The 72,089-nt window shown below is 30.8% G+C and overlaps 6 protein-coding genes and 1 long non-coding RNA gene across 21 annotated transcripts in view; 4 read left to right on the top strand and 3 right to left on the bottom strand.

Annotated features, from left to right (window-relative positions):
- Nucleotides 1-3,170, top strand: part of LOC112276162 (protein MICRORCHIDIA 7) — a 9,635-nt gene extending 6,465 nt beyond the window's left edge. For 8 of the 11 annotated variants that reach the window (XM_090246589.1, XM_024507244.2, XM_090246588.1 and 5 more), the window contains exons 13-22: nt 52-147; nt 407-458; nt 641-752; nt 865-944; nt 1,160-1,389; nt 1,538-1,603; nt 1,826-1,971; nt 2,145-2,220; nt 2,380-2,523; nt 2,693-3,170. In XM_090246589.1, coding sequence (XP_090102715.1) covers nt 52-147; nt 407-458; nt 641-752; nt 865-944; nt 1,160-1,389; nt 1,538-1,603; nt 1,826-1,971; nt 2,145-2,220; nt 2,380-2,523; nt 2,693-2,758 — 1,068 coding nt within the window. In that variant the 3' untranslated portion in view covers nt 2,759-3,170. Of the gene's footprint in view, nt 1-51; nt 148-406; nt 459-640; nt 753-864; nt 945-1,159; nt 1,390-1,537; nt 1,604-1,748; nt 1,972-2,144; nt 2,221-2,379; nt 2,524-2,692 lie in introns of all 11 variants that reach the window. The other 3 variants (XR_016500273.1, XR_016500271.1, XR_016500272.1) reach the window with 2 other exon arrangements.
- A 441-nt stretch (nt 3,171-3,611) lies between these two features.
- Nucleotides 3,612-5,211, bottom strand: LOC112276164 (large ribosomal subunit protein uL1). The gene is made up of 3 exons (XM_024507249.3): nt 5,142-5,211; nt 4,419-4,638; nt 3,612-4,225 (listed from the first exon to the last, which is right to left on the bottom strand). The coding sequence occupies exons 1-3, from the start codon at nt 5,144-5,146 to the stop codon at nt 3,800-3,802; spliced, it is 651 nt and encodes a 216-aa protein (XP_024363017.1). The 5' UTR covers nt 5,147-5,211; the 3' UTR covers nt 3,612-3,799.
- A 24,370-nt stretch (nt 5,212-29,581) lies between these two features.
- Nucleotides 29,582-33,137, top strand: LOC112275536 (GABA transporter 1). 2 transcript variants are annotated; one of them, XM_024505978.3, is made up of 7 exons: nt 29,582-30,128; nt 30,300-30,530; nt 30,755-30,849; nt 31,158-31,344; nt 31,570-31,700; nt 32,180-32,416; nt 32,628-33,137. In XM_024505978.3, the coding sequence occupies exons 1-7, from the start codon at nt 30,005-30,007 to the stop codon at nt 33,006-33,008; spliced, it is 1,386 nt and encodes a 461-aa protein (XP_024361746.1). In that variant the 5' UTR covers nt 29,582-30,004; the 3' UTR covers nt 33,009-33,137. The 2 variants fall into 2 exon arrangements, with proteins under 2 accessions (XP_024361746.1, XP_024361745.1); XM_024505977.3 differs by having other exon boundaries at nt 29,612-30,128; nt 32,577-33,137.
- Nucleotides 33,138-39,014: 5,877 nt separating this feature from the next.
- Nucleotides 39,015-42,039, bottom strand: LOC112275548 (uncharacterized). The gene is made up of 5 exons (XM_024506002.3): nt 40,943-42,039; nt 40,203-40,683; nt 40,000-40,074; nt 39,742-39,848; nt 39,015-39,607 (listed from the first exon to the last, which is right to left on the bottom strand). Exons 1-5 carry the CDS (start codon nt 41,152-41,154, stop codon nt 39,352-39,354), a joined length of 1,131 nt encoding a protein of 376 aa, XP_024361770.1. The 5' UTR covers nt 41,155-42,039; the 3' UTR covers nt 39,015-39,351.
- Nucleotides 42,040-42,777: 738 nt separating this feature from the next.
- Nucleotides 42,778-44,576, bottom strand: LOC149986515 (uncharacterized). 3 transcript variants are annotated; one of them, XR_016500306.1, is made up of 3 exons: nt 43,750-44,576; nt 43,314-43,500; nt 42,778-43,141 (listed from the first exon to the last, which is right to left on the bottom strand). It is a non-coding gene; the product is annotated as an uncharacterized LOC149986515 (long non-coding RNA). The 3 variants fall into 3 exon arrangements; XR_016500305.1 differs by having other exon boundaries at nt 42,778-43,184; nt 43,314-43,510; nt 43,910-44,576; XR_016500304.1 differs by having other exon boundaries at nt 43,910-44,576.
- A 12,384-nt stretch (nt 44,577-56,960) lies between these two features.
- LOC141044830 (uncharacterized) lies at nt 56,961-59,383 on the top strand. 2 transcript variants are annotated; one of them, XM_073530589.2, is made up of 5 exons: nt 56,961-57,917; nt 58,070-58,125; nt 58,234-58,329; nt 58,514-58,571; nt 58,788-59,383. In XM_073530589.2, the coding sequence occupies exons 1-5, from the start codon at nt 57,819-57,821 to the stop codon at nt 58,908-58,910; spliced, it is 432 nt and encodes a 143-aa protein (XP_073386690.1). In that variant the 5' UTR covers nt 56,961-57,818; the 3' UTR covers nt 58,911-59,383. The 2 variants fall into 2 exon arrangements, with proteins under 2 accessions (XP_073386690.1, XP_073386691.1); XM_073530590.2 differs by having other exon boundaries at nt 56,964-57,899.
- A 3,098-nt stretch (nt 59,384-62,481) lies between these two features.
- LOC112276022 (uncharacterized) lies at nt 62,482-67,429 on the top strand. Its single transcript, XM_024506957.3, has 8 exons — nt 62,482-63,463; nt 63,942-64,143; nt 64,514-64,620; nt 64,916-65,098; nt 65,236-65,371; nt 65,566-65,663; nt 65,966-66,222; nt 66,466-67,429. Exons 1-8 carry the CDS (start codon nt 62,933-62,935, stop codon nt 66,965-66,967), a joined length of 2,016 nt encoding a protein of 671 aa, XP_024362725.1. The 5' UTR covers nt 62,482-62,932; the 3' UTR covers nt 66,968-67,429.
- Nucleotides 67,430-72,089: the final 4,660 nt, after the last annotated feature.

The following is a 72,089-nucleotide window of genomic DNA, read 5'->3' as shown; positions in this document are numbered from 1 at the left end:
TAATTACGAAGAGTGACACTTGGCATAGCGTTTGTAAATTGTGATTCACAGATGCTGGCAGTGGTGACCATCGGGTTTGTGAAGGATGCTAAGGACCATGTAAACATTCAAGGCTTCAACGTTTACCACAAGAATCGCCTAATCAAGGTCATTAATTTTCTGCAATCTACTGTTATCTGTGCAACTGCATTTTTCAACTTGGAGCATACAAAATCGCTTTATTTTTTATTTTTTTTACATCATTATAGATCCTGTTTGATTTCAAGCAGTCGTTTAAGCGAAAATTTTAAAGCGTAGCTTGAGTCATTTCAGAGTGTATTCCTCACCTGAATGCATTTAATCGTATGATCTGTTGTAGGATGGATGGTAATGAAATTATCTTCTTTCTTTTTCTCTTCTTTTGTAGCCATTTTGGAAAATTTGGAACTGTACTGGCAGCGATGGGCGGGGTATTATAGGTAAGTAATGTCTCGCTTGGAACTGAGAATGTGAATTGAGTCCCTTTCCCAAGACTAACTGTACCGATGTTGATGGTTTCCAAATGCTGTTTTGTCTAGTTAACTTGGACAATCAGGTGTCACTGAAAATGCCTCCTGCGAGCTAGGGTAGTCTTCCTCATGTGACCTTTGTCGCTTTGCAGGAGTTCTAGAGGCTAATTTTGTAGAACCTGCTCATGACAAGCAAGGATTTGAGCGCACTACCGTGCTTTCACGATTAGAATCTCGCTTGTTGCAGATGCAGAAGAATTACTGGTGCTTTGCTTTACTCTTCAGCTCATCACAAGTGATCCTCTAATTAAAAAATCTTTTCTTGCAAATGATTGCCGCCTGTCTCGGTTCTAATACTTCATGATCACTTCTACAGGGCAAACAACTGCCATAAAGTAGGCTATGTGAACAAAAAGAGTAAGAGAAAGAGTATTCCACCTGCCCCTGTGCCTGGAGGTACGTTTGATGATGTCAGTCTTGAGAGCTAATCTTTGTCTTCTCGTTGTCTCTCTGAAGATGCATGGATTCCTTATAACGCGGATTGTATTTTGCATCTAATTTCCTCATGTACATGTACATACAACATGTTCTATATACAAGAAAGCAGAATCTGATGTGAATGTTTTTAAGTTTCTGGTTCGGGTAACATTTCTGAGGATGTTGGTTTGCAGAGACCGCGACGATTAGGGGTCAAGGTTCTACCATGTCGTCTCCAATTTCGGACCCTCATGCAGAGCTGCGCCTCTCTTTGCCTTCCAACTCAATGAGTGAAGGTCGGAAGATTGGAGGGGTATTGCGAACTTATGGAGATGGTACATCAATAAGGCTACGTCCTGAATACGAACCTGCTCCTGCAATATCTAGAAGTGGTTCTCTTACCAATGGCACCTGTGTGGTTAAGGTACTCCTCAGAACTTATGTCCTACCTTTTTTCTGCCAAGTGTGATTTTGAATCGGTAGAACTTGCTTGTTAACTTGAAGTTTGCAACACCTGCCATGTTCTTTTGTATGCCTAGTGATGCTGACATGTAATCCTTGTGATGCTGCAGAATAATGAGCCTGGTCCTAAGGAGGGTGTTCCTAGCCGGAAGTCGTTAGAAGATCTTGGAAGAATGGTACTTTCGTTCTACATGTTGACCTTTTGCTGCATCAATGTTTACTTTTCAATTAAACTATGACTTCTTGTATTTAGAAGTCAAGACTTTGTTTACCGGAATTGACCGGTCGTATGGAAATCTGAAGTTTCTTTTTATAATTTAGTGCAGGATAATAGAGTGCACATCCAAATCTACCACTATTTTCTAAATATGTAATCTTGCTCGTGATCGGTGGTTCAGTTTGTAAGGAGGGCTGCTGCTGCAGATGTTGCTTCTCCTGCTCCACAGGTGCAGCAGCACCCAGCAACCTCCAATGGCCATAAGCCATTAGTAGAACTTGAGATATTGAAACAACTGAAAAATGAAAACGAGCAAATCCGAGAAAGGTTCGAATTCTTCAACATTCTACAAACATGTTTTGCTGCTGCTGCGGAGAACGTATCTACTCACATGTAGAAATACAAGTTGGTTTTCATGATATGCACCTTATCATGGATCTTTTTATGGAGCTTACATGTCGGTAAGTCTTGATTTCGAATTTTTCTTTGGGTGTATTCAGGTGCCGGAGGTTAGAGGAGGCAAGTGAACAGAGTCTGATGTTTGAAATTGAACGTAATCGCAAATTAGAGGCTCAGGTAAATTGGCTTGTATTCCACATTGTCCTCTTTGTATGGAGTTCAGATGATGTGCTTCGGATTTTTAGTTTTTCAACCTATTATTGATACTAGTACAATTCCCTTTTCTAATGGGGCGTGTCAATTCCATAGTTAATGTTATTCTTGTGGCTAGAGCAGCTTCTAGATTTGGAGCAACAACAGGCGGTTTACAGGCGCAATCTAGAGAAAATCATTCGAGAACGGGATAGTTTGCACATTGCGTTGGAAGAGGAACGGCAGCTTCGAGAAAGTGACGATGAAGAGATGAGAAGGAAACTGAAGGTTAGTCATGTTATGTCTCTTAAAATTCAATTTTTGAAAAGTCGGTTTTACAACTTTTCTCGCCTATTTTATTGTTTTTCGTTTTAATGTACCTTCGGCAGCGAACATTGTCTCTTAGAGTCGTCATAAAAACTTCAGCATGATGACAAGAAGATTGTTTCTGTAACAGGTGGCACTGCTCCATGTCCGAGAGCTAGAATCCGAGAACCACCGCTTGCGTTTCTCAAGGTGTTGAGCCTAGTATCTGCGGAGGCTGGAGGTTGTTTCCCAAATATGAGCGTTTGTGCATTCCGACACGTTTGTGTGCACTGCCCATTGTATAGTATATCATGATCTAGTGCCTCGTATCTGCTGCTGGGCAGGGCCGTATGCACAACTCTTACCTCTCGTCTAGACACCCTTGCAGATACAGGTGTCTGGTACAGGTTGGAGCAGGAATTTTGTTGTGTTCAAACCCAGTTTGAACATTCTTACGTGAGGTTGCAGCGCTGACGCAAGACACACTTAAATAGAAAAATCGGTTACTGATTTGTCCCATATCATAGAGTAGTTATGATGGCATTTCCTCTTTGGAAAGAGTTAATACATTGTACAATGTAAGAATGTATTGTTTTTTACATTTTCAAAGAACGAATGTTGTTTTTCTTCGATTGCGGTAACTGATGATTGATGGTCTAAGGTAAATGTGGAGGTGGACGAAGCATGTTGAATGTGCGCTGCAAGGATTAACTGTGCTATAAGTTATCTCACAGTGTAATCGCTTACTACTTCCAAGCTGAAATTCAAAAATTGGAAATAGTATAATGCAGTACTACTGCACCTTTAGCACCCTTCATAGACAAGGTGTTTGACAAGGAGCATGCAAACGACATCGTCGCCGCACTAGAAATGACAACGCTCATTGTCACAATGACATTGACGATGATTGGCTGCAATTTTTAAACTACTACCTGGTCTACACCGATCTTCCATGCAGTTGGAAGCTGTGACGTTGCAATAGCACATGTAATTCCAAGTTGTATTTCAAATACGCAGACATTTGTATAGCGTTGTGACGAACGGTGGAGAGCTGAACCGTTTCAGAGATATACGGTATACCAATACGTTATATATTATCGACAGTATTGAAAAAGTACCGTCGCTAGACGAACTCATATACCTACAAACTGACAAATATGTGAAGGAAAGAACATTCAGTGTTTTGAAAAGGAGGCCAGACTGAACTTTCTTAAGAAAATACGAACCAGGTATACGCTTTACTAGCCAAGTTCCGTAATTAATAAATGCGTACGGGGGCACCCATGGTGGTTTTCAAGTACAACACCCTCACGTTCTGCCAGTTCTTCTTGAGCAAAGACACAAGGAAGTTAACACCCATCTGGGTGTTCTGGAAGATCTGCTTCTCCTCCATTCCGCAGTTACCAATAGCAACTCCCATGCACAGCACCTTTTTCAACTGGAATTTGACCATAGCCTTGGACTCTAGCACCTTGGACTCAAGCGATTCTTGGTGAGATACAAGCGCAGGGAATTTTCCGGCCTTGTTCAAACCAGGTCCCAACAAACGAGGGATCTGCTTAATGACCGACTCGGAAGCCAAGAAAGCGTGGTACTTCTTAGCCAGCTTCTTCACAAGTTTCTTGTTCTTGTTCATCTTCTTCAAGCTCTCGACATCCATGCACTCGATACCATTCTTGGTCGCCTGTGACGAGTTACGACCAAAAGAAACTCACGACATCAGCAATTATCCATTATCAAGTAAAGGGTGATAATTTCTAGTTTTAATATACAAAGGCCAGTGAGATGAGACCCAGAGCAGAAAATTCTACAATGTTTTATTCAATTTCTGGCACCATCAACAAATAGAAAGAATCAAAATTTGAGAATAAGCATACCTCTTCAATATGTTGGGCATCTCCAAGCATACAAATCCTCATCTTAGGACGAGGAATGTGGGGAAGCTTCACGGAGCCACTGAAACGCTTGTCTTTCTGGGGGTCATAGTTCTTGAGGCCGATCTGAAGTTCAACAGTCTCTGTGAACTTCCTATTCTTCTCCTTGGCTGCAGCCACGATCTGAGTGATCGCCTCCCTCAGAACATCACTCTGAAGCTTACTGTTGAGAATACATTAAACTCTATTTCAGTTCCATATCATCAAAACAGTACCAGAGTCGTAAACCTAATTTCCAAGATTTCATATTCGTGTTACCTGACTGTCACGACCTGAATGACAGGTATGCATGAGAGCACCAGCCAGGCAATCACATAGTATTAAAATTAGGTTCACATTTTATGTAAAGACCAAACATTATCGACTTAGAAATCAACGAGGAAAAGAAAAACAGAAATCTCCACGTTGGAAGTTAGTAACAAAGGCAACTCCTATGCAGCCATAGCTAGAAATCGTCCCACACATCTACCCGAAGCTCTGATGAACGCAAAACACAAACCGGATAAACCACCAACAACCCTAGAAGGTTACATTTCACTGAAATCGTGCAAATCATACACCTGACCAAAATCACACAATAAAATCCACTCTACCAATAACTGAGCTGATATTTGTCACAATGCAATCTAGTTTATGAAAACAATCGTGAAGAAACAGCAACCCCACCTCATGATTGATAACTACCGGTGACGGCCCAAGCCCACACGGAGGAAGAACAAAGCTGGAGAAGACAAACCGAGAGAAGAATGACAAATTCCTCACACTCCGATTTACAAACCCTATCACAGGTTCCGATAAAGGTTCGGTTTCCATACCAGAGAAGCTACGCTCGGCATCGAGCGCCGTGCGGGGTTCGGTTCCGAACCTCCGCTGCTCAGTTCCATTGTTAGGGTTCGGCGGTCTGCTCTTAGTGCGCAATTTGCGTTCATGATTTGTTCAAAGGGTTTTGATGAAATCAAAGTTACAGCCGGTTCTCAGCCTGGAACAAATCTATTTTTTTTTCACATCCATTTCGTCAATACTCACCTTCTACTTTTTTCTATTTTAAAATTCTTTTTAACAAAATTATTCAGTGGTTTCAAATTCCAATCAATGCTTGTATATATACATATTTATCAAAATTTTCTTCAACCTCTTAACATAAAATGTACAGTAAGTAACTCACAAGAAATTTGATTAGTTGTTATATATAACAACTAATCAAATTATAGATTGATAAAATTGATAGACCAAACTATAAAATTAATATAAATTGTTGTCAATCTAATATTTTTCTACTTTATAAATACATATATTTGTAGATCAAAAGTGGTGTCTATGTCAAGGTTTGTAAGCACATATAAAGAAAAACTTATTTAAATATGAAATTACAAAAAAAATCTTATTATATAACATTGCAAAGTAATAAAAATGTACTAGAACATAGCCAATCTTAATATTCAAGTGCTTTCTTCCAACAAGAAAACCATTGATGAATAAATAGATTCTATTTTTTTATTAAACTTTTAATATTATATCTCATTTGTAATTTAGATAAATAAAAGATATATACAAAACAAAAAGAAAATAGAATGTCTACTATTAATTATAAAGAACTTACAAAAACTTGAAATAAGATTAAAATACAAAAAAGACATTCATAAGATTAAAAATGACATCACTCTTCCTTCCATATATATTAGCTATTAAGAAGGTCTTATAGAAGGTTCTTAATAACTACTAGACTTGTAGTCTAAAGATCAAGTTATAGATTGTTATCCAAGCAATATTTTAAAATTAGAAAACTTCTAAAATAAATTTTAATAGTCATGTGGCAAATCTATAAGTATTAAGGATATTAATTATAAAAAATAAAAACCTCAATATATTCTTGTATCACCAAAAAAGAATAGATATTCACTCAAAGATAATATAATATTAAAACTATAATGGCTATTGCCTGAGACAAAAAGATTAGAGATTCTTGAAACAAGATTAAGAATAAGAAAGGCATTGGCGAGAATGCAGAAGGCTTCATTCTTGCCTCTATATATACTATCCAACTAAGCAATTATATATCTTGAGTACCAAAAATAAATAAAAACTACAAACAATCACAATAGATAAAATGTAATCTCCATTAAATCTTGTTTCTTTTATAGCAAGGAATTTCTTGACTCTTCATTTTGGTTTTAATGGATGTAGTTGATAAAAAGGATCAACATTCTTTATTATATTTGCAAGATTATTAGTTGACTTTCATATACATTTACTAATATCATATCCATGCTAATGTATAAGATATTCTAACCTATTTTGGCACGACATTGAATTTAGAACTTCTTCTACTTTGAATTTTTAATTATTTTTTATTTCTATAGAAAGATGCAATATTTGTCTTATTTTTTATGTATCCACTATCTTATATAATTCAAAAAGAGAAACATGGAATATGTGATGGATCTTTATAGATTTTGATAAGTATAATCGATATATAATTATCTAAATATGAAGAGTTAGATAGAAGACAAAAATACATAGATTTGATAATATCTTATAGAGAAGCTTCTTAAAAGCTTTATAAACATGAATTTGACTTTATATGTCTTTGTAGGTTGAAAACTTAGCCAACAAGTTGGCTATATATCACACATATTCGAAATTAGTAGTAAAAATTGACCTAATGGCATAAATGTAAAAAAACTTATCTTGCAAGTTAGACACATGTTGGAAGTCCTAAAAAAAAAACGTTACTTAGTTTTTAATTATATAGTATATATGGAAGTAGAAGTAAAGCCTCCATTATCCATATTAAGGTTTTTTTTTGTCCTTAGTCTTTTTTTAAGAAGCTCTAATCTTCTTTTCTTAGATACTAGCCATTGTAATTTAATATTATACCATCTTTGAGTAATTATCTATTTTTTTCCTAAAAATATAAGAATATATTGATCCTTTGATTATTTATAATTCATGTCTTTGATAGCAATTAAATTGATTTATTTACATATAGAAAATGGTCCAAATCTAAAATAATCTAACTTGTTATAAAAACAACTAAGCTTTAATATTATAACAAAGTAACAATATCTTGTTGTCAACATAGAATTAGGAATATTTTTTATTATAAAAATCTATATTAATATTTTATTATTTTTGAGCTTCTTTTAATTGTAATTTTATTTTTTCACATAATTCTAATAGATAATTTATTAAATCTTTTGGTTTAGCATTATCAACTTTTGAAAAGTCAAAAATATCAAGTTGTAGATGATAACCATAACTAGCATAGAAAGATATTTATTGGATAAAAGAATATAACATATTATTATAGGCAAACTTCGTCAATAGCAAAAAAATTGTCCAATCATCTTAATAATAATTCATAATATATTTCAAATACTACTTTAAAACTTAATTTATCAATTTTATTTTTTCATCAATTTGATATCACGGATATACATATTTATTCTAATATTTATTTATATGATTAAGTAGAAATAGGTAAAAGTAAATTTATTTCATGATATTTTTTAGTGATGCTTCCTAGAAGCTTTATAAATGTTGTTTTGATTTAACATGTATTTGTAGTTGATTGATAGCTTAAAAAATTGGTTAATAAGTTAACCATGTGTTGGTAGCTTGCAAAAAAAGTTAACTATATGGTGCACATATAAAAAACTTGCACTTACAAGTTAAGATACATTTCTTACAAAGTCAACATATTTTGGAGGTTCTATAAGACATTGCCATATACCTTATAATTAAGAATATATATGGAGGCAAGAGTGAAGCCTTCTTCATTCTTGTCAATTCCTTTTTAGTCCTTAATCTTATTTCAAGTCTTTTTAAACTTCTTGTCTTTGACAATAGTCATTCTAGTTTAATACTATATCATCTTTGAGTGATTTTTTAGTCTTTTTAAGTAGCACAAGAATATATTGACATTTTGATTCTTTGAAATTCATGTCCTTGACATTTAAAGATGGAAAGTCAAAGATATTTTTATATCTGCCTTCAATATTTTGAAAAGAATTTTTCAATATCTTGATACAAATTACATTTTTCTATTTAATATAATATTTTTTGGCAATCTATAATATAAATATTTATTTTTAAGATTTTTTTTTTTTTTTTTTATATATAATAGTTTTTTTTATATTGTACAAAATATATCATCTTGATAAAATAACCTACTATCACAAATATATAATTATTTGAACTTGAGATTAAAATATCTATAATAAATCCATATAAATAGACAATTATAGTTCTATTGGAATAGTATCAAGGACATGAATAAAAACAATGAGAATCTTAAAATATTTTTGTGTAGCTGAAAGAAAATAAATATTAATTCCAAAAATAATATAATATGAAGACTAGAATGACTATTGCCAAAGATAAAAAGAGGATAGACTCTTGAAATTGGATTAAAAACAAAAAAGGCATTGACAAGAATAAAGAAGACTTCACTATTGTTTTTATATATACTATCTAATTAAAAACTACATAGCAATATTTTATGAGACATCCAATATATATTGAATTTACTAAATACATGTCTTAATTTATAAGATTTTTTTTTTTATGTATTTGCAATATAATTAGCTTGTTCCATAAGCTATCAACATGTGTGACATGTAGTTAATTTGTTGAAAAAGTTTTTAATCTATTAATTAAATAAAAACATGTATAAAATCAAAGCAACATCTATAAAGCTTCTACAAAGTTTTTAAAAGATATTATGAAATTGATTTATTTTTACATACTTCTATTTAATCTTATAGATAATTATTGGAATAAATATGTATGTCTATGATATTACTCCTTCTTCTAAGAACAAATTCTATGAGGAGCAGTCATTATATGTTGAGGAAATCTAAGATATGGCAAATTGTGTTTGTCACATACTCTAATATTTGTTCTCTTCAAAGATGGTTGATAGGTCTTCTCAATAATATCTCATACTAGGATAGAAAGACCACCATATTATTTGATCATTATTGAGGCCTCATAACCTTGTCGAAATAAGATATTTGAAACACTATCAAGAGTTGTTCCTACGTCTAATAAAATCACCAAACATTGGGAGTCTCTTCTAAAGTCATAATATCTAACACGTTGTATCTTGCCATCTATTCAAAGAAAGATATGTCATTCTTGAAGATCTTCATTTTGATTACATTATCTTAAAGTTTGTAACAATTGCAATGTCTCATCTAGTAAGTCAACAAACAATAGATCTTAGGTTAAATCTATTAATTGTTGATTTTTTATTTCCTTAGTATCACATATGTATAGAAGCATCAAACAAAGATAGAAGGGAGAATATTAGAAGTTGGAAATTTTTCTTGAAGATAAAAAAAAAAAAAAAAAAAAAAAAAAAAAAATTGATTGACAACAGATTAGAAAGAAGTGGAAGAGGCAATAAGGCTGCTTGCAAAGAAAGAAAAGAGAAAAGATAGAATGGATATTCAAAGACCATTTCAAACATCTAAGGTAAAAATTCTTATTAACCATCCTATGTTTATGATTCAACCTTCAATGGTTGCATCAAAGAAAGAAGAAATGGGCATTGATAATAATATATAAGAGATGAAAGACTTATAAATTTTTTTTGTAAAATTTGAGGAAAAGAGCCAATCATTAAAAATATCAAGAAGTCAAAAATTGGGACCAATGTAAGGTATAGTTCATAAGTACATGTGGTGTAATAGGGTTGATCATTCAAAAAGAAAATATGAAGATTTTATAGAGGCATTATATAAAGGAGTTAGTTTTTTTAAAGATAATATGATACATTTAAAAAAAAGTGAAAAAAAATTAAAGAAAAACTTTGATAAAAGAGAGATGAAGGTATTTACAAAAGAAGCATTTAAAATCTCAAGCAATGAAGCATCAACATATTAAGTGGAAGAAAATCCTAGCAAATATTTAAACATAAATCTTGATTTTCTAAGAGAATCTAATTCTTTGTGGTCAAGTGTAATGTGTTATGTTACAAAAATAAATATTAGACATGATTTAAAACATCTTGGCAAAAACATTTGGAAAATTATTAGGTAGAATGATTTAGTAGATGGATTATGATTTCATGGTCATATTGCAAGAAGCCAAAATGAGGCATTAATAGAAGAAAAAAAAAATGAAAGATGAAAATAATGAACGGCCATAAAAATAAACTACAAGAAGAGAGAAATCATGATAAGAAATGAATTCTATGCATGAAGAAGAAATGAAGAATATTTCTACAAAAGAAATAAAAAAATTATATAATTTTTTAAATAATTTTTAAAATAATTTTTCTTATAAATTATAATTTGATATTAAGGCTACTATAGTTTTGAAGAAGATATTAGAAGAATAGATTTTAGATAGAAAAGTTGAATTTATAATTAATAAAATTCTAAGAATTATAAAACATGAATTTTATGAAGTTATTATTGATACAATAAAGAAAAAAAGATAATTTAAAAGAGATACTATGACATCAAATGCAAAAGAAGCAAAAAAAATGAGAAGCAATGTAGATGAAGAAGATAAGATGTAAAATTTTGGAGATGTTTTATAAGTTAGATTTACAAAAGAAGAAGATATGATTCAAGTTTCTAGTCATTATTTTTAAAATCATTGGATAAGGACTATGATAAAAACTTTAATACAATTAGGAGAGTTAGAAGAATCAATTATAATATCATAGTTCCAAAATCAATTTGATATCAAAAGAATAATATAAAAAGAAAAATTGGCCTATTGATACTAAATATGGATGGATGGTAAGATCAACAAACAATTCAAATAGAGATTTATATAGAGCTTGTCCAAATACTAAAATGATGATACGAGATATTAGTTATGAATAAAATTTCCTTCTACAAGATATGTTTATATATCCTATTATATTAGAGAAATCATATATTATTGCCACACAAATACAAACAAAGATTATGGATGATAGTTTGGCCTATACAAGGATAAGAAGTCAAGATGGAAAGAAAGTGGTGTTATTTTTAATAATTTTTGTAGATCATTAAAGAAATTAGAATAGTTTGAGGGATCATCCTTTATGAAAGATATATAAAGAATTTGAAGATTTTGACGACTCAAAGGATTTATACTAAAGGCCATTGTAAAGCAGGATTACAATGATAGAAAGAATGATGCCATTATAGAATTATCATAGAATGGATATATTTTATTCAAAAATATAAATAATTTTAGAAGGATATAGAAGAAAAAATTTTAAAAATATAAAACAAGAATTTTAGAGATGTGGAATAATTGATGAAGATAAATACATATCAAAGATATTTGAAGAATCTTCCTTTGATGATATTATAGATAATTTCAAATATTATTAGATTTAAATTTTGAAGGTAGTAATAAAGTAATATATATGCATTCTATGCAATTTTATGATGGAATGAAAGAATATATAGATAAATATGAAATGAAGGTGAACAAAAAATATTAGACTATTGCAAAGCAGGCTAAACCAATGGTATTGTTACTACCATCAGATTTAAAGAAAATGATTGAAAAAGCTTCTATACAACCTAATTTAAGAGATCAAAGGAAAATAGATCATGAATTTAAGAATGAATTGATATTAGGTAGTTTGAAAGTTGGATGTGAGAATTCTTTGACAAGAGATGAAAAAAAATATTTCAAAAAAATATTTTTACAATATAATAAGGTATTTGCATTTGAATCACATGATATAGGATGCATTAATCTAAGTAATGTATTACCTATGGTTATTTTCATAATTCCACATGAATCTTTAAATTTAAAGTCAATTTGAATTTCAAAGATTCATTTGCCAAATCTAATTGAACAATTCAATGAAAGAATTAGGATGGGAATTTTAGAACCATCTATTGTATCATATTTCAATTAGTAGTTCACAATACCTAAGAAAAATGAAACATTGAGGTTTATTTAAGATATACAACTAATAAATAAGTAATTATTAGAAATATGGATTTAAATTCAATTATGGATGAATTTGCAAATGCATTTGTAGGTAAAATAATTTATTCTATGAAATATCTTTATTTAGAATGTGATCGATTTTAATTGACAATACAAAGTAAAGATTTGATAACTATAAAGATATCATTAGGATTAGTTAAAATATGTATATTACTATAATTGGCTATAAATTTTGAAGTCCATATGATAAATAGAATACATGAGATATTAAGAGATTTTATTCAAAAAATAATAATAATTTTTTAAAATGTTATGCCAATTAAGAAATGTGAAGCAAAAAGAAAAGATGAGATATTGGATTTAAAGATATGTAAGAAGTTTGTGGCAGATCATGTTGATGATTGTAAGAAGATTTTGACAAGATTAGAAAAATTTCGTTTAACTTTATTGAAGATAAAATCAATATTTGGAATAAAAAAAGTTTTGGTAGTAAGATACATGTATGGATCATATGGACACAAACTAAGTATAAAAAAGATTGATATTATCAAAAAGATGAAGGAATATTCAAATATAATGGAAGTCAAAAGATTTTAAGAGCATATATTTTCTATTATATATAGATATTTCATTTTGAATATATAGCAAATCCATTATATAAGTTGTTAAGAAAGAATAAATAATTTTAATTGAAAGAAGAATAAAGAAAAGCTATGAAAAAATTAAAAAAACTTCTTTATTCACCTTCAACTTTGAAGAAAATAAATTATGAATGTGGAAGGTTAGTAATATTAACAATTGATGCAATTCCAATTGAAATTAGTAGAACAATTAGGCAAAATAATAAATAAAGGAATAAATCTGTAGTAAGGTTGAAAAAAAGGTTTTAAATGTTAAACAAAGGGCATATGCACAAATCAAAAGAAAATTATGGAATGTAGTAATAGCTATGAAAAATAAAAAAGAATACTTGATTGATGCATTAGTAGTTATACAAAGAAATTATTTATATTTATTAAAAATGATTACAAGTTGTTCAATTCTTAATATTTCTATTTTAAAATAGATAGCATATATCAAATCTATAAATCCAAAATTTAAATACATTGCAAAGAAAAAAAATTAATTGCAGATTTGTTATTAAGAGTAAGATATTAGAATGAAAAAAATATTATTGATTTAGAAGATGATGTGTATATAAAATTTTATACTAATGAATTATTAAAGAAAGAAGGTATATATTTAAATATATCACTAAAAATATTTTTAAGAGATTTATATTAAGGTGAACAAAAAGATGTTGAAAAATATTTGAGTACATTTAAGCAACAAGAAGATTAGACATATCAAGTGTTTAAGAAAAATTATAAAAAAACCTATGGATATTTTTTATGCATCTAAAGAGGAGAAGAAAAGTACTACAATGAATGATATATGGTTTAAAAGCTCAACAAAAGATTATTAAAGAATTTCATGAAAGTTTATGGATATGATATAATGGAATTTGGACAACTTTTACTAAATTGATGGAGAAATATTTGTGGAAAGACAAAAATAAAGATGTCGCAGATTTTATAAGATCATATGAAATTTGTCAACTTTATTCTAATATTTGACATCAAAATATATTACATCAAATTTATCTTCTAGCATTACATTATAAATGGGTAGTAGGTTTAGAAGCAATGCCCATGACACTTGGATAATTGAAGTATTTGCTATTGGTACTTGAAGATTTATCAAATATAGTTGAAGGATAAGCAATAAAAACAAAAAATACTAAAAGTATATGTTAATTTCTATTAGAAGACATTATTTGTTACTATAGTTGTATTAAAAAATCATTACAAATAGAGGTGAATTGGATGAAAAAGAAGCAAGAAAATTCTTTAATATGATGGAAATTAAACTTTCTTTGACAATAATATATAATCCTAAAGATAATGGAAAGAGTGAGCAAGGACATTCATCTATTGTTAAGGCATTAGTAAAGGCATGCAACAAAAAAGTATATTAGTAGCCTAGGCTTCCATCATTTGTATTATAGACAAGCTGCACTACTCCTATTACGGTGATTGGTTATATACCTTTTAAATTAATGTATGAACAAAATTAAATTATACTAATAGAAAAAAAAATACATACATAGATAGTGTTGCCTTGGAGAGATAATCTTAATAGAGAGGAGCTTCTTGCATTATGAATTCAAAAATTAAAAAGAAGACTTGAAGATAATGAATTAGCAATAGAAAGATTGAAAGAAGCAAAAAAAAGTAATAAAAAAATATTTGATAAAATGCATTCATTACGGCCTAAACCAATTGAAGAAGGTGATTGAATCTTAGTATATGATAATAATTTGGATAACCAATGTAGTACATTATGAAAGTTTTCTAAGCATTGGTTTGGACCATATGTTGTAATAGAAGTCTATGACAATAGTACATACATTTTACAAGAACTTGATGGAACAAAATTAAAGAAACCTATAATAGGGAAGCAAATCAAATTACTTAGATAGGTATATGGACATATTTTGATAAAGAACAAAATCTACTAAGTAATATTGAAATGGGAGTAGAAGAGCAGATTAAAGACCAAGAATTTGACTAAGATCAAGATCATTCTACATCAACATATTGTAGAATCATTGGTATATGTCGAAGGATGCATAGGTTCAGGGGGGGTAGATGTTTTGTAGTGACATAGCTATTAGATGAAAAAAAATAAAAGTATTTTATTATAGAAGAACATAATTAAAAATGTATAATAAAAAATAGAAATAAATGATAGGCAAGTAATTAAATCTATTAATATTATATTTTTTTATATAAATAGTTTCTATTTATTTTGTAGAGCCATAAATAAGGAAAAATAAGATAGATTAAAAAAATAAAAATAAAGGCATATAAAAGAAGAAGTTAAGAGTTTATTATAGAAAAATTATCTCAAGAAGACAAGAATTGATATCAATTGCCAACTAGGGTCGAAATCAGACCTTGAAGTATAAAACCGAGGACCTACAATAATTTCAAGATTCTTTTATAAATCAAAAAATAGAAATTAAGAGAAAACTAGAAGATTTTTTTTAAAATATTTGTTTCATATAAATTGAATTAATATTGAGATTTTGAGGGATTTTCAAAGTTAATAATGAACTAGGTGGATTTAGATTTTGAGAAATAAAAATAGGTTTACAAATTTCAAAATTTTGAGAGTTTTATAGTATATTCACAAATAAAAATTGGTTAATTTGTTTTTGTACTTATTATAAATGTATGTAAAAAACTTGATGTTAATCAAATAATTAGATTGAAGCATATGAAGGTTTTTGCAGGTTATGGTCTTAAAATTTTGAAATTAGGATTAATGAGTGATTTTTAGATCTAACAATATTTACTAATTAGATTGAAGCAAAATTTGGTGAGAGCAATTAAAATTTTATTATTTATACATAATCAAATATTTGGAGCAATTAAACAATTCAACAAAGAAAAATTGGTATTAAAAGTTCAACATTCAAGTTCAAGAAGAATGAGGGTCAATAATCAAGAGGTTTTGGGAGCTTTTCTTACAATTAGTAAGTTTGATTCTTGTCAAATTTTGTATACTTGTTAATTTCTTGTTGATTGAAGTTTAAATGAAATTATAGTCAAGATCTATGATTTAATTAATATTTATTAAATTTTTAAATAGCTATAGTAATTGATTGAAATTTATTTGGAATTTTTTTGGAGTTATTTAGAGTTTATGATTCTCTTAGGATTTGATCCAAGATTTGAATAGGATTTAAGATTTCATTGGAATTTGATCTAGGATTAGGATTTAGAATTTAGGATTTAATTAGGATTTGACTTACAATTAGGATTTAGGATTTAATTAGGATTTGACTTACAATTAAGATTTAGGATTTAATTAGAATTTGACTTACAATTAGGATTTAGAATTTAATTAGGATTTGACTTACAATTAGGATTTAGGATTTAATTAGGATTTGACTTATAATTAGGATTTAAGATTTAATTAGAATTTGACTTACAGTTAGCATTTAGAATTTGCTTAGGATTTCATTAAGATTTGATAAAATTTTTTTTAGGATTTTATTATGATTTATTTAGAATTTTATTAAGATTCAATTAATATTTTTATTATATATATATATATATATATTTCTCACATATATTTAATTAAGATTAATTTATAGTTTTTTTATGTTTCTTTTGAAAGTTCTTGAGACTTCTTTTGGATTTTATTAAATATTGATTAATATTATTATAATTTAATTAAAAAAAATTAAGATTCTATTAAATTTTTTATGCTCATCTTATTGCAAGTTCCATTTTTCCTGCTGCAACTAAGTGTCTAATATATTCTTAAGTAGACTTTATATAATATATCATTAGACTAAGTTGTATGTTCCTTGTAGATCTATTTTTGTATAGATCTTTGCGTAATTGAGTTGTTTAAGAAGTCTTGAAATCAAAGGTAGGAAATATCTATTTTTAATGGTGATCTTATTAAGTCTTCAATAATCTGCGTACATCTGCAAAGATCCATCTTTTTTCTTTATAATTAAAATAAAAACTCCTATTGAAAATTTTGAATGGCATATAAACTTCTTAGCCAAGTTCTTCTTAATTTACTCTATTAGTGCAACCAATTCATTCTATAATAAGCTCTAGATTAATCCAAATGGTGGTTAAGTTCCTTCTTGCAAATCAATTGAACAATCATAGGATCAATATTTTGGAAGAATATTTATATTTTTCTTTTCAAAAACATCTTGAAAATCTTGATATTAGCTAGGAATACCACTTGATATGTTTTTACCATCAAAAATAGATGTGGCATATATAGCAAAAGATTACCTTTCTTTTGTTGCATGCATGAAAGCTCTTACATCTACAAGTAAAGGTTTAGATATATTAGACTTATGTATTTTTACTTAATTAATAAAATTTTAGATTAAACTAAAAAAAATTAAGGTTATGAGAAATCCAATCTATCTATAAATTATACCTTTTTAAGTATAATAATCTTAAAATAACTTGATTAAAGAGATATCTTATTATATTAAATATTATCATGCTATTATAATCTTTAATTTCTATATTTAAAAGAATAGTTTTATAGCTAATATATTCAAAAGACAACAAATGACTATTTATGACTTCTATATGTACAGATTTAATTTTCTTGACTAATAATATTTCTTATTTTTTAAGAAAGTCTTTGTCTATAGAAGAAGATGAGGCTCTTAATCAAATAAGGCAAAGACTTTATAATTTTTTGGTTCTAAACATACATCTATTGTAAAACAAGATGAAGAATCTAAGAAGAAAATAGGACCTTTATTAGGTATTGCACATGGTTCCACCTACATGCTTCCTATTATAGTTAAAGAAATATATTTTTTGAAACATTATCTTCTTTAGCAATCATGCTTCTCATTTTGTAATTGTGTTGCTTCTTTGTACAATATTGAGTAGTATGCTTAATTTTTCTATAATATAAGTATAAATCCTCTTAGTAATATTAAATTTTTTCTTGCTTAATAAAAGATTTAAAACATATTGTATCAATTTGCATCAATTTTGGCCTTGATGAATAAATTTTTGAAAGGTTAAGAGTTTTCATTATCAGTTGACTTGTTTTTTTTAGCCAAAACTTTATTTGTAATACCTTTCAAATAGTTGATTGTTGGATGCAATGGCTTAAGCAATAAATTATTTCAAAAAATCTACTTTTGATATTGTTAATAATAAATCTTTGATGTTATTCTTCAATCCATATCAAAATTTATTGATAAGGACTTTTTCATTCTAATCCACATCATAAGCAAGGTATTGGAATTCAATAGCATATATAATTGCTAACTATAATCCTTGTTGTAAAGATAAAAGCTTCATCTTTGTTACTTTTTTATCATATTTTTCAATATGATTGTAAAGATTTCTAAAAATGAATTCAAATCATAAAAGAGTTGTGATTTTTTTTTTTTTTTTAAATGCAAACAAAAATAAATCACTTCCAAAAAAAAATGCACCTATGAATTTAACTTGAGTAAATCCATTGAAGTATTGAAAAGGATGCAATCTTAAATAAAACTTAATTAAATGTAAAAATCTTCAAAATTTTAATTTTGTTCTATTAAGCATACTAATCCTTGCTTCTCTTATGCTTGTAGAAGCAAGATTTTTTGAATCTGGTTGTGAGATTGATCTACTTGCTTTTCTCAACAATACAACTTCTTGGTATAGATTCTAGACTTTTTTTATAGATATAGGAATAGTGCTTCTATAGTTGGCATTGGTGATGCATGAAATTTCTACCCTAAGAGTATTAACAAGCTAGTAAAAATTTGTAATAATTATAAATCTAATTTTATTTTTATCAAATGTAGTATCTATGATTTTTTTATTTTAAATAATTTAATAAATCCACAAATAAAATTAAAAGAAAATAATTGCAACCTCTAATGTCAAATAAAAATTTCTATAAAGAAAGATGATCTATATTTTTTAAAAAAACAAAATTATTTATTTAAAAATAAATAATGTGTAATCTTTAAAATATAATAATAAAAATAAAATAATTTATTTACTTCTAAAATAAGAAAAAATAATAAATTACTATTCTTTTCAAATTTTCAAGGATATGAATTAAAATAAGAAGAATCTTAAAATACTTTTGTATAATTGAAGAAGAATAAATATTTAATCTAAAGGTAACATAGTACTATGACTAAAATGACTATTGTTAAAGACTAGAAGAATATAAACTATTGAAATTAGATTAAAAATAAGAAAAGCATTGACAAAAATAAAGAAGGTTTTACTCTTGCCTCTATATATATTATCTAACTAAGAGCTGTGTTGCAATGTTCTATGGAATTTCTAACACGTGTTGATTTCGTTGAATACATGTCTTTACTTGCAAGACAATTTTTTTTATATATGTGCCACATAGTTAATTTGTTCTATAAGCTATTAACATGCGTAACATGTGGCTAATTTATTGACCAAGTTTCTAATCTAACAATTAATTATAAATATGTATAAAGTCAAAGTAGTATCTATGAAGCTTTTAGGAAGCTTTTTTACAAGATATTATAAAATTAATCTACTTTTACTTATTTTTACTTAATAATATAGATAATCATTAAAATAAATATGTATATTTGTGAAAAATAGCTAGTAGTTGAAGAAGTCTGTAAAGTTGATGATAAGAAGTTTTTAAACTTGAATAAACATTACATGATTGTATAAAGTTTTTAATTTTTTTTTTATATTTGAAGTCAATAATAATATTTAAATAAAAATTCCAAAGTCATATTATATTCAAAATATTATGCAATTAAAAAATTGTGACAAGCTTTAAAAGCATATAGTCTTGCTTTATCTTTTAAAATATAAAATTATTCTTTAAAATAGAAAAAATTATTTTAAAATTCAAATCTAGAATTATTGTACGATTTAAATATTTTATTTTTAATATTATAAATAAAAAAGCTAATAACATATTTGATTAAATTTAATTTTAAAATATTGAATTAAGAACTATTATTGATTTTATTACTTAAAAATAAAATTACTATGGCTTCAAAATAATCTTTTGATCAACAATAAAATAAAAAGTTATATCTTTTTTTTTTGGTGTAAAATAAGGATGTTGTTGGACTTAAAGTTCTTTTTAGTTAATGGTGCCATTTTAAAAATAAATCCACAATTACAAGAAGCTCTTTGTTGTAGATCTTATAGTTGATCTATACTATTGAGAATTTTCTTAAATAAAAAGCTATTAGATGAAGTTTGTCATCTACTACTATTTTTTATTACACCACATTCAAAGCAAAGTTTGATTTATTTATTTTTATTAAAAATACTTTAAAAAATTTAATGCAATATAAGATTTTTATAAAAATAAAACCTATCTTTAAAGATTCAAATAATATTTTAATTTCTTTATTGCACTCATATTTGTCTCAACAAGTAAATTGTATAATTGGAGCTATAATTTAATAAAATTTTTAGAAAAGATCCAATATTAATTAAAAAATCTCAAATAAAATTATAAATATTTTATTTTTAAAATATTTTAATTTTTGATAGTTTAAATTTTCTTAGGTTTCATTGCAAGATTATTATTTAAAATGATATATCCAAAGAAGTCAACTTGAGCCACGTAAAATTTAAACTTCTCCAACTTAACATAGAATACTAAATCTCTAAGTTTTTATAACACACAAAAAAGATAAAATTTATGCTCTTCTATATTTTAAGAATAGATTAAAATGTTACCTTGATAATAGATAATAATATCACCTAAATGATATCATTTATTAAATGTTAAAAAAAATTTGGTATATTTATAAGTTGAAAAAAGAATATATTATATTTGAAATATTTGTACCTGATTTAAAATGTAGTCTTTTATTTATCTCATTCTCAAATGTATATTAAATTATATATTCATTGTAGTTATATTTTTATATAGATATTTATTTGATTTAATTAATTAAGAAGTTATAATATCAAAAATAAAAGATAATTATTTTTTATGGTAATCTTATTGATTTCTTGATAATCCATACACATCTAAAGTGATATTTTTTTTTCTTCATAAATAAGATAAGAGCTTTTATTAGAGATTTTAAATGACATATGAAGTTTTTAACTAGGTTCTGATTAATGTACTCATTAAGTATAATCAACTTATTTTTTGATAAGCTATAAATTATTGTGAATGATGATTGAGTTTTTTCTTGAAAATTAATAGGGCAATTATAAAGATAATATTGTATAAGAATATTTTTATTTTTTTCCTATAAAATATCTTAATAATTTTGATATTGACTTAGAATGTGACTTAAAGTATTTTTTACTATTAACAGTGGATGTGGCATAAACATCAAAAAATGACCATTTTTTTATAGCATGCATAAAAACTCTTGGACCTACCAATAAGAGTTTGGATTCATTACTTTCAATTTAAATAACAAAAATTTGGATTACGATATGAAAAAAATCAAAGTTATAAAAAATCCAATGTATTCAAAGATTATACTTCTTTAGCCATAGTAAACTTATAACAATTGAATTAAAAAGAGATCTAATAAAATTTAATATAATAAAGCTATTATGTCTATTAATTGCTATATTTAAAAGAATAGTTTTATAGATAACATCTTTAAAGGACAACTAATGACCATCTATGACTTCTATATGCACAAATCTAGTTTTTTTTACTAAAGACATTTCTTATTTTTAATAAAGTCTTTATCTACAAAACAAGCTAAAGCTTTTAAATTTAATAAGATAGAGATTTTGTAATGTTTTGGTTTTAAACAAACATCTATTGTAAAGAAATATGAGGAATCTAAAAAAAAAAATAGGACCTTTATTAGGTATTGCATAAGATTCTAATTACATGGTTTCTATTGTAGTTGGATAGTTTTATATTTTTTAATATATTATCTTTTTTAGCAATCATGCTCTTTTAATTAAAAAGTTAATTATCACATGCAATAACTTAAGGAATAGATTATTTTAATGAATTTAATTTTAATATTATCAATAATAAATCTTTGATATTATTTTTTAATTCTTATCAAAATTAATTGATAAGAACTTTGTCATTCCTACTCATATTACAGGCAAGATTTTGAAATTCAATAGCATATATAGTAGTTGAACTTAATTCCTATTGTAAAGATAGGAATTTGGTCTTTATTATCTTTTCTTGATTACTTTCTTCAAATTTGGCCTTAATTTTTTTAAGAATAAATTTGAATTATAGAAGAGTTATAAATCTTTTTCCACCTAAGGTAAAATTAAAAAAAAAAAAAAAAAAAAAAAAAAACTTCTAAATAAAAAAAAATACATATGAATCTAACTTGAATAAATTCATTAAGATATTGAAAAATCTTAAGATAAAGGATTCAATCTTAAATAAAACTTGACTTATTCTATAAATCCTTGAAATTTTAATCTTGTTCCATCAAACTTTTTTGGCATACTTATCTTTGTCTCTTTCATATTTGTAGTATTAAGACTTCTAAGATTCAATTGTAAGGTGGATGTACTTGCTTCTTTTAACTGCATAACTTTTTGGCATAGATATTAAACTTCATTGTTGATTTTTTCCATAGGCATGGAAATAATACTTCTATGGTTGAAGTTAGTATTGCATGAAATTTTATTCTAAAAATAGTAAAAAACTCATAAAAGATTAGTAATAGTTATAAATCCATTCTCACTTTGATCAAATATAGTATAAAAATAATTTTACTTTCTATCTCTACAAAGTATAATTTTAACAAATTTGTAAGTCAAATTAGAAGAAAATAATTTATAACCTCTAACATTAAATAAAAATTTATATTAAGAAAAATAATCTATTGCTTTCAAAAAAAAGATTCAATATAAAAAATAAAAATATTAGTTTTAAGATGTATAATTTGTAATTTTTAAAATAACAAAAGAAATAAGATAATTTATTCACTTCTAAAATAAAATAGGAATTATGAATTAATAATCTTGCCAAATTTTTAAAGACATGAATAAAAAAAATCAAAATATCAATACATCCTTGTGTCATTAAAAAAAAATTAGATATTTATTCAAAGATAGTATGGAATTAGAATTAAAATATCTATTTCTAAAGACAAAAAGACTACAGACTTTTAATTTTAAAAGTACACAATGACCTATGTCTTAAAACCCAATAACCATCATTCACTACTCAAGATCCATGCATACACAACCACAAGTTCACAATGAGATTAAAAGTCAAAAAAAAATTAAAATTAGGATTTAGGGCCAAAATTTGACATCATTTTTTCCTTCACCAAAAGAGGAGAGAGAGAGGGCTTGGAGAACCAAGCCACTCTTATAAAATTGAGTGGTGGGTTGTGGAAGGGCGGCCACATCTCCACCTTTGATCTCTAAGATTCCTAATGTAGATCTATGGCCTTCATTCATCCAAGAGCCAATTTCGTTACCAAGGCTGATGGCTCTTGTAGGTGGTTAAGAAAGCACCTTTTGGTAAATCTAACTTCACCATTGTATTCAAAATACCTTTTTATGCCAAAATCAACTACTCTTATGCTTCAATCCATGCTCAATTGTAATTTTTATAAAAAAATTTACCGACAAGGATTTTAGCAATTCTTGTTAAATCCTGCAAAATGAGAATTTCATCACTCCACTTGTACTTTGAAGGAGAGGATATTGATCTTATTTTCTTCACTCCATGAGGTGAATCCAATGCCACCATTGCATTAAAAAGGCTTCCATTAATTAAAAGAACCACATTATCACTTGAATTTATTGAATTGAAGGAAATCTCAAAACTATCATTGCTAAATTTCACTAAATCTTTTAAAAAATTATAATTCTAACTCATTCTTAATCATGTGAAATAATTATAGGTTAACTCATAGGCTTTTATTCAATTCTCATAATAGTGACTAAAAACTTCTAAATTATTAAAACTAACTAAGTTGCTATTTTAATTTTCTAATTCTTATTACTTTGGTCTTAATTAACCTAACTCAAGGAATTAGGCTATAATTTATACCATCAAAGGTTATAATCCTAAAATATCTATAAAACTAAATTCTACTTATATAAATCCTAATCTAACATGCTCAATTATCATAAAATAAGTAAATAACAAAAATTTAAATTTTGGAGCATAATTGAGAGTTCACATGGAGCAGTAATGGACTTGGAGCTTTACTATTGTTTAAGAAAGGAGTTTGTAAGAAATTTTACTAACAAGGCCATTATAATGAGCCAAACCAAGTATATTGAAGAGGTGTTAAAACAATTCAATATGGAAGAGTATATGCCTTTAGGTATACCTTCGGAGGCCAATTTGAAGTTGATGAAGCTTACAGATGAAGAATTTATTGAAGTTGAAGGTCAAATGTAAGGTGTTCATACAAAACAATAGTAGACTCACTTTTGTATATATAGTTGATATAAAGATGGATCTTATATATGTAGTGAGTGTTGTAAGCCAACATATATTAAAGGTTGAACCAATCTATTGTACAACTATCAAAAAGATCATGAGGTACTTAAAAAGCACTTTACATTTTAAATTATACCTTGGAGGTGATAACATTACTTTGTATGATTGTTTTGATAAAGATTGGGCTAGAGATATAAATAATAGAAGGTCAATAGTGAGATATGTTTTTTGTTGTTGGAGTGGGAGTTATTTCATAGAATTGCAAGAAACAACCAACAATTATAAGATCAATAATAGAAGCAAAGTATATGGCAACAAGCAATAGAAGTAATATGGCTAAGACAACTTTTGGAGGACATTGGAGTAATACAAATGGAAGCAACTTCAATAGAATGTGACAATCAAAGATGTCTTGCATTTACAAAGAATTCAAAGTATCATTCAATGACCAAAGATATTGACATTCAACATTACTTCATAAGTGAAAAGATTGAAATGGGAGTGATTGATATGAAGTATTTTGCAACAAAAGACATACTTGCTAATTTATTGATAAAAGCATTAATAAAAAAATAGACATCATATGTTGAAAAAGGCATTGGAATTGAAAGCCTTTGACTGATAGCAAAGTAAGAGTGTTAAAATAAGTAAGTAAAGGTGAAATTAAAATAAGTTATATTATAGAAGATTTTACTTTAGATAAATTACTGTTAGTTAAAGGATTGGCTTTTGATATGTAAGAAGGCCAAGAGATAAAGCAGATGAATAGATAATGGATCTTAAAGATATAAAGAATATATTAAAAATATATTCTTATAATAGATAAGATATCTATAGAGATTCTAGATAGATTGTTGAATGGATGTAGTCATCAAAGGATGGAAGTTGTCTATTAGAGCAACAACCATCACCTATAAGTAATGGATGTTGGAAGTAAGAAATATCTTATTTCATACTCTCTTCGTAAGCACTCTTATTGATGCTATGTGTTGGTGACTTCAAAATTCTTTTTCTTCAATATTCTCAAGCAAGACTTCACATAATACAACAACGGATTTAATTGGCTTATTTTTTGTGATAACAAAGGACAATTCTAATGCTATATCAATATAATACATCAAATATTTTTTCTATTTTTTTTTTTATTTAGAAGATTGACAAACTAAAATTTATAAGTAGATTGTGAAGAATGTGAAATACTTCTTATACAAGTTCTACATCAAGCTCTTCTAATATATATATATATATATATATATATATATATATATAATTTTTATATTTTTAAGAATCAAGTGAAATAAGTTTGTTTTAAAATCTTAAATCTTTAATCTTTATTATATTATTCTATTCTTAAATCATTTAGAAATCTATAACTATTGGTTTATACATTCTAATAATATTATTTTTATAATTTATAAAATAAATAAAGTGTTTTATAACCTTTCTTCTATTTATTTTTATCTAGTCTTATTAATCTTTTATTATAACTTTTAGATATCAATGTTATAAATATATGATTAACTACAATCTTAGATATTTTATGATAAATTCTTAAATTTTTTAGATATTTATATTATTTTTAGACTTTAAAAAATCTATAAATATTTTTTTAATCAGAAATTTAATAATATTTTTATAAATAATTTTTAAAAAATTTCATAAACTTGCATAATTATATAGGATCTCCAATAATCTTTCAAATATTTTTATATAAGATATTATAAAAATTTATGATATTTTATAATTCTTAGAATTTCTCCTAAAAGCTGTTGTAGGATTTAGTTTTTAGAACATGAATAAAAAAGTAAGAGTGTGAATACTTTAGTCTTCCAAACATAAATTTTGGAAAAATTTAAGTTTTCTTTTTTTTTGTTATTACTCTTGTATCTAAATTAATTTCTATTTTAATGTTTTATGTATTTTTTATAAAATTTATTTATTTCCTATTTTAAAATAGTTATATAATTTTAAAATATTACTTGATTTATTAAAGCTTTTATTATTTCATAAATAATATAGAGTAATTTTTTTAATAAAAATCATTCTGTATTATAAAAAAGATGGCATAAATGAAATATCATTTTACGAAATAAATATGTATATAAAATAATATTGAATTTTCAAGCCAATAAAAAAATTAAACTAAAGAAATAATACTCTTGATGTGCTTTAATAAATATTTTAAGGAATATACTCACAAGATTAAGATATTTTTTATCAACACAAAATTAACTCATCTTTCTTTGATGTTAAGCAATTTTTTATTCATTTTTTATATTCAAAAATATTTTATTTTATTTTTGATATATATTTTATACTAAAAATAGTTTATATTACAAACTTTAATATATTCTATCATAACACATCTATTATTACATATTATAAGTTCAATGATATTCTAACTCAAAAATTAATGAATTTAATTATATAATTAATCAAGATTAAATCTGAAATTTATTTTTTAACATGTTTTTATTATTTTATGAATATATTTAGTAAAATTTTATTTTAATTTATGGAAAAATAAATTTTATATATAAATTATTTTAAAAAATATTTAAAAAATAAAATGGGTGCTTTGATAAATAGTTATAATACCAATTGATCATATTTATTTACAGTACATAATTAAAAAAATATCAAAATTTATTTCTTATCTATCTTTGAATTTGATTTTAATATATTATATAAGTTTTACACACATGCTATTAAATTTGTACCTTATAATTATATTTATGTATACAGTGAATTTTTTTTAATTCTTCAAACTTAACCAATATAAGCATTAGCTTTTATATTTTAAATATTAAATAAGAAAATAATAAAATTAATGTGTACAAATTATACATATATAGGTATAAATTACTACGCATATATTTTTTTCAAATTTATTTATTATACCACTATATGCTCTTCAAAAAGATGTTTAGTTTAGTAAAGGACATAAATATAGATAATAAATGTATTAACAAATAATATATTAACATAAATTTAGACAAATTAATTAAAAAATAATATATTTATGTTCAACTAAAAAGAATAAAGAAAATTAATAAAATATGAATTTTATAGTTAAGAAGGTATCAAAATATATGTCTTAGAACTTTCTAAGACATATAAAGTAGATAATTTTACACTTAAATTAGTATAAAAGAAAAATAATTGTAAAATTTGATTTTATAAAGTAATATATATATATATATATATATATATATATATATATATATATATATATATCTATATATATATCTATATAGTCATATTCATATATCTTAAAATACTTTATTTGACTTACATATGATTTGTCAAAATATCTCAAAAATTTAAAACATTACTTTTTGACAAATATATGTTAATTTTTTATAAAGACTATTACTAATGATTATAGCTATTATTTTATTAAGACATTAAGAGGTTTTAAAGAAAAAAAAATTCTAATCAAAACAAGACTTAATTAGAAATAATACAATGCTTTGTTTGCTCTAAATTTTGTACTAAATAGAATATTTATAATTTTATGATGTGTTTTAATAAGTTTTGAGTTTTTTAAAGATCTAAAATCGATGGTTTGGAATTCTATAAGATCCTATAATATTCTAAAAAAATCTTAGAAGATACTTAGTATATATTCATTATAAGAGGTGCCAAGAATTTGTTGAAAGAAAATTTAAACACGCCAATTTGTTTTTAATAATTAAATAGAAACTTTTATTAATGTTGAACTACCAATTTACATTCAAAATTTATTTGAAACTATTTTAGCATAAATAACCAAGAAAAAATAATAATTTCTATGTAGATAATATTATATGAATTTTAGTATAAATTCTTCAAAGTTATCTTTTCAGTGATAATTAATTTAGGATATATTTTTAGGAAACTCATATACCTTATTGATATCACTAAAAAAGAGTAAATGATCACTTAATACTTTTTTTCAATACTTTTTAAATATTTTTTTAATATATTGAGTGAACAAAATAAGCTATTAAATTTAGTATTTATTTTTTTTTTTACATGGATGCAGAAGCAATGCCCTTTTAGATTGGTATAGGTAGTTTGAAGTCCATTCATAGCATGTAGTAGAATTAGTAAGTGAATTTTTTGTCTGGACTTAAAATAGATATTGTTGTGCCATACAAAGTATGTTTTTTGTAGCGAAATTGGATTTTTTGTGTGTTTTTCTAAATTGTATTGATGTAAGTTTAATCTATGTGCATTTGTAATAGGTTCCAACAATGTAAGAAATTTATCTTACAAGTTAGATATGTATCTTGCAAATTAAAGATATATTAGAAGTCCTATAGAACGTCACTACATAGTTCTTAATTAGATAGTATATATGGAGGCAAGAATGAGGTCTTCCTTACTCTTATCAATACCTTTCATGTTCTTGGTCTAGTTTCAATAGTCTCTAGTCTTGTCTTTGGCAATAGCCATTCTAGTTTTAATATTATACTATCTTTGAATGAATATCTATTCTTTTTGAGTGACATAAGAGTCTATTAATGTTTTGATTGTTTGTGGTTTATGTCTTTGACATAAACACTCAAATAATTGCTTTTATTTTGTTATTTTTAATATAAAAAGTTTGAGTGATACTATATATTAAAAAATAAATAAATAATAAAAAATCATAAATAAAACTCTAGGAATATAATTGTGTAATACAAAAGATTATATGCATAAAAATAAACAAGTAACCACATAAGAACAAGATTTTTTTTTCAAATGAAACAAAATATGGATGACTAAAAATATGATTGAAAAAAAAGAGCTTTGAGAAAAAATAAAAATTTCTACATGTTGGCCTAAAATTCCACTTTACAAAGACAATTTTATAGTATCAATTATAATAATATAAAAAAGAATGGGATTGTGTAGGTCAATGTTCTTAAATCTACTTTATTTGACAAGATATAAGAACCATAGAAACCATATAACTAATTCAATCAACACATTGCAAATACTCCACTTGTGTCAAAAAATAACAATGATCATAATAATAATCTCCATCCAATCAGACACACTTGTGGGCATAAGACAAGGCCATAGTCTCAAGACCCTTCAACAAGAAGAAGCCAGGATCTAGTGTTGTATCGACGGCAATGAAGGCAACGGTTCCCACGTCGGCGACGACGTCATGAGGTTTTGGGGTCACGAGCTGCCACAAACGGGCACCCCACGCTGAACGGAACAGAGCCAATCCTGGAAAACAGCAGAAAGTTTTAGCACTCTCTGCGCAGGTGATTCATGCCATGCCTGCCCGATCAGTGGAGCAAGGAATCTCTGTCGCAATGCTTGCGTAGACGCCATCTCCACCTCGAGGGTTGCCATCAGGCGGAGTTGGAGGACAGCGCTCGGTTTCTCGGGCTTGTCTCAGCCGATTGTTGATCCTGGATCGAAGCTTAGTTGGTTGATCGAGACTCGGAGACGCTGTGGCTCATGTAGCGTTTCAAGGTGCCCTGGAGCGGGAAAGCTCCAGCGATTCGACCGAGCTGCGGATCCCCCTTCGTCTGGTGAATTCGGGATCGGACCGCTACCGCTGTGAACCTCTCGTTGTGTTTGTGAAGCTTGCGCAGGTTGTGCACGAGGATATTTTAACCCGGCGGCTTTTTGCTTCTCACCGTTTCACAATGAATGGGCATCAAGGTTATACGAGATTGGAGGGCTCTTCCGAGGTGGAAGCTTTCAGTTCACGTCCTCAAATGCCATCTAAAGACGTTGATGGGGGCGCGCTCTTTGTTCTTGAATCCAAAGGTTAGAGCTGCTGAAGCCAAAAATAAATGAATTAATATAAAATAAAATCTTCGAAAATTTGTTTAGATCTTTTCCCACATGAAACGCATGGAAAGATCCTGCTGCTTTTACGAGAATACTCCTGGAAATGTCTGCGTTATGGGATTTAATGTTGCGAACTGGATGGAGCAGGAAACTGGAAGCACGCTGGCTTCCATTTGACCGTGTCCATAGCCACCCCTGCGTTGCTTACCTTACCCTTTGCGCTACGAGAACTCGGGTGGGTGGCTGGAGTTTTAGCACTCGGTCTCTGCGCAGGTGTTTCATTCTATGCCTACAATATTCTCTCGCAAGTTCTCGAGAATTCTGAACGCCGGGGCCATCGGTTTCTCCGATTCCGTGATCTGGGAGCACATGTTCTAGGTATATATCCTTCCTGCTCAAAGTACTGTTGAATCAGTTTGTGCAAATTGTAGATTATGACGAATGTGGTTGTTGTTGTTATAGGAAATGATAAATTATTTGTTCACAGCTGTGTGGTTCACCTGAAATAATGTTTAAGAGTAACAGTAGATTTCGTCTCGCTCAGGAAGGTCATCTTTGAGTCACCGCGATGAAGTGATCGTGGTCTGCTTTGCAATTTGCAGGGCCATGGGGCTACTACGGTATTGGCGGGATTCAGTTTCTTGTATGCTTCGGAACGGTCATCGGTAGCTGCATCGTTGGGGGCCAAAGTATGAAGGTGAGTAGTTTCCAACACAGAAATTACACGTTATCGTTGCAGCTTGCGCTTCTCAATTTAAGCAAATGAATTCTCAAGAATGCAAGCCATCCTCAATCAGCACTCGCTGAAAAGTAGCTGTGAAGAATCTTCTAGTCTCTGTACCATGTCCATTGGGGATATCTTTCTTTTACTAATGGAATCGACTTCAGGACATTCAAGCTGGAATCCCTAAAGCGCAGTAAATAACCAGAAAATGAACGAAAACCAAGCTCCTGTAGGTGACTCGTACTTGCCAACTAGAACTCATTAGTGAACATTTTTTGCAGTTGATTTATAGCATCCTTGAACCGGAAAGCACAAGACAACTCTCCGAATTCGTTGCTATCTTCGGGATTTTCATGTTGGTGCTCGCTCAATTGCCTTCCTTTCACTCGCTACGTTATATCAACCTGGCATCTTTGATGTGTTGCTTGGGCTTCTCTCTGTGTGTTGTGGGAGGTTGCATCTATGCAGGTGCGAGCACATTCTATCTGTGCTTCAAGAAGCGAACTTTTGAAATATGTGATTGAGTTAATAGTTTCAGTCACAGCTGCATCGGAACTTGTTTTTACAGAAGATGGTGTCTTAGAAGAGGTTTGGGAAGTTGCGTTCTCCATCTGTGGCCAGTTATACTACATGAATCTCTGTAGAGATTTTACGCCTCTGGCTTAATGAATCGGTCCGTTCCATCTTTGGCAGGCAATTCTGTTGATGCCCCACCAAAAGACTACTCTATATCCGGCACCCCTGCTTCCAAGCTTTTTGGCGTCTTTGAAGCACTTGCCATCATCGCTACTACATTTGGAAATGGAATTATTCCGGAGATTCAGGTATGAGTGACCCATCCATTATTCAGACAATCGATCTCTAAAATTTGAATGGAACGTAGCTTTGATAGATTACAGTCGATCTTGTAAACTCCCACTGCTTCCGTCATCAAATTAATGAACTCCATGGTTTAATCCTGTTACTAGGAGGATTGGGGTACTCATAATCTCACGTCAACAAATTCCTCGAGGCTGTGTCAAATGAGTTCGTAAGTTTTGATAGAGCTCCCAGAGAAATATTTGATAATAATGCTCACAACATTATCCAGGTTTAGATGATGTTCAAGTAGTTTTTGAGCAAGCCGGTTTAGGATTTCCATCGGCTTCCTCATAATCTACGGAAGACATCAACCGCCTTGCCCATAAGCTACTTAAGCGTATCTGAGTGTCATAGTAGACATGACGCAGGTGACGCCAATTATTGGAGAATATGGCTTTCTATTGATAAGCTAATGCCTCTCTCTTATCTTCTACGTATTCAGGCAACATTGGCTCCACCGGTCGAGAATAAAATGTTCAAGGGCTTGTTGGTTTGCTACACAGTGGTGGTCACAACTTTCTTCTCTGTCGCCATATCTGGATACTGGGCCTTCGGAAATCAAGTTGCAGGCTACGTCCTGACCAACCTTGCTCCAACTGATGGACCCGCTCTAGTCCCAAGCTGGCTTATCCTCTTGGCCAATGGATTTGCGCTTGCGCAACTCACTGCTGTGGCTTTGGTAAGCTCCTCAATCTCAGCATCTGGAAGTAGACCTTGCAAAGTTGTGGCCGTGCCAAAATAGCATCCTAATTGCTTGAACAGGCACTGCAGTAGGCTCTACTTGCTTGGCCTAACAAGGATCAAGCACTCTCATTTTTTCATTTGTATACTGTCTGTAGTTTCCATGGCTTGGCGTTGACAATGTTATGTGGATGAAATGGTGGGTGGAGGTGTACTCGCAACCCACATTCGAGATCTTTGAAGGCCAGACTTCCGACGTGAAGGAAGGCAAGTATTCGATGCGCAACTTGGTGCCACGTTTCCTGCTGCGATCCTCGTATGTTGCCTTCGCCACCTTCGTCTCCGCTGCTCTGCCCTTCTTTGGCGACATTAACGGCGTCTTGGGAGCATTCTGCTTCACCCCACTAGATTTCATCCTTCCCTTCATCTTCTACTCCTTCACCTTCGGCCCCTCGCGGCAGACGCCCAGGTTCTGGATCCACTGGGGCATTGTCATCTTGTTCAGCGTGGTTGGGTTTCTAGGATGCATCTCCTCGGTTCACCAAGTTATCTTGGATGCCAAATACTACAAGTGGTTTGCTGATTTGTAGCTATGTTTAGCAGAACACCCAAGTGCGGTGATTCTCACACCACACCAGAATTATTGTAAACAATTTCAGGAACTACAAATTCATGGTCTTGATCAGGCTAACGCATCGCCATGAGCGTCAAATTTTCTACATATGTTCAATCTGTACGAGTCTGCACTCATTCATGTTGCGCATCCTGTACATGCTGGGCTGCATTAGCAACACAGACTGGCTAGTTATAGCACGCAGATTGTGGCGCTTATCCTACCGACACAAGTCAACGTCAGGTTTTTTGTAGCTACAAATTTTGTATTTACTTTTGTATCAAGTCAACGTTGATTTGTGGTGAAATATTCTGAGTAAACTTTCGTGTCAAGTCAACATGTGATACAATAGAGTACTGGGACAATGTTGAAAAGATGTTGGAAGTTTTACTAATATTGTCATTCTGGGTGTTGCTCTTGATAATGCAAGAAACAGTAATGTGTTTAGAAATTGTTTCAAGTCTGAAAGGAGTTGGGAACATCCACCCTTTGTGGTTAAGTTCTATTCCATCCCATGGTGTTGAGATTGATGCATCTAGTTGTTTTCTTTGATCTAAGATTCTACAAACTTCTCAAAAAGAAGTGTTTGTGAAGGTGTTAGCAAAATATTTCTTTTATCTTGAGTTTATTAGTTTTTTTTTTAATATTCTATCAAAAAAAATTACTATTGTTTCTATTTTTATGTCATGCCATATTTTTTCTTTAAAGATTTTTATATTTTATTACTTCTAAAATATTCAATAGTAAGTCATTACAATCATATGCCAAAAGATCTTTATGACTTCAATTTACATGTTTCTTTGTAGAAGATTACTTAGTAGAAAGTTAGTGTTTGTCATAGCCCTTGTATAAACCAATTATAACAAAATTAATAGTGAAGATTACTCCTAAATCTATTGTATTGTTTTCCACTTCCAAAATTGGTAAAAGATTATTTTTATTACTTTCAAAAAGCAAAGCATATAATTGTTACTTTTTCTTAATTACATTTTTCTTTTCTTTTCTTTGCTTATTTGTATCTACTTCTCTATGCCAAATCAGCCACTTCAAATTGAATTCTTCTTTTGCCCTAGTTATATTCTAAAATCCTTGCCAAAAATCAAAAAATTAGAAGTAAAGAATTTATGTTTATTTGGTAAGTTGTATGGCTTTTAGAAGGGTCTTGTGGAGTAATTTTCTTCTATTTAATAAATATAATTTCTCAAATCATATAGATCTTGCTAAAAAAAGTCAATTAGATTTTAAGATAAATTGCTCAAAGATCCAAAATATATATAGATGGAAGCTCTTTTATAGTTTGTGACTCTAATCATTGAATGATTCTACACTTGTAAAGGGTATAGAAAGTATTGAAGTTGTAATTAAATAAATGATAGAAGAAATTTAAGTTTTCAATTTTTTTTTTTTCTTTTGCATTGTTATAAGAGTGTTTATATACATGTATAATTCTTATTAGACATTATGTGATTATTTATGTAGACAATTGAAACTACAGTTACATACTAACAATGGCACAATACTACATGCATCCAAATTATTTTTTTTATTTTTTAAGATGTTTTTAGAATTTCTATAAAAAGGCTATAAGTGGATGTTAATCTTCACTTAGATCCCAATTCTATTCATCTTTTATGATCTTTTCTTATTTTTCATATCTTTTTTATTTTTGGTATATACATTATAATGTCTCAATTGAGTACCACAATAGAAAAATTTAATAGAGACAATTGGCATCTTTGGAAGGAGAAAATCAAATTTATTCCTATCAATAAGGATTTATAGAAGGTTGTTCGTGGAAAGTACAAGAAACCTCCTAGGTCATCCATAGATCTAGTGGAATTAGAGAAATAGGATGATATAGACAAGAAAGCATTGTCTAAAATACGTCTACATCTTAAAGATATGGAATTTCTAATCATAAATAAGGTAAAGAGTATTGAGGTGACATGGAAGGGTCTAAAAAAAATATACAAAGTTAAAAAATACTTTGAGCCTATTATACTTGATTTGTGGATTTTGGACCTCATAAATGAGTGATGGTGACAATATTGTTATTTATGTAGGCAAACTACAATTAACAATTGATCAATTTTCTTCTATTACCAAAAAACTTTTGATAGAAATCTTATTATGGCATTATTGAAGAGTTTTTGGAAATCATACCATTATTGTATATTATAAAGTGAGCTTGGTTATAGAAAGAAAAATAGAATTTGCAAGAAGAATGTTCTAACAACTTTAATAGAATCTTAAACAAACTTTAATTAAATTTTAATAATTCTAATTCATCTTTAATTACATCCAAAAGAAATTTCAAGGAAATTACAAGAGAAATATAAAATAATTACAAATTAACCTTAAAAAAGTGTACATAATAAAAAATATCCTAAAAAAATATCAAATATTTTTTTAAAAAATATTAAAAATAGAAATCTTAAATAAATCCTAATTAAATTTTAATAAAATCTTCAATAAATCCTAACCAAATCTTAATATAATCCTAAACCAATCCTAATCAAATCCTAATCAATCCTAATCAAATTCTAAACCAATCCTAATCAAATCTTAATGTAATTCTAAATCAATCCTAAACAAATCCTAATCAAATCTTCAATTAATTCTATCCAAATTATAATCAAATCCTAATTAAATCCTTAATAAAACTTGAATAAATTCAAAAACTCTCAAAGTAAATCCTAATCAATTCCTATAGTTATTTTAAAGTCTTAATAAATACTAATCAAAGCATTAATTTCAATTTAAATTTCACCCACATTTCAATCTACAATAAAGTAATAAGTATACAAAATTTGACAAAAATCAAATCCAATAAATAAATAAATAAATAAATGAAACTCCTAATCTTCTCAAATGTTAGCTCCCTTCTTTTTCCAACTTGGATGTTGATATTTCAGCAACAATTTCTCCTTGTTGAATTGTTAAATTTCTTAATAAATTGGTTTTTGTGTAGATTTCTAATTCTAGATTGCTTCAATAAAACCAATAAGAATTTTAGGATCATAAAAACCCTCAGCGATTTTAATTTCAAAAATCCAAGGTCCTAATTCAATAAAACTCATATCCTTTAATCTAACTATTTGATTGATATCACATTTTTTAAACACATTAAAGATAAGCAAAATGAAAAATGCACAAACTTTCACTTCGAAATGTACTAAAATACTCATACAATATTCAAAATTGTAGATATTTTTTTTATTTCTTAAAATCCAAAACCATTAAGAAAATCTTTTATTTTGAAAAGCTCTCAAAAACTCAATATGTCTCCAAATTATATGAAACAAACTCTCAAAAAATCCTTCATTAGTTTATTCTTAAATCTTACTCTCTAATCAACCAAAAAATCGTAGAATTGCCATTAATGCATGGTTTTGTGTCTTAAGATCTGATTCTAATCTTGGTTAACAACCAGTCTTCTTTGGGTATCAATTCTTAGTATTTTGAGGTAATTTTTTCTAAATCCTATTTTTAATTTTCTTCTAAATACGAATATATTAATTAATTATCTCATCTACTTTGATTTGGCTTATTTATATTCTTACAAAATAAGTAGAAGTTTCTTCTAAAAAAAAAAGGTAGTATTAAGACTAAAATGTTTTGCTACCTTCTTATGATTTATCCTTGTTTTGCTACTGTATCTTTTTACTAGGCTCTTCTATAACAAACTCTCAATTATATAAACACACTATGTTTGTGCTAGTGCATGACACCATACATTAATAGTGACATTGGAAACAAGACCTTCAATTGAATTGATATTATAAATAGTCACTATTCAATTATTGCAATAAGAGTATTATGACAGATGCAAAATCAATCTCAAAGGCGACATTGGTGGCCAATAACAAATCTAAGCATCATTTTCATAATCATAAGGACAATAGATATTTGCATGATTACAAGAAGAATGCTAAATATAAGTATTATAGCAAGAAAGATTACTATAAAAGAAGTGTTGGATCAAAGAAAAACATAAAAAGTTAGGGAAGTTGAAGAAGACTTTCCAAAAGCAACAAGCTAATACATTAGACAAAAGAATTCTAGTGTAAAGGATGAATTAGTGTTTGTAGTTGCATTGTATGTTACTATGAATAATAAAGTATGGTATACTGACTCAAGTGCTTGTAAGCACATGATAGGTAATCAAAGATGGTTTTTAAATTATAAAAATCTTCCATTTAGCCCTAAAGTTTATTTAAGAAATGATACAAGAGTTGCCATCAAAGAAAAGAATAAGATTTCTTTCGAGTTTCCAATCAACATTTGAAAAGATATAAATGACATTTTGCATGTACAAGGACTTGCCAAGAACTTATTATTAATTAGCAAAATTATAGATTAAGGTTAAGAAGTTATTTCAAAGCAAATACTTGTTATATGAAGTGCAACTATACTATCATCAAAGATATTAAAACAAGCAACTTATATAAGTTATTAGACTCTTCTAAAAAAAAAAGAAGACCACTTATTTTTGAGGTAAAACAAAGTTTGAATAAGATAGATCTACATCATTAATGTTTTGGTCACCTTGGCATTTCCAGCTTAAAAAAAATTTAAACAAATGATATGGTTATGCATTTGGATCTATTTAAGTACACAAAGTTAGAGTTTTGCAAAAGATGTATTTATTGCAAACAACATTGTGATGTTTTTTCAACACAAGATAGTACTCATATAACAAAACTTTTAAAATTAGTACATTTTGATATAAATGGTCTTATAAAAACTATCTTTTCTTATTTTTTATATCTTTAATATTTAAAAAGTACATTAAATCATGTACTACAATATGATAGAAGCACTTTAAGTTTGCAAGTGGTTGATTATTGCAATATAGAATATGCAAGAGATATTGATACTTGATGTTTTACTACTTGCTATGCATATTTTTGGCTAGTGGTGTTGTTAGTTGAAACAATAGTAAGCAATCTATAATTGCCTTGTCTACCATCAAAGTAGAATATGTGGCAACAACTTATGTGACAAAAGAAGTAGTTTGGCTTCACAAGTTATTTAAAGGTGTCAGATTATCACAAGACTATCTTATGATTATTTTTAGTAATAATCAAAGTTATATTTTTCTTTCAATAAAATCTACATTCCAAACTTATACTAAGCTTATTGAAATTTAACATCAGTTTGTTTGTGAGAAGATTGAAAATGGCAAGATCAACTTAGTTTTTTTAAGACTAAAGACATGGTTGTAGATGTTTTGACCAAATTCTTATGAGAAGTATTTTAAATTCAAGGAGATGATAGAAATCATCAAATTGAATTAGTCTAACATGTCATTTAGTCTAAATGCATTTGATTTGTTATATTTTAGCTTTTTAGAAACAATAGCTTTTTAGAAACAAAATTGTATTGGCATGCAATGGCATTATCAACATACTAAATTCAAGTATTCAATTTCTTTAGATGTAAAATGTCACCAAAAGTTTTAAGATATCCATTTGGAGATTTAAATTAATATATGCATTATTAAAGAGAATAATTTTCTAACAATACTATCAAATGATAAAAGTATACGTCTAAACATCAAACATGATGGAGATGTAAAATTTAAGATTATATCTTTGATTTGAAGATTTCAAGCTAATTTCAAGAGGATAGTTTCAATGAAATGCTACTTTACCTTGAATCCCTCAGTTGGAAATTTATTTGGTAAGTAGATCATCCACTTTTCTACTCTTCGGATGGTGAACAACAATCTCCACCTCGGATAGAGTCAACGTAGCAATCGAGAGATAAAGTCAACGTAGCAAACTAGAGATAACTAAGTGGACCTTACCGCCTAAATGCTCTAATCTCTTCCGAAAGTTTCTACGATATACAAGCAACGCAACATGCACAGTAAAGTGCCTTAGTTATTCTGAGTATCGATAGTGGTACGAGAAGATCACACATTTCACAAATCAACCAAATTGATAACAAAAAAGTTAAAAGGAAAAACAAAAGAAAATGCCGAGGACTGGAGCGTTTCGTCCACTAAATGGAAATGTTTTGTAAGAAATATGTTACATCACGGAAGCCGCTAAGCATTCAGCTTCACCTATTTTCTCCACATTTAAAATTGTTATAAGTTACCGGAATGTTGCCATATCTCAGCCTCACCGTACCCAATTCATCTATGGTCTTTTCCAGGACAGAGAAGTGACGGGCGTTGGTTTGAAGACTCATGTTAATCAACATATGATCTACAAGGTACCGATGAGGCACATGCATGGCATGACATCATCGTCCATCATGTGATAAGATACTCGAAAATCGTACAAGCTTAAACTGTGTTAATTCAAATCTCAAGCCGCAAGAGTTCCACCTTGAAGAAACTCTTCTTCGTTGAAGAGAACTCGATGTGATGCAACCGCCTTAAATGCTAGGCGAGGAAGACCAGCAGGCCTGTGAGGAGTATCACTAGGTCCTTGAAACAATGGAGCAACGACTGCATTCATTTCAGCCAAAGGAATCCGTGCATAAGCTGGCTTCGGTGCATGTCTTGGGGCCTGGGGTGTTGGAGGTCGCACATCCAACACACCTCCAGGTGCTTCACTAACACTGCACACATAGAAAACCGTAAGTATCCACAAAACACGCAATCTCCACTACAACTCATAAACGAGATGTGCGAGATACAGTCCATTCCTTGTCACTGGCAACGACAACCAGGTTTCAAAGTATGTGTAGCTTACTTCCGATATATATCTCGGTGGCGTTTAGGAGTGTATAAGCCTATAGTTTTCTGCCTCTCATAATCGGGAGTGGTGAAATTAAAATGCATTTCTCTAGCAATGTTAACCTGCACGTTGAACAAGAAACTACAAATCAGCAAGACAGATGAAGGAAGACTGCGTACTAGAGCAATCTACCCTCAGCAATAGACTCTCTGAAAAAACCTTAGATTAGGAAGCTGCCAGTGAACACGCATTTTCGAGAGTGCCTGAACTCACCGCTTCTTGCAATGACCGACAAACGTGGAAGACGGGTTTAAGCTGATCGTGGTGCAGTCTACAAACAATGTGTACCTGCTCAATGTTACAGTTAATGTTGTCAGAATCATCAAAGAACGCTCTACGGCGCTTGTAGTCTTTAAAAGCAGTGAGACAAACTAATGACGCCACCAGGGCAAGTCGAGTGAAGGCACGGTCTGTACCAGCAGCTCGACCGGCAAGCTTTCCAAAGATGATTCAGGTTGAGATGAGAAGTCCACTTCACGCATGGAATCTCGCACCACGGTCAGCTGGGATGCGGGAGTTAGGGGAGTCCTAGGCGCTACTAACTTCTTCCTCTGAGGAAATGTGGGTCCAAAAACTTGTACCGTCGAAACAGGAGACCTTGATAATGATGAAGCCAAGTTCGGTGCGGATATATCTCCAACTTCTGCGGAAAGAGGCCGGCTTCTTGTGAAGTTGTTCTCAAATATTCTCTTCTTTCCTAATGCTCCATTGGAGATACGAGATTTCTTATGTTCATCCACTAATTGTGCAAGCTGTCCTGGCCTCAGATACTTTCGCCGCCGATGCACATGTGTGTGATTATCCATACTTAGTTCTAAACCATGGATCACCGGTTCATTCACAGGGTTTAGCCTAATTTCAGTCATTACCACGTCGTCGGCCCTCAGTGCACGTCCACTGCGAAACAAACAAATCCCATGAGTCAGAAGCGAGTTTTGAACACTCATAGATGTAGGTAACCCGAGCTAAGCGGGGAATGTAGAGATCAAAGGAGGTAGAAGACTCTCTGTAACTCTATAACAGCAGTACAGAATGAAGTTCATAAGATTTTAAATTTATCCAAACAGCACAAAACAAGAATCATGACGAAAATCGTTTCAAGCCTGCCAACTGAGTCTCATCCATGTTAAACGGGCTATTCAAATGAGTATCCCACCTCGAAGACATCTGCGAGGAGCCGCGGGTCGGTTCCGGAACTCTTCGATAAGGTGAAGATACACAAGAAGAATCAACTCGGTCCTCCACAGCAATGGTAATTGCTACAGAACTCCTAGGAGAGTCGCAACTTTGACGCTCAACATAGGTTACAGCATCAGGTTGTTCGCAAACAACTCTACATGTTTCACCTCTCCTCCTCGGTCGAGGCATCGTATATGGCTATTATTTAGCTTCAGCAGCTTCGCACGCACAATGACGACGCTTGTGACAATGTATTAGCCCACATTCTACTGCATACTTTATTCCATCGGTTTATCTCCTTCACTAACAAAGTGACACCGTCGTCACCTATTCCTCAACAGTGATCGCAATTCGTGATGAGATAGTGTAGCCGCGAACTCGGAAGAAACGAGGCTGTGGGCAAAGGATGCTATGCAAACTGGAGGGAAGAATTGAATCACTAACCAACGCAGGGTCACAGCCTTCAATTGAGCGGAAACTCTTGCTGCTATCACAAAACTTTGAACCCTTTCAAGTGGTCAAGGCACATCGGCCAAATGACTGCTGCGCTGCACTGTGCGTAAGCTAAGCTCACAGGATACCACAACCTCCGACCGAACAGAGTTAACCCTGGCCAACCGGAAAACAAAAATAGCCCACGCAAAGAACTGCGCCACAGTCACACTTCTCAACCCCAGAAGTACGCTTCCAAAAATCCTACCAGAAACCCCAATGTCCCGCGACGCTTCCTCTCCTCAAACATGCAACCACACAATAGCTTGTGAGAATCACTAGTAAGAGCACCAAAAAATTCCCTACACTCCGGCTGTGGCACGTTTCCTCCGAGCTATAATTCACTGCACTAATGGGCAAGTTTCCCTGATGCAGCGCTGCTCCAGCGGCCTCGGGTTACCACTAGCGACTTCATTCCCGAAAGCTGGCACTCTGCCAAACCTAAACAAGACACCGAAGACTACCTGAGGTGCCAGAGAAGCTCCAGATCAGGACGCAGGGGACGAGAGGTGGGATTGAACTCCAACACTAACACACATACACGCGCACTAACAATAGCGCTCCTTCCAGGGCCAGGCTGTATCGATGCAGCATCACGGAAGGAGGTCATTAAAACTTGAAACAATGTAGACGACGACGATTCTGAGGTGAGAACATGCGCATCGTCGAGATGGCGGGGGCGGGAGACTATTTGAATTTAGCGGGAGGGCAGTTCCCGCCTCTTTTTACAGCCAAAGTTTGACTATCAATCGGTGAACGACCGCACGAGTGGTCGCTGCTGCCAGCGCGCATGGAACCATCACCGCGGTCGGCGACTGGTATACTAATCTTCCTCTTCGCGTTGGGTAACGATTTCCCTCGTATTCGAAGAAGAGATAAAAGACAGAGCCTCCGAGCATTGGATTCCCTGGTTGCCTTCTGATCTTTCTTCTGCATTGCCAGGAAAAACCCACTTGATTACTTCGATGACTCATGCTCTGCAATAAATAGGCAAAATGCAAGATATTCATATCCAAATTGGCAATCACAAATATATTTTCATGATGGGTCGAGAGTGAATAGGCTCCAGCCAAGGAACAACACTATTACCACAGCCATCTGAGTTACCGTCGTTTTCATTAGCATTGGTTACAGTGAAAAGGGTTTAAATGTGGAGATTCCGTAGAACAATGAAGTTTTTGGCCGTCTTCATCTCCTCGTCTATCTTTCACCTTCTCCGTCCACTTGTTGTGTGACAATATATTATATGACAATTTCTCCAAATTTGGTCTATACTGAATTAGCACTCGTGAGATTCCTAACCTCGTGGGCAATCGAACAAGCTTGAAAGATTGATTGATTGATTGATTGCCTGGTAGGAAATACAAGGTTCTGAAGGGAAATTGTTGAGGTCCCTGATTGAACTATTTCCATTATGTCTAAGACTAAACCTAATGGAGCCTCAACAAATGTGGCAATCTATTTCCATACATTTTGAAGTTAACCATCTTGCTGCAGGGTGGGTTAGCTTGCAGGAACCCAGTTTCCTCTGGAACCACAAGATCCACATCTCATTACCAGCTGGTTCCTCGACCACGCCACCTAAGAATGAACCAAATTGTTGTTGAGGATATACACTAATTGATTCCCTTGGTTTCTGTTGGTCCAAACATCTCTACAAAATTCCACGATGCTCCAATTCTTTCTGTTGTCTCCCCATACACAAGACTCCAAGGTGAACAACCTTACTGATTAAACCAGTGGTTCAAATCAATCACTCGGTATTAAGATTTCAACCAGCATTCAAGGAAAAATAAATAAATCATACTAATATTTTAAATCATATATGACTTCGGTGTATGTGTGCGCATACATACACAGCTACTTAAATCTATAAAAGTCGCAAGCATCCATCCATCACTCCATCCAACGACAACGCCTCCCTCGGCCACCCTCAGCCAGCCGCCGGCGGGATTCGAAGCCTCGCGGGAAATCGACGACGGCGGCGCTTCCATATCCCGCCACTCCACTCCGGTAACTGAAAAAGGCGGTCGACAATCGTCCCTGCACGACACTTCCTCGATATCGGCGCTCCCTCAGATTCAACCACTAAGAATAAAGTTTTTCTATGCTGTATTTAGCAGTAAATCACTCACGATAAGTTGATTCCTCTGTGCAATTTCCGGAGGTTTATTACTTCGTACCACATCCTTATAATAATAATAATACAATTCACGAGTTTTCTACATTATTGGGTGAGTACGTGATATTTAAGCACCATTGTGTTTATTGTGTGTTCCAGTGACAACCTACATGCAAATTAGGGTGTAACAAAATCGATCCTTTTTTCAGTCTGTCTTGATTTTCAATACATGTCCATTTTGTAATTGTGTAAGTTGACGCAAAATAATAATGAACAAGTGGCTTTACATATATATATATATATATATATCCCAATTTTTTTTTCTCAGACCTTGTAAATGTTTCGTGTAGCGAAATGATAGTTGCATGCATTACAAATATTAAACTAATCTGAGAAACTGCTTTTTTACTATGATAATTTTTGTGTTGGACCCTGGCTTGGATGATGAGCCTTTTCTTCTTTAAAAAAGTGACTGTGTACAAATGAAACCCTCTCCTTCTTCTTCTTATTTTTGTTCTTCTTTCTCGTCTTTTTCCATATGTATCACTGATTTGCAATGGCAATTGTTTTTAGCTTCCCATCCACAGCCCAAACCAGTTGTTTTGTCCATGAACTCTCATTCATCCATTTCGACACCCAACAAATACCACTACAGAAGCCCCTTATATTTAAGGCGACAACTGGATATGGCTGGTTTGCATAGTATTGATGGAATTTAGCCACTTCTGTACTAGTCTTGCATCCATGCTTCCAGGCACAAAATCATGGGGGAAAGCGTTAAAACAGTTAGGGTTTGAAGGGGGGGGACCCATGCCAAAAGAGAATGCCATGAAACTTGGCTTTCCATTAGTGGATATTCAAGAGTTAATGCAATAACCACAGGGTCTTTTCTGGATGGTTTTAGTGGCAATGGCTGGGTAAGGACACCAAACTCATTGCCATTTTGGTACCTAATCTATATATAAAAAACATGACTGTGAATGACTGTGAATACAGGTGAATGGATGGAATGCATCTTATTACTTTTTTTGCAATGCAACACAAGATAAGCAATTTGATAAGTTACTAATACCAAATCATGAATCTTATTATTCTTTCAATAAAGTTTTGGGAGATTTTTTACTTCTGTTCCATGTTTTAAGACAAGTATCCAACAAACTTGAACTATGCAATATTTTTTAGATAAATCATTAGGGTTCCATTTTGATGGATCATGTCAAACAACATGGTTTCACAATCTGCTGCCATGCATTTAGCACAGTAAGCTTATCATTTTGCAACTAGTCATGAAAAGAACAATAAGGAAGTAAATACTAATGATTGATTGAAATTAACTTATTTGAAGCGGTTGGTTGGTTTTATGCATATTTTATTCACCTCACAGATTTGACAAGAGATTAGTGTTTTTTTTGAGACGAAAATGAACAAATTACACCGCAAAACACCATAGCACACAAGGACCCAGAACTGAGATTCCAGATGGAAAGAGCTCCATGACAACCTGGCACCCACAAAACAAATTCATTAAAAAGGGACAAAAAGGACACTTCCTCTACAACTATTGGGTGAACCCAATTGATGCCACATTACATTTCTTTATTTGGCAATATAAACACATGCTCTAATTCATTACAAAAAGGTACCCTAAGCATGCTTTTGAATCTCATCACTGGAATAGGAGATCCAATGAGATGTATTTTAATAAATTTATCTTGGTTTGTAAAGAGTGGACTTTGCAAAGGCAACTTTGAGAAGCAATTCCATGTGCAATTGCTTTGGACTTGTTACAAAGCACACACACAAGCTAATCATTGAATTATGGGGAATGAACTTATTAGTGTAGGTACCAATCATTTAGGGATATAATGGCAAATTGGTGAATGCTGGTGCAATATTGTACAGGTGAAGAGTGACATCTTACATACAATACTTTTTATGACAAAAAACAATGCTTGTAGAATTCAGATGTGTGTTATTAACCTTACATCTACAATTATGATTTATTTAATTAAAACATAGTAAAAAAGAAGAAGAGGTTTGGCACTCATATTTTTAGAATCTTATAACAACTGATAGATATAATGTTTTTATTGATACACCTTAATGTATAATTATGAATAAGTAAAAACACAATTGTGCAGAAAATAAAAAATAAAAAACATCAAAGTTTCTATATATATTTATATACAATTGTAATACATTAAATCATGTTCAAATATATATAAATATATATACTATCTCAAAACTCAAGCAATTCTAGCAAGTTAACTAATAATATTATATGTGGAATACATGTGCATAGTCAGATTATAATAATTTTCTAGTCTTAAAAGAGATTTCAAAATAAATTCTATTAAATCTTATTTTCTAGTATCTTTAAAGAATCTTTACCTACAAAGTATACACTTTTGTAGTAAATCTGTGTATTAAAACTTTATATTAATAGTTATATATTAAACTATAATTCATACTCTAAGGATTAATTTTACTAAGCAAATTCCATAGAGATGCATGTATTAATATTTTATTCATCACTCAATACTCATGGTTGTAGAATTTTTACTATTTTGTGGCAAAAATAAATAATAAATTTTATTAAAAATAATTTAAAATAACATAAAAATTTAAAAATATACACAATTTTATCTATTTGAAGTTAAGCCATGCCATTATAAATATTAATGATATTATGTTGAAATAAATTTGAAAACAATTATAAACACTCTTAGTATAATAAATAGATTTTGATTATAGCACATTTGATATTGTATAAATATTAATTGGATTTGATTCATAAAAAATATTTAAAATTATAATCAAAGTATTATTTTTTAAATATTTTAAATATAATTTAAAATATTTATCATTATTTAATAAAAATATATTAAATCTAGCTACAAGATATCTTTATTGATAATTAAGTATATATATATATATATATATATATATATGTATATATATATTCAATTGTTGTTATATTAATTATTTGAAAAGAAATAATTATACTATTTTATTAAGTATTTATAAAAAACTAAGAATCATCTTGTACTTAGATAATTAAAAATTTTGAATTTGAATTATTAATAAGCTAAAGATAAATTAGTTACTATCTAATTTTATAAAAATAACTTAATTTAAATAAACACATAAAAAACTTAGATTTTTTAAAAAATAAGTAAGAATATTTTTTATGAATTAATTAATTCTTAAGCCTTTTCATGTTATTGTATATTAATTTATTTTTTCTTGAAGAATTTTAATTAAAAATATAAAAATAATATTTTTTATTTTATTTAAAATAAAATATAATAAAGATTAAATATTAATATTTTAGTGATGTTAAAGTTAATTTATATCAAAGACATGAATCTTAGAGAATTGAAAGATCAATACACTCTTGTATCACTTGAAAAGATTGAAGAAACATTCAAAGATGATATAATATTAAACTAGAATGGCTATTACTAAAGACAAAAAGATTAAAAAGACTTAAAAAAGACTAAGGACTAAAAAGACATTGATAAGAATGAAAGAGGCTTCATTCTTACCTCCATATATATTATTGAATTAAGAGCTAAGTAGCAACATTTTATAGGACCTCTAATATCTATCCAAATTATAAGACACATGTCTTTACTCGCAAGACAAGTTTTCTATATGTACACCACATAGTTAGCTTATTTTATAAGCTATCAACATGTGCAACACATGGTTAACTTATTGACCAAATTTCTAACCTATAAATCAACTATAAATATGTATATAGTGAAAGATGTGTCTATAAAACTCCATAAGATATTATTTTATTAATCTACTTTTATCTACTTCTATCTAATCATATAAGTAATTATTGGAATAAATATGTATATTTGTGACAATTTAAGTTCATTTGATGATAAATTATATAATTTAAAATTTTAATAATAATATGTTTGATTTTTAATATTAAATATATTATATAAATATTATTATAATATATTTTAGAAAATATAATTTTAACTTCAAAAATATAATGTATAAACATATAAAGAATAAAATTTTATTTTTATTTTTATTTATTTTTATATATACATAATTGATAGTATATTCAACTTCATGTTAATATAATAGTATTTTTTAAAAGAAATATCAACTTTTTAATAACATTGAGTAGTTCTATTTCTTAATATTTATATTTTATTGATATTCAAATTTTAATTATATTATATTTAATTTTTTTTTACATTTATTTTATGCTTAAGAAATAACTTATTTTATTCAAAATCATCTAGTCTTATATAGAAAATTAACCATAAAAAAGAAAAATAAAAATATACAATTGAATCATTTTTTACATTTTTATAAATAATCTTCTTGATAAGTTTACAAATATTTTCTAATTTAGTATAATTGCAAGCAATATAAATGATTATTTCTTATGTTAAAATTATTGCATAGATGCATTTTATATATTTATATATATTTATATTTAAAGAGTTGTGATAGCCATAATCTAATTTTATTAAAATCACACTCTACATCCCATTTCATAATTCATTTTATACATGTCATTTGTTTCAAATTCTATCTCCAATCTTATTTCCAATCTTCTTTTCTTGTTTCAATTTCTATCCTATACGATTCAATGTTACGGACATATATTTATTGTAATTGTTACCTAGGCAATATGAATAGGAAGAAGTAACTAAAATTAGATTAATTTTATAATATCTTTTAAAAAAACATCTTAAAAGCTTCATAGATGCTATTTTGACTTTACATGTATTTGTAGTTGATTGATAGGTTAGAAATTTGGTGATTAAGTTAACCACGTGCCATATGTTGATAGCTTATATAATAAGCTAATTATATGGCATCTATATAGAAAACTTGCCTTGCAAGTTAAGATATATATTGTGCAAAGTCAACACATTCTGGACATCTTATAGAACATTGCCATATAATTCCTAGGTAGATAGTATATGTAGAAGAAAAAATAAAGCCTTCTTTACTTTTCTCAATTCTTTTCTTGCTTTTAGTCTAATTTCAAGAAGTTTCTAGTTTTAAGAAGTTTCTAGTTTTTTTTTGTCTTTTGGCAATAGTCATTTTATTTTTAAAAAAATATATATGCTTATTTATTTATTTATTATTATAATTCTTTGAAAAAATATCAAAATTTTATTAATTTTTTATAAGTTCTTTTCATTGAAAAATTTACAAGAATCTATTTATAATATCAGAGCTTTGTCTTTGTTTATTTTTTTGTTTTTTGTTTTTTGTTTTGTTTTGTTTTGTTTTGTTTTTGTTTTTGTTTTTTTTTTTTAAAATTAAGAATGGATTATTTCTTTCTTTTGATAAGACATAAATATATTAGAAGTTGTGGATTATCTTCTTCTAAATTCATATTTCATTTTTTATTCTCAAGTCATTCCTTTTATTTGTCTTAAGTAATATTAGATATTTTTTTTCTTTTAAGTATTATTATAGAAGACTTGTTGAAATTAAGAGTGCAATAGCAAAAATGCAATAACAATTGATGGAGTTAATACCAGTAATGCATTAACTCAATTTACCATGACAATGAAGAATAAGAAAGACAAAAAGTAAAGATATAGAGATGATTGGAATTGCTTTAATATCTGTATCAAATTATGTCCCTTCTCCTATGGTAGAATATCATTCAAGTGCTAGAAAACCAAGAATTGCCTGACTTAAGAAGTTTGATTGTACAAGATTAAAGTTTTGAGATTTTATTAATTAAGTACAATTGGCAATTGAACTTCAATTCTAGAGCTATGCAACTTCACAATCACAAATCATGTTTATTATAATACTATTATTAAGTTCTATGTTATCATGGTTTTCATCTTTTTTTGAATAATATGATCTAATATTAAAAAATTTGAAAGCTTTCTTAATAAAGTTTTGATTTATATATAAAATATATGATATAATTTGTATTGCAACAAATAAGATCCATATTTTACAACAAGAAAATAAATCTATAATATTATATGCTTTAAAATTTAGACAACTTGCAATTGATATTAAGTAGGATGATATTGCATTCATTAGAAAATTTCTTTATAGATTAAAATATGAGATAAAGAAATTGATGCTCAATTTATTTGATCTTCAAATATTAAGTTCAGCTATTAATTTTGTAATATTATGTGAAAATTATTTTTTAAAATTTTACTCTAAAAATTGCATAAGTACGCCTCAAAATTATTACAATTCAATAGCAACATCAACGTCTTTTTAAGATATATCTTCAAAAGTAAAAGATATGAAAATTAATAAAAATATTTCAAATATCTTATTAAGCAAGAAAAGACTCATTGTTATCAAAAAAGATTTTATTTATATTATGGAGAATCAAAGCACAATACTCAATATTTTTCAAAGAAGTAATGCAATTATAAAATAAGAAGTACAACTATCAAAGAAGATAGTATGTCAAAAAAAAAAAAAATTATCCAACTATAATAGAGATTGTGCACTTAGACAATACCTAATGAAGGTCCTATTCTTTCTTCAAAACTTTTTTTTTTTTTTTTTTTGTAATAGATATTGGTTTAGGACTTAAACATCACAAAACCTCTACTTTGTTAGATTCAAGAGCCTTGTCTCATTTTTTAAATGATGAATTTATTAAAAGACATAACATATCTTTAATAAAGCAAACAAAATCTATTCATATAAAAGTCATAAATGATCATCTATTGTCCCCTAGAGACATTATTTACAAAATATTTCTTCTAGAAGTAATAATTAATAATTATAGTAACTTGTGGTATTTAATATTATTTAGTTTTTTTTTTTCTAATTTGGTCATTTTAGATTTAATGTAATTAAAAAAATATAATCTTTAAATATATTGGATTTCTTCTAGTCTTGATTTTTCTAAAAATATAATTAAGAATATAATTAATCAAGTAAAAATTCATAAGTCTAGTACAACCAAACCTATATTTGTAGGTGCAAGAACTTTCTTGTATGCTCAAGATTTTTAAGATGCATTTGAAAAGAATAATGTACATACTCTTCCAAAACATCATTCCTATGACTTTTCAAATAACTTTCAAGAAAGAACTCAACTACCATTTGGAAAAACCTATAATTTATCATAAAATGAATTGACTCAATTCAAAGAGTATATTGAAGAAAATATGGCCAAAAACTTCATATGCCATTCCAAATCTCCAACAAGAGCTCCAATTTTATTTGTGAAGAAAAAAAAATTGATCATTATAAATGTGTATCAATTATTGAAGATTCAATAAGATCAAGATTAATAAAAGCTACTCACTACTTTTGATATCTAGACTTCTTGATCAATTGAATCAAATTAAAATTCATATAAAAATAGACCTACTAAAGATGTTTAATTTGATATGCATAAAAAAAAGATATGAATGAAAAAATGCATTTTGAACCAAGTACAGATATTTTGAATATATTGTCATTATTTTTGTACCAATAGTTTTTCAATATCTAATAAATAATGACTTTCAAAAGTTTTTAGATAATTTTATTGTCTATTATCTAAATAACATCTAAAATTATTCTAAAAATATAAAAGGATATGAACTTCAAGTTCATCAAATGTTACAAAAACTAAAAGATGTGAGATTCTATGCCAAGATAGAAAAGCATATGTTTCACATTACTTAAGTTGACTTCTTATAATACATCATTTCAAATGATGGACTTATAATGGATCTTAAAAAAATTCAAATTATTATGAATTGAAAGATCTCATAAATGATATAAGATTTTTAATATTTTTTGGAATTTGTGAATTACTATTGGATCTTTATCAAGAACTTTTGTCAAGTTACAGCTCTTATTACATATTTGACTTGTAAATACAAAATTTAATAGAATTAAGAAGCAACAGTAATACTTGAAGTTTTGAAGAGACTCTTTATTTTACACCAATCTTATATTGCATTAATTTTTTTAAGCAATTTTTTATACAAATAGATGCATCAAATTTTCCTTTGAATGTTATATGGTTATAAATGAGAATAGATGATAAACTTCACCTATAGCTTTTTATTTAAAAAAATTTTCAGTAGCTAAAATCAATTATGAGATCTACAACAAAGAACAACTTGTAATTATAGATTCACTTCAAGAATGGTGCCATTATCTAAAAAACACTCCTAGTCCAATCACCGTATATATAAAATATTAGAATCATGAGTAATTTATATCAATACATGTTTTGAATCGTTGCCAAACTTATTGGAGCATGTCGTTGTCAAGATTCAAATTCAAGATCACTCAATGATGAAGAAAATAATAAGGTTCATTATACATTCTTTAGATGATCTTACTTTGGATCAAAAGAAGAAAATACTACTTTTGATTAATAATGGAAAATTTTCTTGAAGTTAAAACATCTTCATCTTCAAGTAATACAATCAAGATTAATTATTGATTCAACTTTTATTAAGCAAGCTTAATTAAGTATGTCTTTTGATCCTCTTATTTGTGATATGAAAGAAAATCCTTCAAAGTTTTATGATACTTTATATTTGAATTCAAAAATAATCTACTATATTTGAAGGGGTACTTATATGTTCAAGAAGATGAAACTCAATTATGTATTGTTCAAGCTTATCACGACTTTCCACTAGCATGACATTTTGGATACAATAAGACTTTGCTACTAATATCTAAGGATTTTTGGTGGCTCCAAATGTAGTAGGCGGTTAAAGATTTCGTACAATCTTATGATATTTTCTAAAGATCAAAAATTCTTTATTATTAATTTTACAGATTTTTCGACTTTTATTCATTTTAGAAAAACTATGGTCTTTTGTTTCTATAGATTTTATCATGGATCTTCTAGTTATAAGTTCTTATGTTTTTATATTTATAATAGTAGATTGTTTCACTTAGATGGCACATTTTGTATCATATACAAAATTTATCAAACGTAAAGAAGTAATTAAGTTTGTTTTGAAATCATCTATTACTATCGTGGATTATTTTAGGATATTATATTGAATGGAAGAACTTAATTTATATCAAAATTTTGAAGAATACTTTTCAAGATTCTAAGGGTAGACATAAAACTATCTTCAACTTTCCATCTTCAAATTGACGGACAAACAAAGCATGTAAATCAAATTTTAGAGCAATATTTGATATATACCATTAATTACTAAAAAAATGATTAGAAAAAACTTTTGCCACTGGCAATTTTTTTTTATAATAATACAATACATTCTTCTATGCAACAAATGTCTTTCTTTATTAATTATAGTTATCATCTATAATTTTATGCTTTTGACTTTTCAAAAGTTAATAATCTTATTGTGAAAGATTTTATAAATCATTTATTTGAGCTACATATAATAATGAAGGCACAACTAAAAGAGGTTCAAGAACAACAAAAAAACAATGCAAATACCTATTGTAAGCAACAATCTCATTTTATATTGGTAATAAGTTTTGATTACTTTGTTATAATATAAAAATTATTTATCCTTATCACAAGTTGGATTATTATAGATTTAAACTATTTCTTATTTGTGAACATATCAATTGTGTTACTTATTGATTACATCTACTAGAGTCTATGAAAATCCATCTCATAATTCACATATCTCTTTTGAAGCTATATAAGACAATTAATATCCTACAGAGAAGATAAATACCATTGCCTCCTATAGAAGTAGATAATAATCAAGAATTTGAGATTGAAGAAGTCTTAGATTCAAGATAACACCAACTTAGGTTCAAATATCTTATTCATTGGTATGGATATAATATTAACAAATACATCTAGAAGCAAGCAGAAAATCTTACAAATATAGCAAAGAAGGTCAAAGCTATTTATTAATAACATCCATAAAATCCAAGATAAAGAATAACAAACATTTGTTGTAAAATAAATAAAATTTAGAAAACATTGCATTCTACCTTCTATTCTTATTTTTAGTTTTTGTGTAATTGTGGCATTAAAGAGACGAAAAACCAACAACCAATAAATTCAATTTAAAAGCAATCAGTTGTTAACTTATCAAATAAAATATTATGATTATTATAGCCTTTAAAATAATATAATAGGGATGAAGTTCTTCAAGAGCAACATGTTCTTCTTCCAATAGATGGTGAAATAGAATGCATTTGGTATCATGATTTAGGAAGAGAGTCTTGATGTTTAATGATTCTATTAGAGATAGGAACAATTCTTCATGGTGTTACATATATTTTATTTGAAAGAAGTTACGAAGGTCTCAATAATGATTAAATAATAAAGTGGTCTTCTTACCCTAAAATGAGTTATTATCGATGGTTGAGATGATCTATTAACTATCTTTAAAAAAAAACAAAGTTTAGAGTACATGTCAAATACAATTCACCACGTCTTAAATTTCTTCAACATTTGATTACTGTTCTTTATGGAATATGTTTTTAGAAAAGAAGATAATGTCACTGACATATATTTATTGTAATTATTATGTAGATAATATGAATAGGTAGAAATAAGTAAAAATAGATTAATTTTATAATATCTTATAAGAAGGCTTTTTAGAAGCTTCATAGATGCTACTTTGACTTTACATATATTTGTAGTTGATTGATAAATTAAAAACTTAATCAACAAGTTAATCACATGCCATACATGAATAGCTTACAAAATAAGCTAACTATATCGTATCCATATAAAAAACTTGCCTTGAAAGTTAAGTTATGTATTGTACAAAGTCAACATGTTTTGGAAGTTCTTTAGAATATCACCACATAGCTCTTGGATAGATAGTATATATAGAGGCAAGTATGAAGCCTTCTTTACACTTGTCAATTTCTTTTTTGCTTCTAGTCTAGTTTTAAGAAGTCTCTAGTTTTCTTGTCTTTTGGCAATAGCCATTTCAATTTTTTTTTAGTATACATATTTTCTTATTTTTATTTTGATATATTTTTTTGAAAAAAGTCTAGCTTATTTTTTTTGTTTTTACCGAATTCTTATCTTTAATACTCAACCTTGATCTTATCTCCATCCTAAGAGTTTATTTTTTATTTTTTATATTTTTTATGAACTAATCATACATATTTTAAAGTCTATGAATTGGATTTTAAGTAGCTAGTTATTTTTGATAGAAATTATTGTGGTGTGAGATTGACATACTAACATAATGCATGTTACTACTTACAAAATAATATTAAAAAATTAAAAATTTATTTGTATAAAGAATTGAATTTCCATAAAATAATATTTGTTGTGATTATATTTATAAAAATATAATTATTATTAATTAAGTTTCTATTCATATCAAAATTTTTAAAAAATATATTTTATATCATAATAGTGCATATCAAGTTGTTATCTTATTAGGTTAATGTATGTGTACACACATACATACAAACAATTTAATATATATCTTAAAATTTAAGATAAAATATAAGAAGTGAAAAATTTGATATTTCATAATAGATATAGTTATTCTAAACCAATATTAAATTAAACTAAATTTATTTTATTTTCAACTAAATATTTTATATATCCATTAAAAAAAATCTTTATCAATCTTTTAAATATTTTATATTGATAAACAAGATTAAAAAGTTTATTAAAAATATCCTCTAAAATTTGATGGTTTTTTTTGTTATTTCTTTTTTATATCATGTGTATATAGAATTATATTTTTATAAATAAGTATATTAATTATTTTTAAAAAACAACAATTACTTTTCTATGAGATGATAGAAAATATGTAATAAAAATATTTCATTTAAAATTCATAGAATACTAATTGAGATTGTAGATGCAATAAATCGCTAACTCAAATAAATTGATAAACATATAGTTCTATAGTAATTATTTAACGTATTTTTTTGCAAACAAAAAAGTATTAAAGGATTTTTTTGATTATTTTTAAAAACAAAATAAAAATATTATTTTTGAATAATTTTGATAAAATAATGCCTAAGAGATATTTTATTCAAGTATTAAAGAAAAAAATAATTAATTAAATTTTTCAATTTCAAATTTTTAGGACAAAGGTGGGGTCGAGAAGGGTTGGATACACTAGGGTCTTACAAAGTGGAGATGGACAAGGTGGGGATGGAAAAGAAGGAAGAAGGTTGAGAACAAGGTTGGAGACAAAGGACATATATAAAATAGATCATGAGGTGGAAAGACGAATGTAGCTTTAACAAAATTGAGGTGTGGCTTTAACAACTTCCTATATTTATTATAGATTTATATTTTAATATAATTTTGATACTTGAAGAAAGAAAATAGTGTTGTTTATTATTTTAAATTATTACTAAGTTTAAAAACCAATATTTTATCATGAACATCTCCACATAAAATACATATTAATATTTGGATTCATTTGCCTTATATATATATATATATATATATATATATGTATATATATGCTAAAAATACTATGTTAAAAAATTTATATAAAAATAAATATATTTTAAATTTAAGTATATAAATTTGATAAAAATATGTTTATTTATTTAATATTATATTATATTTATTTAAATTAAATTCCAAAAAATATACTAAAAATTAGAAAACACATGTTTTATTTTTTTATTATATATAATTATTTTAAAATATGCATTTTAGATTGTATATTTTTTATAAGTATGTATTAAAATGATTGTATATCATTTATGGATACTAATTAAATATACCTAATAAATATGTATTAGTTATACTATATATATATATATATATAAATTAAATAAATATAATTATTTCTATTATACTTTCAATAAAAATGACATTATATAATTATACATAGAATATTTGAAGGACATCCACATTTGGCAAATGAGCTGTTTGATTGTCTTTAGGATAGAATATACCAATGCATAACATTGATTGAAAGCAATGCATGTGACATTTTAAAAATTTGAAATATAAATCAATTAATATAATTTCATGGGGAATTTTAAATAGATCCAATTTATTACTAAATCAATCTACCCATGATGAAGAATATGGTAATCATGATGAATGTGGTTGATTTTTAGTGGTTTCAGATCCACTAGTGGAGAAATGAATCGAGAGGTTATTTTTTTCTTTTCATGATAGATGGATCAATTTATTAAGAGCCTTGGTCTATTTTGCATTCTCCTAATTTAACCCTTAAAATTGGCTAAAGAGCTTAGAGTTTGTTCATGGAAACATTTATTATAACATTACCTTGCATAATTATGACACATCTTTTATTTTTCCGCTTTTGAGAGAACAAAGTCAGAAAAATTTGCAGCAATCCAATACATGAGAGTGAACAGATTTATAGGGAGCGCAGGGGAACAAAGGGAACGGAGGAGACGAATGGAACAGTTTGTCATGGGAAGTCAGAGCGGGTCACGAAATATCTAACATATCAATTTCGAGTAGATATTGCAAAGTGGAATAAAATCGTGGGAATTCAGGCATTCCATGCTAAATCCTAATTTTTGCAAAGGTTCAGCAAAGCTCGGCCACTTTTGGAATTTAGTTGAACATAACGTAGAGAAACTCTTGCACGGCGTGGAGGAGTCGATAGACGGATTTCAATCCCTTGTGATGAATGCTGTTGCTTCGGCGTTGCTTGTTTCATAGATTTGTTCTAGGCCCTGGCTCATCGTAGTTATGAAGCTTTAATTCAAGCTGCGATGGGGCCCACTTCCGCGGTTATTCCTGAGGGCTTTTCCCCATTCTGAACTCCGGGATCACCTGGAATTTGTCATAACTTGTCATGTGCCAGTCGCGAAGACTGCTCATATCAGCGTCCTTACTGCGGCCAAGTATCGTTGCCAGGTGTGAGTTATCTGTCACAAATTCTCTATTGTCAGTTAACTCGTTCTCATCAGGGGATCATTGGAAAACCCTGTAGCGAAGAGGGGGGATTTCAGCCACTGGATGGATCGTGTAATTTGTTCCACAAGGTTGCATCTATTCTCGTTCCCGATCGTGACTGAAGTGTTTGCGTGACATCCAAGCCTCATTGCCTGATGGAACTTTTAAGCTAAATTCGTTATCTGAGTTGGCCAACCATATTTGAATGTTCTCCATGCATCGACGAATTGACTTTGAAATTCTCACCTGACGCCTCTTGAATAATATCCCCACTATGATTACTTCCAGAATTCTGAAGGTATGAGTTGATGGAAGTGGTGTTGAAGAAAGAAATTGTTGATTAGAATGTGAGGAGCAGTTGAGACAGAAAAAAAGAAGTAGACAGGTATTTGATGATGGCATGAAAGGAGTCTAGGGTTGAGTTTAAGGCAGATGGCGAAGAAAGGGAAGAAGAACAAGCTACCGCCTTACTGGAATGAAGAGCGAGATTCTGCTCCATTCGAGAATCTCAAGGCATGGAGCTCTGCATTGGTCTCATCTAAAAACCTCTCTTCGAAGTAGTACTCGCCTCATCGTTGGCAAGAGACAGGAACATGAGGTTTCGAAACGAACAGTTTCAATGAAATTGCACTCTTGTGGGATATGACATCTGTTTACACTGAAGATGGAATTAACATGTGCAGGCAAGAGATCTCATCAAGACTCCATTAGGCCTCGTTGGGACCATTCTCGGTGTCAAGTAGGTTCTCATTTCCTTCACTTTACTTCAGAGCAGTCGGATCCTCTAAACCTCCAATGCCTCTGAGAAAGTTGACTGAAAAATAACACGAGGAATTGCTCCGGGCAGATACGAGACAAAAGAACAAGGGAAGCCCGGTTCAGGGACGATGTGGGTTCGATATCCAAACATGTTTATTTCACCTCTTGTGAAAAACTTAACCGGGTAATTTGCTCAGACGTTTCACTATGTGGATTTTTTCACAACCATTCATTAGGTATATGAAGTTGCTGATATCTCCGGTCCTATGTTATGTCTTTTGGAACCAAGAAGCTGTGGAGTTTTTATGTGGTTTGAGGGCTTAGAATCATCGTCCATTTTATCCTCAAATTTGTGAAACTTCATTCAGGTACAAACGCTTGTCGGACGGTGATCACATCTGGCGGGACCTCAAGGAATTCAACGAGGTTCTTCCTGTTCCTTTTCATATCGTTCTTGTTCATCTGTATTTTATATCAAAAAGATTGGAGGACCCAATAAGCTGTCCTCATTCAGCTTAAAATGTCGGCAGAAGATATTATGAGCTCTCAAAAAATAGTGAATGGATTGACGGGGACACGTGAATTTTTTTTGCTTTGCAATATCTGCTTCGTAGGCTTCTAAAAGACGATTCATTTCATCAGGTAAAAGAAGAGAGAGAAGAGGTAAGAGCTATTATCGATGCCGCCAACGACAAGTATGTGGGAGAGCTTATAGCAGAGTGGGAGAAGAACAAGAGGGGTAAGGAGAAAAAAAAGGAACCATAGTTTGACAAATCCCTTTCGCAATCGCTATCGTTTGAACCTGTTGTTCTTATACGGCGCTGAGAAGATCCCAAGCATCAGGGTTACCGTGGCCTAATGAAAGGAAACGAGTTCAAAAGGTCTCCATCGACGACCATGTATTTGGACAACTACTGGAATCTCCTGCCTCACACCTGATATGAGGCTAAAAAAACCTGCAAGTCAACATTTTCGCAGGAGATAGAGCACTAAACAGCAGGAAAAACAATTGATAAACTGGTACCTGAACAGAGTGTTAATTGATTTTGAGAGGATTGGAGATTGTTAATAAATATGAGCTCTATTTCAAATTACATAAGCCCTTAAGAATGCCAACGTTAGTTTATAGCACTATGATCAGCCTTAAACGTTATGCCAGCAATCCTTCATTCGTTGTGAGTTCTATGGTTAGTAATTCTCAAATTGCTTAAAATACTTCCAAGATTTCAAACCACAAATTCTAACATGTTCATTGGTTCAGTTTCAACTTAGGTTAATCTCTTAAAATTGTGTGAAATTATAGGGAATGTACATGTTACATAGAAATGGTGCGCACAATAAGAGCTACATTCATATTGCCAGTTCTATGAATTGATGTCGAAAGAGGGCATTTAGTCATCTGAATACTGAGCAATACTGAACTAGTACTGAACAATCGGATCTAGTGAGTGAGAGCAAATATGAAATGTTCGGCAGTGATTATTGCTTCTGCTGCGATCCCTATCGCTTCAAATATTTCCTCACCGACAAAGGCGGGTGTTGAGAATAAAACTGGGAATACATGTATGAGTTCGTATGTTTGCTTACATACCTGCTGGTAGTGCTACTCCAGCTTTGCATGGAGGTTAATCCAGCTCATGCTTAATTGATTTCTGCTGCCACATTTCGAATCGAACAATTGAATCAACAAGCTCAATAAGAGGGCATCGTTAATATATTGATTTCAGTTTCTAGAATTTGAGCAGGGATGATAGCACCGAGTAGCATGGACAACAGAGATTGGCGATGTTCTACAGGCAGCGTAGGATGCCTCTCAGCTCGGCTTGTGAATCCTGTTAAAGCCTGTGTTTTGGCTTGTAGAGAGGGCTTGGGTGACAAGCAATTTAGTTGCAGAGCTAACTTCATTTCAATGGTTTTAGTGGCAGTTCATGTTAGACTCTTAAACTGGAAGAGGAGGTCAATTGTCCTTGTTGAAGAGTTCTAGATGCAGCGGGTTATGGTTTTGATTTCTCTCCAGGTCTTTGTCGACATTGCGATCTGGTATATATGTATGACATTATAAAACGACCTAAAACAGATCAGAGACCTTCAACCAACAGTTCGATAACATAAAGCTGTATTGAGGAAGACACTTCCTACAAAAATACAGTATCTCATTGCCCTTGACGTAAGTCATAAACATCAGCAAATCCTGTTGGTTCTATGACTAGGCAATAAGTGTCACAAAGAGAGAAATTAACAAAGGAAATGCAAGTTTGCACCTAGATTCACCAGCCAGAATCCTGAAACTGATGAGTAAGACTGTTCGCTGAAAGAATCAGGATTCTAGTAAGTAGATCACCACAGCATCAGCCAAAGACGAACGTGGGAGTAGTAGGGGTCACTTTCTTGCTATTGAGGAAGTGAGATTGACGGTGCATTTGTGATCTATGTGAGAAATCATCACTGCCAAGGCTGAACCGTTTCTTCGCGTTCATATCAAGTGTCTTCTCGACCTCAAGTTGTTCATGGAGCCTGTGTTCTCAGTGAAGGAGAAAATATCAGCTAGCATTTTCAGATAATACAGTGCTACAAAGATAGGAAAGCTTTTGGAGCGGCATATCTCGTGATCCAGTCGTTTTCTTCCTGCTAACATAATACCACGAAGCGACTTATATTCTGTTCAAACGTTTCGAGAATATTACTGAACTTGAGGCTTTTTAGTCATTCTTGCGAAAAGCTGGTTCGAATAATCTGCTCTGTAAGCTGCTACTAAGCGGCGCATTCAGGAAGATGGAGAAGCGGTGTGTAACCTTAAACTGGCAGTTTCGATTTTTAAAGCTGCAAGCAAAATTGGATTTCGATCGACAAAGTATCATTTCAAAGATTGGTGAATTACCGATTTGAGAGCTTAATAAGACCAGGGAACATTCCGAAAATTTCGAGATAGGAAAAAGTATCCTGCTCAGGCAGCGCATATTATAGAAACATAATTACAACTGTCGAATTGCAACAGTCGCACATTCAACACGCATCGCAGTAAGACAGTGCAGAAATTAGATGAATATCTATCGACACTACAGCAACGGCGACAGTAAAACCTCTGAATGGATCTTCTTCGCCATTCAATACGGTACTCCGTTTGGTGCATGTCTTGGTTTCTTAATCAATATACAGCAGCAGCCAGCTAAATGTTCAAAATGATCTTTGAGAGGTAAGATCAGAGCTGCCATTAACAAAATTGTGATACCAGCGGCGTCGTTGAAAAAGAAGGCCGAATTTCACAATCCAAAGATCTTCATAGCTTTCAATACCGATGTTTTCGAATGCTCTATCATTTCATGAGGAGGAGGTTGACATGGTCTTTTCCATAGATTTCACATTCGAAGTTAGTTCCGATTGCATCTTTGAACCTTTAGTCACAACTTCGAATGTGAAAATCTATGGAAAAGACTATGAACTAACATTAGATTCAGACGTTAGTTCCGATTGCATCTTTGGAACAACAATTGGTACTTGATGTTTGTCTGGCTCTCAATTTTGTTTATTTATTTATTACTTTTTGGATTCCAGTTGTATCAGCTAAACTGTAGTTGACTATACCTGTAAGGAATGTTTCAGAAACTGGACCACTGAAACTAAATGCACAATTCACTCTCTTTAAAGATTTATGTATGCGCATTACCTCAATCCGAACACGTCAGTGCCGATGCAATAACCTTTCTGACGTCTTGCGTGTCATTTTATATTATCCCATATCAACAAGATAGGCGAAAATTTTCATAGTACCAGTCCAGTCGGTAACATTGTGATGAAGAATCTGTGTCTGTGTAACGCTCTTGCCTAATGTCAACAACGGCAACGGATCTTATTGCGACAACTCTTGTAATGGTCCTCATAGTCCATCCGATCAACAAGAGCTTGATTTCTTAGAATAGACAAGCCCTTCATTCCTCTCCACAAACACAATAGCTCCTCAGGTTATCAAACGTTCAAGCATCTCCTACTGCAATCATCCCGGACAAAACTGTAATTCATTGTTCGGGAATATTTGAAGCTTAACGGTGCAAGAATCCTTTGAGAAACTCGTTAAATCTGCGTGAGCGCTGTTCATTGCCATCAATCGAAGAGGAGACTACATTTACACTCTGACAGGTTGGTGTGAACAATTCGACAGGGAATTTTCATCAGACGCACCAGCGAACGTCGATGTCAGCGATAAAAAAAAAATGGGACCAACAGTGGAGGCATGGCAGTATTGAGGCGCTTTCCAGGTGAATGATTGAACAATAATAGAACCCGATGCTACAAGAGAATGGGTGAGAACAGTCACGAGAACCACAACAGGGCCAACAGACTCTGAAACGTCGCCGATCAGTGTTCGTTGAGGGCGTCGTCGAATTTGACGACGGAGGTTTGTTGAGGTCGTGGACGAAGCGCCTCGTTCGTGAGGGGAATTGTGCATCATTCACAACTAATGGGCTCAGGTGTGGGCAGTTTCTTGACAACCCATGTGATGTGACGCAGGCAGATCACCGGAAGACGACCTGGTGGTCCGGTTGTTTGTCTTCTTTCTTTACAACCAACCCCACTACGGGGCGCATTGTTTGCAGAGCTTTTCCCAAGTTCTGATGAGTTCGACACTTTTGCAGTCTTTCTATAAGTAGAATCCCTCGCTGTCAATTATTGGTAACTGCTAGATGGAATAGGTTCCCTGCATGCTTCAGGACGAGACATTTGGTGTTATCTTTTAGCATTTCTGGGAGGAATTCAGTAATTTTGAAGGAAATTGACGAGGTTTTGGAGGAATGAGGAGAGTTTTGGTATCTTGGTTGTGCGTTACGGCTGTAGTAGCCGCGGTGTGCTGCGTGGCCGTCACGGCTGAGGAAGAAAGGTCCGTCGGAGACCATGTGGCGTTGCACAGATATTCCCCTAGGTCCGTGCGGATGCTGTCCGAGCAAAATGGGATCACGAGTGGTGCCCGCATGCCTCATGAGGAGCGCGTCGATGATAAGTCATTGCAGTCGAATTTTAATCCGTTCAACCGGTTTCAAACGTTCGGAGTGCGGAGAGAAAGCCATGGGCACAAGAAATGTGGAATGGCTTCCAAATTAGGCTCGTGGTGGTCGAAAGTGTTTCGGTATGGGCGTGATCACCATAACGATCACTATCGTCATCACCATCTTCACCATGAGCACGATCATGAGAACCAGTTTGAGAGTGATACGGAGCATCATCACCACAAGCTACATTCTTCATTTGGATGGGATTTGCTCGGCAAGACTGGCCGATGGTTTTCTAGCATTTCATCTTCCTCTTCTGACGAACCTAACTTGATTGTAAGTAAATTGATGTGCACCTGCAGCATTTGTGTGTATATTCGTCAAACACAACATAGGTCCTCAGAAGTGTATGCAGTAGATAGGAATTCTTTAGACATTCGTTTCTTTTAAAACTACATTATATTTTAGAACAAGCTTACTTATCTTTTCTAGACGGTTTGATTCTCCCTCGATTTTATGGATACATGTTTGATACAGTATTCAATTGATGTCGTTGAAAGAAGCAACATAGTCTTGCGATTCTAAAGGCTATGCATTGTCCAAGGTCATGTTTCGATGCGTTGCGAATATTGCAGAATGTTCTGTAGCTAAAGAATGGCGAGCTTATACCTAAACCACTTGCAAAGTTTATGTAAAGTAAGTTTAGAGGTTGCGTGTTTTATACCAGGATACAATTACATAGGGATTTTTATTTTATTTTATCTTGATTGAGTCCAGTCTCTCATTGATTTCTTGGGCATGTTCTGAATTTCAGACTTGGAGGGAGCCTGCAGATAGAAGAAAAGCCCCTATTATTGAATCTGTGACTGAACCTTTGGACGTGCACGCACTGCAAAAGATTTCAAAACCGAGTCTGTTATGTTCTTTACGGGAGAAGCTTTCTTATGTTTTTGCAGCTGTTTCAGAAGAGATCGTTACAACCACGAATGGCCCTGATAACTCCAACGTTCAATCAGGTGGCCATGCATACTAAACACTTGAATCCTGAAATCTCAAGATGATTTCAACTGTTCTATTACTTTTAAATTTTTTGTGTTCTTAAAATATTGTAAGTTTTGAACATGATTTCTTCCTAAAGCAGATTTTTCTTGACTATTCTTTATTGTCTTACTTTAACTCCTTCCTCTTTTTTCACCTCCTCCTTCTTCTTCTTATTTCTTTCGTAAGGTTTTTGTAACGGTTGCGCAATTGCGCAATTGAGTATTATATTTTTGAATTTGGTTTAGTTTCTCCTTTGAAATCTCTGTTACTTCCTTTAATACGAACCTCACAATGTGAAATAGTGTGTCTTTCTACTCTTCATAATTTGTTCTTATATGTGAGTAGATGTGATCAAGAGAAACCTGAAGAAGTTCATGGGGGACTCTATGCAACTCAGAATCATAAGAAGTGTATGTGACACCAGTTCAATGTCTTCATGTGAACAGGAATTTGTAAGTACGCCCAGTATCCTCGAATCTATCAGCTGCTCTAATCTTTCTTTCTTACATTCGGGATAGTGGATTTTGCGGCCTCTCAATGGTAGTGGTTTGCTGTCGTGTTCTGTTGTAAAACCAGATGCATCGGTAGGTTGAGAATGTTTTGGCGCAGTTTTGGCACTGGCTAAAACGGGCTGGGCTTGGTTGGGCTATAAAAGTAAACAAGTCAACCATTTTCCTGTCGAAGTTATCCGCGTATTCTATAAAATTGCTAATATTTGACGTTGAGCTTTTGATGTTGTTTTTACAGTGTGATGTTTTTCTCAGTCATCCTAGGAGTGGAATTCTCATGGCCTTCCGAGTTTTAGGCCTTGATCCAGTGAGAGCTGCTATCAATCCGGAAGGTGTTGCTTCACATTTGGTACCTTCCAGGTTTCAGAGCAGATTACTCATGACTAAAAGTGAGTTGCTAATGATCACAAATCTGGAAAAGGTGAGCTGCATGCTCAACCAAACCAAGTAGAGATTGACCCAACGAGTCATTGCTTCAAATATTTATCCTCCTGGATAATGTATAATATCTTTTATCTTTTGAGTTCTCATGTCTCATGGTTGTGCATGGAGTTACAGGCTTGCAGTTTAGCGCGCGTTATTTATCAAGCTGTTCTTAAGGCAGAGCCGAATGAAGAGACCACGCCAGTTTCATCACTTAAGCTCAGGAACATATTCTCCAAAGCCTTTGGTGGAGAGCTGAACCCATGTAAAGGTAACTTCTAATGGCACAGTTATGTAAGTGGTTCCTTGCTATGCTTCTAAATTCACTATTAGTTAGTTAATGAATCATACATGGCGTTTCAACCTCTGCATGAAATACAACCAACGGTCGGCTTGATAATTTATAGGCACTAATGTTTTGTGTCTGAAACTTGAAAGTCATGTAATTTGTGTTGTTTTGATCAGCCTGCTTGCGACAGGAGATTTTCAGGTTAAAAAAATTGACGAAGGAAGCCATGATTGAAGTCTGTGAAAGCCCAGCTGACTCTAATTTGGGAGAAGCAGTAAGTTTGACTCATTTCATAATGTAGTAGTTGCAATCCTTCAATTATTAATCAAGGAACCATCTGACAGAAAGTTCTAGTTTCTAGGATCTCTTATTAAATTCCTACTGTTACAGAATGCTCAATGACAACAAAACTGAAACTATTGCTCAGTAAGTTGATTTCTATTAAAGTATCATGCAAGATGCAGATTGAGGTAAAGTCTGCGAATGGGTGGTCTCTTGAATTCATATTTGGATTTTTTGAATTTGAAGTCGGGGTTTTGTAGGTATGGGTGAACCTGATTTGTCTCTGTTTGGCAGTGCAATTTTGCAGAAGAGAATAAGTTTATATTCAAGACACTGTTTGCATACAAGTTCAGGCTTTGGGAGAAGGCTGCTGCTGTTTGTAGAGATCGTAAGGAATGTGACCCTCTGGCAACCCCCTCCGTCGACAACTCTGAACAAGCGACAAATGACGAAAGAGTGCCTAAGTTGCATCTTACCCGTGTTAATGCTAGTATTTTCCGAAATCCAAGAGGGGTGGAAGTCAATCCTACGAAGGCCAGTTTCATCCATTGGTCAGTTCCATTCTTGACACAGAATTATCCTCAGCTTTGAACATGGCTGGACAAAACTTTTGCCTGTGTTTCTTATTAATTTTAATCATGGCTTCTTTAACGTTGCGCTTTTGAATATTGATGGACCAACCATAGATGAATTTTGTAGAGCAGCCTACTTATATGCCAAGGCTTTATTCATGTAATGCTCAGTTGAGTTATTTAGTTTTTCAGACATGATAAAATGTGAAGTCTTCTGTGCAGGAGGAGGCATAACTGTAGGCAACGAACTCTCCACAGAGTTACGATGCTTCGGGGACATAGCTTGGATGCTACTGCATCTCAGTTGTTAAGTAGTGGCGATGATCTATCGCTACAACCTGGAAATGGTGCACTTATAGTAGTGGATTTCGTGAAACGTCCTCAGTTTGAGCTTAATCAAGGATTGAATGTGGTTCCTCTGCCAGAGGATCCATCCACCCCTAAGAAGTGGAACTTCTTTCATGGTACCATGAGCATGGAGGGTTTTGAAATGCAAACATTTGAACCCAGGTTAGAAGGCATGGCGGAGCTAGAGTCTCTTCGTGAGTTTTTGAAGAGGCCCCTTCCAGACACCAGACCCGCGTATGTGGATACGGCGGTGGAGGATACGATTGACAAGCCTCACATTATTCCAGATGTGTTGCCTACTGCCACTCTTGATACTGATAGCATACTTGAATTGCCCGCCAGCAATGACGCTAACACGGAGCATCAAGGTGTGTGAAAGTTTTCTTGAAAAGTGCCTGAAATGCACAGCTGACTCATGGCTGCTGTGGAATGCAACGGGAAGGTTTATGAGGGTGCATCGCTCGATGTTCAAGCCTAGGTTGTGAAAAGCTATCCATCTGGAAGGACTTCGCCTTAAACCCTAATGTATTTCTGAAGTCTGTATGTTCTTTCTGAAGGCAGTTAGAAATATGCCGTCATGAAGGAGATGGAACTTTTGCAGGTGTGCGAGCAGCCCAAGATCACGTGAAGTAATCTTAATCCTTTTGCTGTATATATTTAAAGAATCAGCCCTCTCTGAAGACTAGAGACTATATTAATGCGTATAGATTGTGCAGATCGAGATGTTTAAAGTAATTACTGGGTTGTATTCCTGAACATTCTAGTGGCTGGTGTGATTCTTAAGATGCATGTATACCTATCTCCTCAACTGTAATAAATCCCATACTTTTCTAATGTCCATTTTTTTTTTATTGCTTATCCCAAGGAGTCTAGACTAGGCACTGAATTCAAGCTTTCATGATGTTACTGTAAACAATTAGTCTGGTAGTGAATCAGTCATGGTATTTCATATACTGTTCTCTCATGTGCACCTTAGTGGTATGTGGCAGCATTAATTTAGTTAGCTATATATGAGGTGGAATGCTACACTTTATTTTATTGTGTATTTGGCACATGTGTTACATGAATGGCTCAAACAGCAAAATAGGTACAAGATACTTGGGTATCACTAATCCCAAGCTGCCACTCAGTTATCAAGTACCAGCAGAAGTGTGATATTTGTACACTATCTGATGTATATGTGGCTGTTTTAGAAGCCATCCAGAGGATCAATATTACCCAACTCATGCCTGACCCAAGCGAACAGTGTGGACCAACATTACACAGAGACTTCATGGTTGCCAATTCCTTAGAGCTCTTGATTGTTCACATTGGATGTGACATGACAACCCTAGCCTAGTCTGTAATTTGAACAATGTCCAAAGGCAACCAGACACACTTGTAAGTGCACATTTCTACCAATGAATGTTGTATTTGTTTGTTAATTTTTTTATGCAATTTCTTTTAGTTTTTAATTTGGAATTTATCTTGTGGGTCTAACTAAGCATTGATTTTGAAGAGGGATGGCAATGCTTGAGCTAGACCTAGGGACATGTGTAAGAGTTGGTGCTTCCATATGAGGCATGGAAGGCTTTGAAGCACGCAGCATCATGACAAGTGTTTTTGACCCACAAGTACTTGAGGCCTTAATTTATTTATAGGCTTCTAATATAGCAAATCACAAAGGCACTTTTTACTAGTTTTCTTCTTCTTCTTTTCATTTGGATAATGGCCTTTTGTTCTATCTATACATCTATCTTGCTATCGTAATAAAGTCCAATCCATTAATGCTTTAGCAATGCCTTGTGGATGAGCAACCCACAATCCATACCAACTTTTCCAACATTCCATATCTCTTTCCTCTTTTTCTCTCCTCTTCATCTTTATTTCCTCTAATTGGATTTGTCCTTTGGGTACTCCTCTTCCACCAGCAGCCCTTTTTTCATGATGAGAGGAAAGGATATGCTAAGAAAAATCCTTCTGTCCAAGCTTGAGAAATTGGACAACTCTATTGATGGTTTGGTGCATAGAATGTTCTTTCTGGTTGGAGTGTTGGACCTCTCTCTCTCTCTCTCTCTCTCACTCACTTATTTTATATGACATTGCACTTTGTGCTCAAGCACAGATGAATGTTGCTGAAAATAAATTTAGAACTAATTAATTAACTAAAATCATGTCCAGTTTTTACCAATACATTTGGTAGGGATTAATGCAAGAGAAAAATCATGAAGAAATAAGAAAACAGCATAAACAAATCCTCTGTTTGGCCAGAAAACTGGTTGTTGTAATTTACAAAAAAATAAAAATAGTATTAATAGATATAATAATAATTATAAAATCTCACCTAAAATACTTTCAAATCAAAAAATCATATTTCTGATGCACATGTGTGTGCAGATGTGTGGATGGATGTAAACTGGCCTCTTTTCATACCACCATGGCAGAAATTCAGCAAACCAAGACCACCCCAGACCCATAGCCACTCTGTGGCTGCCATGGCCATTATGTCCTCCTCCAAAGATCCAAATTAGGGTTGAGATATCATATGTATGTATATATATATATATATATATATCTGTGTGTGTGTGTGTGTGTCTTTCATCCTTAAGAGCCCTGTCAGTCCACATGTTGTGGGCTAAGCCTAGGCCTTGGTCAAAGCCACTTCAGGCCAATGCCACTTCATGCTTGGATCCTTAACAATCTGTGGCAGGTAAATCCTTGAGTGCAGGTTCCCTGATTCTCACAAGCAGGGAATCCACTATGCATGCAATGCCAAAATACACTAAAAATATATATACAAAAACAATTACATCTAATTGTACAGTCACTTTTTATTATTATTTTAATACAAGTGTATATTCAGGACATAAAACTTGTAATATTTTTTCTTTGGCTGTTGTAGAATTCATCCCATTCAATGTAATTCATTCAATTTAAAATAATTGGTCCATTTATTTATGTTTAGTTTTATTCATTGCATTGAATAATTATGATCAATTTAATGAAAATTTATCTTGAAGAATTTACTTCATAATCATAACAATTGAGGTTGTCATTTTGTAAATATTCAGGCAAAATTTATGTTGCTTGTTAAAATTTGGGGTTGTATATGTTGTTGCAGTGCCTTTGTATCCTTGAAAAACTAAAACCAATGAAACTGACCAAATGCCTGAGTATTTCTTGATTGATGTTGGTGTTTAAAATATAGGAATAATTATTTTATAGATTACTCATACAAGTAGTATTATCAAATTTTGCATGTCAATTTAAGTTTGGTTATTTATTTATTTATTTATTTATTCCAAAACATACTAGAACAAACAAATGCCAAATATTAGCTTCATCCAAACCACAGGAGAAACAATATGTCATTAACAATGACACATTTACAAGGACTACATTATAATATACCTTCTTTTTTTTTCTTTTTTTTTTCTTTTTTCCTGTAGTAGTATGTAGGGATGGAATTGCAATACAAGGAAGGTTTGTTAAAATATAGGTTTATTTGCAAAACAATACACATTCAATGTCACACTTTCCACCATCCATTAAAACTCTTCTGTGTACATTCTGTGCATCAACCAATTTGCACCAATTCTTCATTCAATTGCTCATTCATTCACACCAATGACTGTATTTGATTTGTTGAAAGGCTCTCCAAAGTTACCACCCACTTTCAAACTCCCCCAACACAAGCTCCCAGAGTAAAACAGACAATTAAATTTTAATATTACTGCACAAAAAGACCAAAACCCATATCCAAAAGCTCATTCCAAAACTCAATGGTAAGGAGTTTTGAATCATGCCTTCATTTTCACATTCCACATGGTGGACAACAATTAGAGTTTGCTAGGGTTCCATGTGTCATGTTGGTGTATAGACAAGAGAGAGGTGCAAAAATGAACAACATCCACATGACTTTGTCAGTGAATGTTGTCCATGTAAAGGTGAGTGTGGTGATCTTGTGACAACAAAATGGTAGGGACTGGTTGTGTTCATGCTTTTATTTCTGCCAAGTCAGCACAATGTCAGCTTGATTGGCAACAATTCAACATGCAGGTTTTTGTCATGTGGCTATGTTGGTGGGTGGGGAGGTGAAAGAAGCAACTCTAAAGCAATATTTGCTTGGTAGACGTACACAAAAAGCCAATCAAATCTCCCTACTTTCCAAAAAAGAAATCAAATGTTTGTATGAATTTTTTGAATGGGAAAATTATGACCCTGGATGGATAATTAAATAAACATGTTCCCTCTGGTGTGTGTGTTTGTGTGTTAAACTCCAATTTTATGGCATTTATAAATTTGCTCCAAAGTGCACACATTGAAGCAACCTTTAGAAGCTTTGATAAAATGAAACACCATAGTTTCAAAGGGGTGCTTCATTATTCAATCATTTGGAACTGAAATAACAATTGAATTGTTTCACAGCCAAGTGCCATGCAGAGTGAGTTGATTTTCAGAACACATGGTTTAACATTTGGACAATGGTGTGCAAGGTATTGTTTTATTTTTAAGACATATTTGATAACACAATAATATATCAACATCACTTATATGAACATATACATACAGACACTCACTTTTTTTATGCAGAAAGAGCTTCCAACAAATACTTGTTGTATGAAAGTAGAAAAATTAGGTTCCCCATCAAAATCTCCCTTAAAACAACTACATATGTTTATTATCATTATTATCAGTATGTTTTAATTTTAAAAAATCATGAAGCCCTTTCACATAATAGTGGCAATATATATATATATATATATATATATATATATATATATTTCCAATTATAGATTTTTTATGCAATGTAGCCCTCAGCTGTTGTAGCAATTAGCTGGACTAAAGGAATAAGTTACACCTAAATCAAAAAGTGGGGAGATGGAGGAGGAAAATCTGCAATTATTTTACAAAATTATGGAATTTGTGGTAATTTTTATTCATGTATTCAAGGTTTGGATTGTAGCAAATCAACTTTCAGAACCCTATTTCCCCCCTATTTCAAGACAAGGAAACCCCATAAGATTAAAAGTAAACCTTTGTACAAAATAAAGATGAGGATTAAAGTTGAAACTCACAACATAGCACAGGAAAGCAGCATGTGCTTGGCAATGGCTGGAGCTCTTGAGACAGCCTATTCTGCCCACAAAAATGTTAAACAACTTTTTGGACAGAAACATGAATTTTCCCTCATGGAAATCAGGGTTTGTGGGGACGTTGTTCCCCATGGAATTCAAGGGTTTGGCTTATTCTCCAAATGCACCTTGGTTTACAAAGGGATGTTTTCTCAACTTACTTGCTCAGCCTTGCAGACAAATTTAGTTTTATTTAGTTTAGTTTAGTTTAGTTTTTTTTTAAAACAATGCAGAGGTATTGTTCTGTTGAAGGGAGGTGAGATCCCTTTGGTTAATCTGGGAAGGCATTGGATGAATGTGAAAATGTATGAATGAATGTGTAAATTTATGAATGAATGAACAACCATGCAGATGGCACTGTATGATTGAATAAGCAGCAAAGTC

Source organism: Physcomitrium patens, chromosome 23 (assembly GCF_059467195.1).
Source record: "Physcomitrium patens ecotype Gransden chromosome 23, ASM5946719v1, whole genome shotgun sequence".
Lineage (NCBI taxonomy): Eukaryota > Viridiplantae > Streptophyta > Bryopsida > Funariales > Funariaceae > Physcomitrium > Physcomitrium patens.
The sequence above is the reverse complement of the archived record's forward strand: the minus strand, read 5'-3'. Positions and strand labels throughout refer to the sequence as shown.

Excerpts from the sequence above, each read along its gene's own strand:
- LOC112276164 (XM_024507249.3), bottom strand. Across the intron at positions 4,226-4,418 it reads ATGCCCAACATATTGAAGAG|GCGACCAAGAATGGTATCGA; the intron begins GTATGCTTATTC and ends AACTCGTCACAG.
- LOC112275536 (XM_024505977.3), top strand. The coding sequence starts at position 30,005 with ATGAATGGGCATCAAGGTTATACGAGATTGGAGGGCTCTTCCGAGGTG. Across the intron at positions 31,345-31,569 it reads GGGAGGTTGCATCTATGCAG|GCAATTCTGTTGATGCCCCA; the intron begins GTGCGAGCACAT and ends CATCTTTGGCAG. Across the intron at positions 31,701-32,179 it reads GAATTATTCCGGAGATTCAG|GCAACATTGGCTCCACCGGT; the intron begins GTATGAGTGACC and ends CTACGTATTCAG.
- LOC112275548 (XM_024506002.3), bottom strand. The coding sequence starts at position 41,154 with ATGCCTCGACCGAGGAGGAGAGGTGAAACATGTAGAGTTGTTTGCGAA. Across the intron at positions 40,684-40,942 it reads TCCTCGCAGATGTCTTCGAG|TGGACGTGCACTGAGGGCCG; the intron begins GTGGGATACTCA and ends TTTGTTTCGCAG. Across the intron at positions 39,608-39,741 it reads CACCGAGATATATATCGGAA|TGTTAGTGAAGCACCTGGAG; the intron begins GTAAGCTACACA and ends CTATGTGTGCAG.
- LOC141044830 (XM_073530589.2), top strand. The coding sequence starts at position 57,819 with ATGGCGAAGAAAGGGAAGAAGAACAAGCTACCGCCTTACTGGAATGAA. Across the intron at positions 57,918-58,069 it reads AGGCATGGAGCTCTGCATTG|GCAAGAGATCTCATCAAGAC; the intron begins GTCTCATCTAAA and ends TAACATGTGCAG. Across the intron at positions 58,572-58,787 it reads ACCTCAAGGAATTCAACGAG|GTAAAAGAAGAGAGAGAAGA; the intron begins GTTCTTCCTGTT and ends TCATTTCATCAG.
- LOC112276022 (XM_024506957.3), top strand. The coding sequence starts at position 62,933 with ATGAGGAGAGTTTTGGTATCTTGGTTGTGCGTTACGGCTGTAGTAGCC. Across the intron at positions 64,621-64,915 it reads CTTCATGTGAACAGGAATTT|TGTGATGTTTTTCTCAGTCA; the intron begins GTAAGTACGCCC and ends TTGTTTTTACAG. Across the intron at positions 65,664-65,965 it reads ACTCTAATTTGGGAGAAGCA|TGCAATTTTGCAGAAGAGAA; the intron begins GTAAGTTTGACT and ends TCTGTTTGGCAG.